This window comes from Miscanthus floridulus, chromosome 2, assembly GCF_019320115.1.
Source record: "Miscanthus floridulus cultivar M001 chromosome 2, ASM1932011v1, whole genome shotgun sequence".
NCBI classification, from domain to species: domain Eukaryota; kingdom Viridiplantae; phylum Streptophyta; class Magnoliopsida; order Poales; family Poaceae; genus Miscanthus; species Miscanthus floridulus.
In genome coordinates, this window is record NC_089581.1 from 27,597,748 (window position 1) to 27,669,836 (window position 72,089).

Sequence of the window (72,089 nt, forward strand, 5' to 3'; positions counted from 1 at the left end):
AACGATCGGGGAGAAATCTATTACAATAGACGACCCCATTTCTTTCAAACAGGCATAGTTTGATGTTCTCTAGCAAGCCGAGGGTGTGATGCCATATATTGACGAGCACAGGCAATCCTGCAAACTCTGTATCTGAGCAGGTCACAGGCTTGGCTAGATAAAAAATATAAGGAGGAATTTTTTAGCTGGTTGCGACGTCGCTTACTTGGAATATAGTTGGGTAATCAACTGGATATCTTAGCCAAGGGGCCTTCAAGTACATATCTTAAGTACCAAGGGTATGAGATCAATGGATTCACATTTTACACAAAAAAGCAAGATGAAAAGAGCACATACCAAAATTGTGGTGTTTGTTTTGATGCTCACGATGAGAACGACAACATGCAGGCGACATACTATGGTTTCATAGAGGAGATATGGGAGCTAGCCTACAGTTTGTTGAAGGCAGCTCTTTTTCACTGCTAGTGGGTCCGGCTCGAGGAAATCAACACTGACAGCGAAGGGTTCACTACCGTTGATCTCACTAAGACCGCATATAGAGACGACCCCTTCGTCCTTGCAAGAGATGTTATGCAAGTCTTCTATGCAAGGGACAACAAGACAAAAGGAAGGCTAAAAGTAGTCCTAGAAGGGAAAAGGAAGATTGTCGGTGTCAATGGAGTGATGGACGAAGAAGACTACAGGGGCTATCAGGAAATGCATCCATTCGGGGTGAACGTACCCCTACCTATCCTTCAAGAGGGTGACGAACCTGCTTACGTATGAATTGATCACAATGAGGCCCTCATTGTTGATGCACCTAAAGATAGTTAGATTATTGTTAACTATGTAATCATTATGCAGACGTTGTATTAGTAATTGACACTGAATATTTAATTTATATTTTGTGCGCATCTCTATAATTTAATTATTGACTATGTAATCAAATATTAAAATGATGTTCACAAACACTATTATTTGATAATTATAGACTATTAATTAATTATCGTAGAATTAAATAATCAAGACATAATTTTTGTGTTATTTTAGAATATAAACTAACTGCATTATGTCTATTAATAAATAAATAAAGAAAAACAAACTAATCGAACTCCCTATCCTAGCTCAGCGGTTAAGGCCGCACACTCTGTACTCTGAGACCCTCGCTCGAATCCCAGGCGGACCAAACTTTTTTTGATTTTACATTTATTATTTAGTAGTGTATTATGATGGGATAAAAGAAAAAAATAAAATCATTCTAACCGAACTCCCTATCCTAACTCAGTGGTTCAAACTTTTTATATTTTTTTTACAAAAAGGCTGCGATGGCAGGCCGTGCACTCTCGACCCCGTGACTCATGCTCGAATCTTAGGCGGGCTAAACTTCTTATATTTTTTTACAAAAGGCTGCAATGGCAGGCTCCAAACCGACAGCGTTTTTTTATATTTTTTTACTAAAAGATGGCGGCAGGGCCCTTCACTGTCGGTTTTGGTTTTAAAACCGGCAGTGATAGCTTCTATCACAGTCGATTTTAAAACCGGCAGTGATAGCTTCTATCACTGTCGGTTTTTAAACTAAAACCAATAGTGATGTGTAGATGCTCCTCATATGCCAATAGTGCTCCCATGACCACAACAATTGGAACACTGCTCCCACCTATCCTGACAACTTTAGTTTAGAAATAAAAATGTACCACGACTGCTAGCCCCTATAAAATGGCCCTCGGCCAGGAGCTAGCCTCTCTATGCATGTTGGTTTCAGCAAGGCCTTATCGGCCATGATACAATGTTTTCCTCTCATAACAAACCACTTATATCGTTATGCATCATAGTCCACCAAAATGGTGCACACATGAGGTACTAGAAGAATGCTACTGAAGATAGAGCAATGCCGAAGATTAGAGATGCCACGAGGTTCACAGAGCCATCCGTTGTGGTGTGCTCTGGACTATATGTCCAGAGAGACCTAGTGTGCTCTCAACAATTTCCTATCCTAGAGCAGCATTGGTTCATCGGTGCGGTGCCGAGCTGAATCCGATGTGCTCTGGACTATACCGAGAAAAAGGCCATGTACAGCAGAGGCATGGATTCATCGATGCCACCTTATCATCTCCAACCGGTAGTTGGTGCCAGAAGAATGCTACCGAGGTGGTTAAATTATAATGTGTTGATACACATTGATGGTAACATTGACCAGTACGCAAATAGGTCTTTGTTATTGTATATGGAATTTTAGTGTAAGGTCTTTGTTATTGTATATGTAACTTATTTCTATTTTTTATAATTTTTTGATGTATTTCATTACTATCTAAATAAATATATCGTTCTTGTTAAAACTTTCCCACTGTAGTATCTAAATAGATATGTCCTTTACACATATGCACCTTCACTGTCGGTTCTATTTAGAAATCGACAGTGATAACCACCTTCACTGTCGGTTCTATTTAGAAACCGGCAGTGATAGCCACCTTCACTGTCGGTTCTATTTAAAAACTGGTAGTGATGTCCATGCCCCCTATATAAAACAAACTACCGGCCAAATACATCGATCCCACCCACCCACCCACGAACTCTCTGAGTCTCATTTCTCACTCTCACTTCTCAAGACATCCACTCTCTCTACGTGATTTGGTCATGGCTCTTGCATTTTTCAATGGTATTGATATGTTGTCTTCTCTAATATTGTATCTATATTTATATTCATGTTTCTTTGCATTCTACATTTATATATATTCTTATTCCTTGCATTCGATCTATATTTAATTATGTTGCCACATTTTACTTGGAAGAATTTTTTTGTACATATATTTTATGTTCATATTTTTTTGCATTTTATCGATCAGGTGGTATGAACAACGAACCTCCCCCACCACAAGAACCAGGTTTCCACCCTGGCGATGAGCCATTCGCTCCTAATGTGGCCATTCCACGGTTCCTTGTTCCAGCTATTGTATGAAATATTTTTCAACATCTTTTGTTTTTTGATGCTAATAAATAAGTATAATTAGTTTAATATCATTATTGCATGCATATATGTCGTAGACTATATCCCCAATAGATTGGCTGCGGACAGCATTTAGCTGGTTCTTTATCTCGGACATCATCGAGAACACGACATCTAATGCAAGTGGTCGGCTATGGACGTGTGAACTCAGTTTTTTCATCCCTGTGAGGGGTTCAAATCATCGAAACCATATCCATGGGATGGGAATACAGAGTCCAGACGTGATAAGTGCCCAATTAAGTGCCGTGCGCATCTGTTTAGAGGCACTTTGATGTATTTGCCATGATGTGCCTGATTTCTCGCACTTCAAGGCACTTGCTTTGAATGCTGGTGATATCCCTGTCCCGCAAGCAAGCGAATGGTTTGCAAGCTACAACCATACGGATGTGGTAAAATGGTCACTAATACCTGAGTCATGGTTATTTGTTGTTTATTATTGTAATAACATTCCCTAAATTTTTTTTCTCCGCATGCAGATTACGCTACAGGACCTTACCTATGCTGCATGTGGCTTGTGGGCCTGTCACACCCAATTTTAAGGATAAAATTGAATGCACAAAACTCGTGTGTGCCCAGGAATCAATCACACACACAAGCTGACAAATTACAATAGTATCATCACGGTGTCTCATACATCAGAGTTATAATAAAACTTAGTCTTATACATCATAGCGGAATAATAAAAAGATAACAAACTCTCGTGGCCGTCATCACAGGAAAGGTCAACTGGTTGACCATAAGCCTAATAATCCTCCAGGAAATCCTCATACCCGTTGTCATCTGTTACCCATCCGAGAATTTTTATCCAAGTAAAGAAAATAAACAAGTGTAAGTACATTCCGTACTTAGCAAGCTAACATGGGGTTATGAAGCTCAAAAAGGATAGACTCTGGTTTACTGCAGTTAGCATTTTTAATAGGTCAAACTTTTATTCTCAAGTATTATCGAGTTATGCTTAAGCTCCCATTTAATTCCCATAAGAACATATATCAAGGTCAGGTTTACCATTTTTCATCATAGAGCAACTTAAATGATCATCATCAAGTAACCAGTTATTCTGTGAGTTTTCCGGGCCGCTCGTAACCATGAGCACGGCTGTTATAACAGTTTGTTACCCTCTGCAGAGGTGGTGCACATTCACCGCGAGTCGTGATCCCCTTATGCCCGGGTTAATTACTCCCATGTCACTTCCAAGGTGAGCGGGCATGGTACACTATGAAGCCATTTCATAGGTTTTCCTAACAAGTTAGGGCCGCTAGGTTTCCTTGGCAGGCAGATGTAGGGACCCCCCTTTCCTATGGCACAAATCCATCGTGGCTATACTCATAGGAACAGAGGCAGCCCTATACCCAAAGTGGCAAGCCCCCTTTGCACCAAAAAGGTAACCTCTAACCAGCTAGGAAAGGTCCTATTACTGAGCTAAAGTCAGAGCCATATGACTCTCCCAGTTGCACTGTCAGTCCCAGCTTTTGCCGACAGATAAGTCCTTATGGAGGGCCAGGAGCAACATGAACAGAGGTCATTTGCACTTTCGCCCTATGGAACAGTTGTTATAATTCATGTTACTCACTTTGTTCCATAGTATCATTCATCAATATGTATATCAAGTTCAGTTAGAGCACTAGCAATCTACCCATATGCATTTAACCCATAGGAGACAAGGAACAGGATAACAATCACTAGGATGTCCCTACGGGTATCAAAATTAGACATATGCACATGAGTAATTGATTACAGTGAAATAGGACATCAAGGAAGACCCATGTTATACTTGCCTTGGTTCACCAACTCGTGCTGGTCCTGCTGGTCGTCGAAGAGTTCTTGGTCTCCAACGTTTTCCTCACCGTCTGAACGCGACCAACACGGCAACATACAACATTCCAAAAGTATTCATGCAAAGCAAACATTCCTATCATTAGAACAGTACACCAACAGTATTGAATTCAAGATAAAATGTTTGTAAAACTAATCTATGTTTCGCTACGATCACGTCAACGCGAAGTTCACGAAAAACGGAGCTAAAATGCGATAGTTATGATTAAAACGGGTTTTCCTAAAGACATATATTTAATTAAATCTAATCATGAAATTAAAAAGTTCCAAACTTGACTAACAGTAGCTCCAACATGTAGCTTATGAAATTACGAAGCTAACGCGATTTGAATGGATCAATTCGGAGTTAAAACGACAATTTTATAAGTGAAATAGTTTGAATGGCATTTCTGTAAATACTGAAAGCGTACTTTTGACTTAAACAGTGAAGTTTACGCTTTCCAAACGGGATTGCGCATTCGGGGAATTATGCCTTGGACTACGGGTTCTATTTTTTGAAAACCGAGGGGCTCTTTAGCATAATCACCTGCGAAGGGGTATCTTTCACTGGTGGCCGTTGATCTCGTGATGGGCAGTTCAGATTAGACGTGGGGGGGGGGGGGGGGGGGGGTTGGCCGGCCGGAATAGGGTCACCAGCGGCCAGGCGCCATGGCCGACGGCAGTGACCTCGCCGGAGCGCGTGGTTAGGGCCTATGGTCCACCAAATTGACCACCGAGGGCACCCGTGAGATCGGGGGGGGGGGGGTAAGGGGGGTCGCGGCCATGCCGTTGCGGCGGCCGGAAACGGGGGCTAGCGCGGTGGCCACCATGGCCCGCGGAGCTCGTGGCCGAGGCCCAAGAAGCCAACAAAACGAGAAATAAACTACTCGGGGAGCTAGAGGGAGGCCGGGGGTGCTCACCGCGGGGAAGAAAGGGGATGGCGATGCCCGGCGGCGTCGGTCCGTGCAAGGGAGAAGACGACGGACGGCGTCGGCGAAGCTCCTCCGTGCGGCAGCAATGAACTCCGAGGCATGGGCGAAAATGGAGTGGAGAGGGGCAGCAGGGGGGCGGCTCGGTGCGGGCTTCGATTTAAAGAAGCCAGGCGCGAGGAGGGCGCTCCCATGACGCGAGAAGGCCGATGGTTGCGGCCTCGCGACATGGCCGGGCGGTTCCGAGGGCGCGGGGCAGAGGTAGGGGACACGCTGACGGGCGGGGTCGGGCTGTCAGCGGCTGGGCGCGGGAAGCAGGCGCGCGATGCCGGGCCGGCGGTTGCTTGGCCGAGCTGGGCTAGAGCGCGGGGCTGGGCCGAGCAGCTGGGGCGCGTGGCTGCTGGGCTGAGAGCGGTGGCAGGGCTAGGCTGAGCGGTCGGCGGGCCGAGCGGGGAAAAGGGGAGGCAAGCTGGGCTGGGGCTGGTGCTGGGCCGCGGAAAGAAAGGCCTGCGGGCCGAAACTGAGGAAGGGAGGAAATGGAAGGAAATTTCCTTTTTCTTTTTATAAATAAAATTTTCAAACTCATTTTCAAAAGGTTTTTAAAATCTTTTAGCATTTGAACAAAACCACCCATCACAGAAATAAATATGCAATAGCATGAATGCATCAACATGTTTCTATTCTTGTATTTTCTTTTAATTTCATAAAAGAAATATTTTTTCCTAATTTGAATTGCACATATAATTGCATATTTAAATCAAATTTACTATTTTAAAAAGAATTCAAATTTTAGGGTGTTACAATTCTACCCCCCTTAAGATGAATCTCGACCTCGAGATTCGGGTGATTGCTTACTCAAACAGTTGGGGATAAGTCTTTCTCAGATCCTCTTCTCTTTCCCAAGTAGCCTCATCCTCTGTGTAACGATTCCACTGCACCTTGCACATCTTTACTGTTCGGCTTCTCGTAACTCTTTCGGCAGTTTCCAAAATCTTTATCGGATACTCTTCATAAGTAAGATCTTCCTTGACAACAAGTTCTTCCAAAGGAATTTGTTCTTCTGGTACCCTCAGACACTTTTTCAACTGGGAAACATGGAACACGTTGTGCACACCGGACAAGCTCTCAGGCAATTCCATCTGATAAGCTACTTATCCCCGTCTCTCTAGGATCTTAAAAGGTCCTATATACCTTGGTGCTAACTTTCCCTTCATATTGAATCTTCTCACACTTCTCATTGGTGACACTTTCAAGTACACATAATCACCAATCTTGAAAGTCAGATCTCTTCTGTGGGTATCAGCGTAACTCTTCTGTCGGGACTGAGCTACTCTCAAATTGTCTCTAATCATTCTCACTTGTTCTTCCGCATTTCTAAGGACATCGGGACCAAACACTTGAGTTTCTCCAGTCTGATTCCAGAACAAAGGTGTTCTACACTTACGTCCATACAACGCCTCGAAAGATGCCATCTTAAGGCTCTTTTGATAACTGTTGTTGTACGAGAACTCTGCGTAAGGCAGACTCTTATCCCAACTATCACCATACTGGAGTGCACAGGCTCTCAACATATCTTCCAAAATCTGGTTGATCCTTTCAGCCTGTCCATCGGTTTGCGGGTGGTAAGCAGAACTGAAATTCAACTTTGTTCCCAAAGATCTATGTACTTTATGCCAGAATTGCGATGTAAATTGGGTGCCTCTATCCGACACAATTTTCTTGGGAACACCATGTAAGCACACTATTCGTTCCATGTATAACTCTGCTAATCTTGCACCATTATAAGTAGTCTTGACTGGTAAAAAGTGAGCGACCTTGGTGAGTCAATCCACTATTACCCATATTGAATCATAACCTCTTTGAGTGCGGGGTAATCCTACAATAAAATCCATGCCAACTTCTTCCCATTTCCATTCAGGGATCTTCATTGGTTGTAGTAACCCTGCAGGTCTTTGATGCTCAGCTTTCACTCTTTGACAAGTGTCACACAAAGCCACATATTCTGCCACATCTCTCTTCAAACCATACCACCAATACTTTTCTTTGAGATCCAAGTACATCTTGGTACTCCCGGGATGTATAGAATAAGCAGACTCATGGGCCTCTTGCAGAATTGCATCTCGGATAGCTTTCACTTCCGGTACACATATCCTTTTCCCGAACCAAAGAGTTCCATTCTCATCCATTCTAAATCCGGGTGCCTTTCCAAGCACTACATTCTCTGCTATCTCTTTAAGTTTTTCATCCTCCAATTGTCCTTTGCGTATCTCCTGCTCCAATGTAGGCTCTATCACCAATTCCATTGCATTAGTGACCAGGCTCAAGTTGAGATACTCTATTTCAGCACACAACTCTGCTGACATAGATGTTGTCTGAATTCCATTGGCATACCCCTTTCTGCTAAGTGCATCAGCTACGACGTTTGCCTTTCCCGGGTGATAATGCACTTCCAAATCATAGTCTTTGATCAATTCCAACCAATGACGTTGTCTTAAATTCAGATCTGATTGGGTAAAGATATACTTCAAACTCTTATGATCAGTATATATATCACTCTTATGTCCAATCAGATAATGTCTCCAGATCTTCAAAGCATGAACCACAGCTGCCAATTCCAAGTCATGAGTAGGATAATTCAACTCATGCTTCCTTAGTTGTCTGGATGCATATGCAACCACTCTTCCTTCTTGCATAAGCACACATCCAAGACCCAAACGGGATGCATCACAATATATAGAGAAGTTCTTGTTTAAATCGGGCAAAATTAATACTGGAGCTGTAGTCAATCTCTTCTTTAGCTCTTCAAAGTTTGCCTGGCATTTATCCGACCATACATACTTAGCATTCTTTTCCAACAAAGCTGTCATAGGCTTGGCTAGCTTGGAAAAGCCTTCAATGAACCTTCGGTAATAACCAGCCAATCCCAAAAAGCTATGAATCTCACTTACAGTAGTTGGTGGTTTCCATTCCAGTACATCTTGCACTTTGCCTGGATCCACTGCTATTCCACCATTAGAGACAACATGACCCAGAAAAGAGACTTCCTTTAACCAAAACTCACACTTGCTCCGCTTAGCGTACAACTTATGTTCTCTAAGTTTTTGCAAGACCATTCTTATGTGTTCCACATGTTCTTCTTCAGTCTTGGAGAATATTAGTATGTCATCTATGAATACTACCACAAATTTATCCAGAAACTCCATGAACACCTTATTCATCAAATACATGAAGTATGCAGGTGCATTGGTCAATCCAAAAGACATAACGGTGTACTCATATAATCCATACCGTGTAGTGAATGCTGTCTTGGGTATATCCGAGTTCCGAATCTTAAGCTGATGATAACCAGATCGGAGATCAATCTTGGAGAACACATGAGCTCCTCTCAACTGATCAAACAAATCATCTATCCTAGGCAAAGGATATTTATTCTTGATGGTAACCTCATTAAGTGAGCGGTAATCCACACACATCCGTTGACTACCATCCTTCTTATCCACAAAGATCACAGGTGCCCCCACGGGGAAGAACTGGGATGTATGAAACCTTTTTCTTGCAACTCTTTTAGTTGTTTCTTAAGCTCTTCTAATTCATTAACTCCCATTCTATATGGACATTTAGCTATTGGTGTAGTTCTAGGTAATAATTCAATAATGAATTCAATGTCTCGGTCAGGTGGCATACCTGGCAAGTCATCGGGGAAGACATCCGGGAATTCCTCCACGACACGATCTTGTTCATTGACTTCACCATCTAGCTGATTCACTATGGCTGTAGGCTGAGCTTGCACTACTACTTCTACACAGATTCTATCCCCCTGGAGTGATGTCACAACCACAGATTTCTCCTGACACTGAATCACTGCCCGGTGTTGTTTCATCCAATCCATTCCCAGGATAAGGTCAATTCCCGCTGTTCTCAACACAATAGGCTTCACCTTGAAGTCTACCCCCCTTAAGGAAATGCTAGTTGAGGGGCTCCAATATGAAGCGGGCATACTACCTCCCGGGGAATTCACTAGTATCGGGTTTTTCATGGCACACAAAGGTATGCTATGCATTCTAACAAAAGCTTGAGAGATAAAAGAATGCGAAGCACCAGAATCAAAAAGTACGGTAGCAGAAACAGAATTGACACTGAACGTACCCAACATGACCTCAGGCGTCTCCTGAGCTGCATCAGATGACACATAGTTCACCTTCTCTATGAGAGGTGGTCGGGCGTTGAACTTCTGATTGTTGGCCTGGTTCTGAGGTGCTTGTTGGTTCTGCTTCTTAGGACACTGATGAGCATAGTGTCCTACTTCTCCACATCGGTAATAGGCATTGGGATTGTTGGGTGCACCACTCTTCACAGGAGCATTGTTAGGCACTCCCTGGCGTGTTGCAGGATTGCTAGTCTGTTGTGGGGGACACTGATTTCTAAACTGTTGCTGATACTGAGGGCGTTGCTGGAACTGGTTCCGCTGAGGATACTGACCATGGTTTCCCTAATGAGTTGGTCCTTGATTCCTCTGCTGGAAACCTTGCTGGGGATAAGCACGTGGGCGAGTGTTGCTTCCAGAAGCTTGCCCTTGGAGCCTTCTCTTCTTAGCTTCCATCTCCTTGCGCTTATCATCAATCACGATTGCGCGATTCACCAAAGACTAGAAGTTAGGATAAGTATTAGACATCAGCTGGAGCTGCAGTCCATCATAGAGTCCCTTGAGGAAATGGCGTTGCTTATCCTTGTCATCTGCCACATCATTAGGAGCGTAGCGAGATAGTTGTGCGAACTTGTCCTGATATTCCGCCACAGTCATTGATCCTTGCTTGAGAGATCTGAATTCTTCCTGCTTCAGTTCCACTAGTCCATCAGGAATATGGTATGATCGGAAACTGTCCTTAAATTCCTGCCAAGTGATATCAGGAGCATTGTTGGGACGTTCAAACTGGAATGATTCCCACCAATCCTGAGCAGCTCCTTGGAGTTGTCCGGAAGCGTACAACACCTTCTCTAGGTCGTTGCATTGTGCTATGTTCAGTTGTTTCTCCACAGCACGCAACCAATCATCGGCCTCCATAGGGTCTGTGGTATGTGTGAACACCGGTGGACGACCTTTCATAAGCTCTCCACGCTTATCTCTAACCTGGACAGGCGGTGGACCTCTTGCAGGTTCATTGTCCAAGCGCTGCATCATAGCTTGCATCAGCTGCGCTTGCATTCCCAATATCTGCTCCATGGTCACAGGTGGCGGTGGTGGATTCATAAGAGCATCACACCCACGACCATGGCCTCTGCCTCTTCCTCCTCTTGCGGCCATCTGTTTTTCAACAAATGTGCAAAATTTAGAGATTTTTCCAATTATAGAGAGCTTACAAGAGATAAGAAACAATGCTGAAAATTTTCTGGGCAAGATTCAAATTCAGCAGTTCAATAAAACTGTTATAACTCGAGTTTCAGAGATCCAACAGAGGTGCACCAAGATTCGTTAGAAAGCTTATGACATCAGCTACAACTTTCATTTAGACCACTTTTACAGATTCGAACTCGCACATAGCCAAAAATAGAGCTAAACCAAAACTGTTCTGAGTTCCAGACAGCGCAGGAACATCAACTTGTGCCAGTTAGATCTCCCAAACCTGAATAGCTATTGACATGATTCCAAAGACACTTGAAAGATACAGAGGTCTAGTTATCTCCACAAAAATTTCAGAATTTTTACCATCCCAGATTTCGATTTACCAGATAAAGAACACAGGCTGCTCCAGAAATCAGCACAGCAGAGATAAGATAAAATGATACTTCTGCATTAAGATTTCATTCTAAATTTAAAGTTCCAATCTAAGGAAGTTGTGGACATGCCCACAAACTTCCAACAATCAAGCAAAATACCAAATCAACCAAGTTCACAAATCAAACATCTAATCAACCAAGTTCACAAGACCAACAAGACTAAATAAGGACACGAACTAACGACGTGATAATCTAGATCAAGGCACCTAACACCTACGGAGCGGTGTCAATCATGGTGAAGGAACGGTGCTTCTTCTTGTAGATGGAAGGCTGTCCTAGTTGTGCTCGAAGTTCATCCACTTGTTTCTGCAGACGTCTCTGCGCCCTCTGAGATGCACGCAGTTCTCCTTTGACCTCATCATCCACTCCCTGCATAGCGTGGACATGCTGCACCGTTGCCTCCAGAGTTGGGTCAATCTCTGGTGGAGCCAAAACCTGCCAAACACCCTCATGATCATTTCGAGGAAGGAACCTGAAGTGATCCTCCCTCATGGCCTCGAAGCGACGACCATGGTAGTGGATGTAGGCATTCTGTGCTGCATCCTCCATGCCATCCAAAGCATGGGCTCTCCTGGCAGGGGCACTGTGGACAGTCTCCACCTCATGTCCATTGATGATATCATTCCATGCGGTGACCACTAGCTCTACCTTCCAGAAGGTAGCCTCCAGTGGGTGCTTGTACTTGGCGCAGTGGTAGCTGATGGAGGCGTGCAAGTCGGGGAAGTAGTCGTCCAGCACGTGGGTGAGAAGAGTGTGGTAGTAGGCTGTCTCTGGAGCTGGCTTGAAGTAGTACTTGCACTTCCAGTCAATCTCCTCGTCCTCCACGGGGGCAGTTGGGGAGGGTGTAGGTGTAGGGGAAGTAGCCGTCGACTCCTCAGGTGTAGCTACCATAGGGTAGACGGGCACGGCGACTGGTGTAGGAGTAGGTGTAGGCGTCGGTGTAGCCATCTCCTCGTCGTCAGAGATGATCATAATCTCCCTCTCCGCCGGTGGGGCACGCGGGGTGAACATGGCACGATAGCCGGCAGTGCTGAGTCGAGCAGTCTTCGGATTATGAGACGTCTATAGATTTAAAGTGAGATAGAAATTAGAATCAACAATTTTAAATAATAGATTAAGGTATGAAAAGCATAAACGTTTTAATAAAATAACAAGGATAAGTCAGTAAGCAAGAAACCAGAGGAGCAAAGCTGCTAAAACGACCTTTTTCTAACTAGGCTTGCGTCCTACAGTCAATACGGCTTTGATACCAATTTGTCACACCCAATTTTAAGGATAAAATTGAATGCACAAAACTCGTGTGTGCCCAGGAATCAATCACACACACAAGCTGACAAATTACAATAGTATCATCACGGTGTCTCATACATCAGAGTTATAATAAAACTTAGTCTTATACATCACAGCGGAATAATAAAAAGATAATAAACTCTCATGGCCGTCATCACAGGGAAGGTCAACTGGTTGACCACAGGGCCGTTCTAGACCAAGCTATAGAGCAACTCGGGTACGATTGGGACTTCTGTAATGGAAACCTTGGCCAGCTCACTATAGAAGGACACCAGTACTGCATAAGGATCACTAACAGGGTCAGTGGTTGTTCAGTAGGTTACATCTTTGGCTGACCATTCTTTCGGTATTGTGAGGCATAAGAGAGTGTACTCATATGGGCATTGGACTTCATCGATACAAGCGGATACATAATCCATGACATCAATTACCATATATGGTTACAGAGGCATGTTAGTGTGCATGGCCTGATCGATCCCGACAGTGATTCCGATAGTAATTAATGTTTATTTAGCTAGGTTTTCAAGGTTGTAGTTTAATTGGGTTCTAATTTTAATATGCATGGCTTTGTGTGTTTAATTATTGTCATGCATGTAATTCGTGTAATATTTGTTGGGCAATTAGAAATGTACATTCTGGTGTCATATTGGTCTCAAAATTATTCCCAGGCTTGCACGTGCCACGTGTGAAGGAAACACTAAGTTTAGGATTTTCTGGAGATGGTTTGCTACTTTTTGAGGTTTAATTGAATTTCCACGCGACGAGACCGTTTAATTATAGGTTGAACTGAGTTTACCCATGAAAAGATCCGAAATGGTGCCAAACTTTTACACAGGATCTAATGTTCCCTAGGGATAAGAATTTTGTGGAGGTGGTTGAAAAAATCTATTGGATCCAAGATGAAATTCACCCTCTTTTGTCTCATTCAGCACACAGAAAAATATAATTAATAAAAAAATGATTAGAAAAACCTAAGATCCTGTGCGGGATCTTAATTTAGGTGTACAAGGTTATCAATAAAATTTTAAGCCATTTTGACATAGGCGGAGTATACATGCTTCACAGAGGTACATGTGCCCTTTTATCGAACCATGACTATACACATGCCAGGTGTACAAGCCATATCAAGGTTTCTGTGGTTCATATGCATTCTAGTGTTGTATTGATCTCAAAATTATTCTTAGGTTTGCACATACCACGTGTGAAGGAAACACCAAGTTTGGGATTTTTCGGAGATGGTTTGCTATTTTATGAGGTTTAATTGAATTTCCGCGTGACGAGACCGTTTAATTATAGGTTGAACTGAGTCTACCCATGAAAAAATCCGAAATGGTGCCAAACTTTTACACAGGATCTAATGTTCCCTAGGGATAAGAATTTTATGGAGGTGGATGAAAAAATCTATTGGGTCCAAGATGAAATTCACCCTCTTTTGTCTCATTCAGCACACAGAAAAATATAATTAATAAAAAATGATTAGAAAAACCTAAGATCCTGTGTGGGATCTTAATTTGGGTGTACAAGCTTGCCAAAAAAATTTCAAGCCATTTTAACATAGGCGGAGTATACATGCTTCACAGAGGTATATGTGCTCTTTCATCGAACAATGACTATACACATAGGTTATCAAGGTTTTTGTGGTTTATATACATTTCGGTGTTGTATTGGTCTCAAAATTATTCTTAGGCTTGCACGTACCACGTGTGAAGGAAACACAAAGTTTGGGATTTTTGTAGATGGTTTGCTACTTTCTGAGGTTTAATTGAATTTCCGCACGACAAGATCGTTTAATTATAGGTTGAACTGAGTCTACCCACGAAAAGATCCGAAATGGTGCCAAACTTTTACACAGGATCTAATGTGCCCTAGGGATAAGAATTTTGTGGAGGTGGATGAAAAAATCTATTGGGTCTAAGATGAAATTCACCCTCTATTGTCTCATTCAGCACAAAAAAAAATATAATTAATAAAAAAATGATTAGAAAAACCTAAGATCCTGTGTGGGATCTTAATTTGGGTGTACAAGCTTGCCAAAAAAATTTCAAGCCATTTCAACATAGGAATACATATGCTTCTATTTATTCAGTATATAAAAGATTTTTTTTAATATATATAAACATCACGGTCAGTTTCAAAAAAAACCGGCAGTGATGAGAAAAAACCGACAGTGATGCTTGCTATCACTGTCGGTTTATTTTGAAAACCAGCAGTGATATATAAAAAAATAAAAATAATTGTGCCAGCCCTCGGGTTTGAGCTCAGATCTCGGGCTATAGAGTTCAGATACTTAACCGCTACGCTAGTATAGGATGTGTCCAAGGTTTATTTATTTTATCATTTTGAGCTTTAGACCGCTTAATAAATTATAAAATTAAACCAAAAAAATTGGGCCGCCCAAGATTCGAACAGGGTATCGGGGGTTAAGTTGCGGGGTCCTAACCGTTGAGCCAGTAGGAGGTATTCAAAAGAAGTGGAAAAGATAAGTTACTTATTCTATAACCCCTACACGGAAATCACAGCCGGTTTAAAGAATGGCCCGGTAGTGATGTCTAGAAGAGCAACAGTCCTGTTGGCTCCCTCGATCTCCGGTATGTAGCATATCATATACTACGGTCTTTGTGACAACGACCAAGATGCATCGCCACATACAATCCAAGGGACGATGTAAGCAAAACGAGGTCATACAATGCAACATCCAATATGTAAGCAAATAAAACAAGGTCATGCAATGCAAGTATCAACCCAAGGTGATGATGATCAAACAAAGGATTCGACGACATGGTTTTTTTCAGCACCAGTAAATTATTACATCGACCTAAGACAACGATTAATCACTAGTGCTACTAATTACTGCTGGTGCTGCCGCATGCGTTGTCCCCCTGCTGCCGGTGCTCCTCTTCGCGCTTCTTTCATCGCTCAGCCCTGCGCCGACGCCGTTCCACGTCCATTGTGAGACGCCACTGAATCTCCTCCTCCTAGCGGCGGTGCTCCTCCTCCTCCTCGCAGCGGCACTCCTCGTGGTAGCGCTCCTCCTCCTCCTTGTGATGGCGCTCCTCCTCCTTGGAGATCTCGACGACGCGCTTCAGGATGCAGTCGTCGGTCTCTTTCTGTGTGATGGCGCGGAGGTGCCGGTCCTCCTCCTTTGTCCGAGCCATCTCCAACGAGTTGAAGACGACCTCCTCCACCGGAAGAGGTTCCGGTTCCTCCTCCAATGTGGTCTCATAGTACGGATCGTCCTTGAGGTTCACCTCGAGGTTCGATTCAGACGACAGCGTTGGTGGAGCTAGCATTGGGGGGCGATGTGAGGACGACGGGTTCAGCATCGCCCATGTTGTTTTCAAGCGGTGAGGCATTGTGGCGGCGGGTCGAGGGCCGGGGCGAGGTGTGCGTGGGAAGGGTGCTTCGCTTTCTTGACATGCAGTGGTGCAATGGGGGCCTAGCTTATATATAGGCGTGGAACTGATCACGGTGCAATAACTCACACCCCTTAGAAGACGGAGCGCGCCTGCGTTGGGAACCAATGCGAGTAGCCGATGGACTCCTGGGTAAACATGGCGTCTCTTCGTGGGGAACTGAAGGGCTGTGACCAGTCCAAGGACTGGGTAAAACAGCAGCTCTTCATGGGAACCATGCGACTAGTGTGGCCGGGGAGTTGAAGGGCCTACACGCAAAGCAGGGACAGATAATCACTCAAAGGAATAAATTCCTTCAAACTTTCCGAAATCAGGTGATAGCTCAATGGTTTGTGCGCTACTCTAGAACTTGTAGGCTTTGGTTCGATTCAGGAATGCAACACATTTATTTTATCTTTTTGACCTTTAGACCGCTTAATAAATTATAAAATTAAACCAAAAAAATTGGGCCACCCGGGATTTGAACACGGGTATTGGGGGCTAAGTTGCGGGGTCTTAACCATTGAGATAGTAGGAGGTATTTGAAAGAAGTGGAAAAGATAAGTTACTTATGCTGTAACCGCTACACGGAAATCATTGCCGGTTTAAAGAGTGGCCCGGCAGTGATGTACCACCATCACTATTGATTCCTTCTTACAACCGGCAGTGATGTACCACCATCACTGTCGGTTTCTAATTAGAACCGGCAGTGATGAGGTCTGGTATAAAAGGCCACCACGGGTTGAAATTATCCAAATTTCAACCCCACGCCAACCGTTCCCCGTGCTCCTCTTCTTCGACACCGACACCCGTGCACCTCCCCACGCTAGAGCACCCGTCCATCGCCCCCCGCGCCACCGTTCCTAGCCCCATGCTCCTCTACTATGACACCGAGGCCCATGCACCGCCCCACGCCAGAGCAACCATCCACCGCCCCTCACGTCACCGTTCCCAGCCCCACGCTCCTCTTCTTCGACGCTGACGCTCATGCACCGCCCCACACCGGAGCACTCCCCACGCTGTCCACCGCTCGACGCCGGTGCACCGCCGAGGCCTTCAGGAGCATGCGCGGATAGCTTCTTTCCCACCCCCACGGTGAGTGCGTGGATCACTACCCGTTAAGTGTTAGATGAAATGGCCCACAGTTGTTGTCTTCCCAATAGCAGCCGATTCCTATTCGATTGAGTTACATGCTGTTACTCCTTGGTTTAGCTATCCTTATATGTACATGCTGTTACATAAACCAGTTAGTTTTTCCCTGAAGAGATGATGCTACCTACTGATTTAGAGAGGACCTAGTAATCATGGCCCTAAACTGTTTAAGAACCATTGGTGTTATTTGCATGTTGTCGCAACAAGTTATTCCCTCAAGTCATAGCTAAGTGACATTTTGCGCTATGTGCAGTCTAAGTATTTAAACATTGATCATCAACACCTCTTGACATAGTTAGATTGAATATATGACAATGATATGAGCATATCTGTCTCGAATAGTAGTTGCATAATGTTATGATATCTCTGTACTTTGTAATTATTGCAAGCAATGGAAACTAGCAGTCAAAGGTACACGTTAATGACTGTGGACGTCTTATTTGTGACGGTAGGGAGTGTTCTGTTTGTGTAAGAGTTAGATAAGAATTTCTGCTCTTGCTTAAATAGATTTAGTTTGGAATATCAAGGATAAAGAACATTAAATAGATTTAGTTTGGCCATATAACTTGAATAATAACTCTTGTTCAGTGAGTTACCATTACCACTTACCACATGTCTAATTTACTTAAATGTATAGGCAACCATGGCATGGTATGTAGTGCATGTTGGTCACATGCCTGGGATTTATCAAACCTAGGAAGATTGCTATGCTCAAGTCAATCGCTACCCTGGTAATTTGCACAAAAAATACAACACAGAAGCTGAAGCTTTGAGGGCCTACTATAGTCATCCAGCCTACCTTGCAAACCATGGGCAACCGGCCTACTATGGTCCGATGAATGCAAACCATGGCCATCCACTAGCACTGGAGATTGAAGAGAAGCCACCCGCCAAAGATGTGAAGATTAGGAGAATTGCTCCTTAGTCTTGGAAAGATGTCATGTTTTTATTTATGGCTATGGTCATCGCTTTTCTTATTTGGAAGTTGATGTAGGCTTAGTTTCGTAGAACAGTAGGTGGACTTTGTTGTATGTGGTCAATCAAACAATGCATTTGTTCTAGGTGAACATATGCTATTATTTGACTTTGTTGTATGTGGACTTATTATTAGACTTTGCATTAAACATATTATAGATATATGAACATACGATCGTGTCATAGCCATGACTCATCGTTGCCTGTTACCATGTCGCTGAAGAACTGATTGGCAACAAGAAGCGGCTGATATCGCTGGGATGGGAGAGCCGCATGATCTGACAAACGGTGACGGTGTCAATCAGGTCGGTGAGAACGAGCAGCCATGGACCCTGTCTGGCCTGCTCGATCTATGTCAAAATGACCAAGATGGCCAGGTAACTTTGGTATCATGTCACTATGTAGCCACACACGCTAATCAATTGAGAGGGTCATAGCTTACTTGGTGTCTCTAGCAGGAGCCTCCGATGACCGAGGAGCCAGAGGGTTCGGGTAGCAGGAAGGCCAGATCCAAGCGAGGCGTGTCAAAGATTCCTGTTGGTAGGAATGCACACTGGCACATTACTGAGTTCGATGAATTCAGGGATCCACTCTCACCGCCTATAGCTTTGACCAAATACAAGACTATCCTTGGGTTACTTGTTAGGGACTTCATCCCGATTAAGTACAGGAGGTGGATTGGGAAAGATGATGACCGGTGGAGGGTTCCCAAAAGCGAGAAGGATTACATATGGGATGTCAAGATCCCAGAGTATTTCACTTTCCCAACCGAGTATGACAGGGAGTTAGTCAAGAAAAAGCAAAACAAATCATGGGGACATGCTTCATGAATTTCAAGGGGACATTGTACAAGAATTTTGTCCTAAAAAATAAAGAGCTAGATTTTGATGGTGGACAATTTAGCAAGCAAAAGGACTTCTGGCAGGCTTTCAAGGAAAACAGGTTATCTGAGGAGTACTTAGAACTGAGCAGGAAGAATAAGGAGAATTCGCAGAAAGCGACGAATCCTCATCATCTCGGCTCTCGTGGCTACGCCAAAAAGATGCCAGAATTTGAAGCAGAACTTCAAAAGATGAATCGCCTTGCTGAGGAAGGCGTTCAGGTTGAGACCGCTGATTGGGAGCCCAGATCAGTATTATACTGTATGGGGAGAAATGTAAGGCACGCCGAGGATGGGAGCTTTAGCTCCTCAAATCAACCCATGAGTGAACTCATCCAGAGGATCTCCTAGGTAACTAAGGAGGTGAGGGAAGGGACTCGCACTTCTAATAGGGAGAAAGACGTGCTCACCCAAGCACTCAAAACCAAGGAGCACCCTGGTCGCACTAGAGGAACCGGTGTTGTTCCTTGGAAACTAGTATTCCCCCAAGAATCTAACACTTACTGGAGCCGCTCGAGGCGTAGAGCGGAACATGAGGCAGAGTATTTGAGGAGACTAAAAGAGATGGAAGACAGAATGGAAGCACAGATTGAGGCGACCGTTGAAGCACGAGTCGAGCAAATTTTGCTGTCCAAAGGGTCAGTAGTACCACAAAACCCTACTCCTAGTGCCTTTAGCCCATAGTTTAGGGGTCGCAGCAGCTGTGGATCGACCCCGCTCAACGAAGAAGAGGTGAATGTGCCTCATCCGGTGGACGACATCACTAAACCCATCAATGTCAGGTTGTACATTCGTCAGGAATGGACAAAGGACAAGGTGGCGCTCGGCCAAGCCTGGCCTACGGGAGACGGGACAATTAATGGCCGCCCAATTCCACTGGGGTACACTTGAGTCACCATTGATAGAATACTTGATAAGAAGTATAACAAGATACCCATTGAGTACCCCGTAGCGGAAGATAGGCCGAAACTTGGTCAAAACAAGGGCTCTCAAGTCGCCTGGCGCAAGCGCTTCATTAAGCTTGACCATCAATTGTCCTCTAATGATGAGGATGACTGCGAGTCTTCACCCACCCGTGATGATCACTCACCATTTCCCAACAGAGATCACTCCCCTCCTCATCCGGAGCCATCACCCCCAAGAAGACAGAGGTCTTCTTCTATTGCTCCTCATCCGACTCCATCTTCATCAGCCCCGAGAAAAGAGACTCCTCCTCCTCCATCTTCATCAGCGTCGGGAAAACATAATTCTTGTCGTCATCCTCCTCCTCCACCTCAGCCCAAAATAAGATCAAGGACATCCTCGCAGTCATAGAAAAGGTCCTTGGATTCGGTCGCTAATGCTCCCAAAGTGGACCAACATAAAAGAAAAAAAGCCGTTCAGTGGCAGCGTTACCACCTTGATGAAAGATAAATTTACAGCACACATCTCGAAGGAAGATTGTGTTAGTTTCTTCAATCTATGTGCCTCACTTCCTCCATTTTTGTTGAAGTTCGAATTCAAAAGGCAAACACAGAATAAATATGCTACAACAAGAGACGAAGAAATACACAATAAAGATTTAAGGAACATTACGAAGTTAGTCGAAGACAACCCTGATTTAACCATAGAAGAGGCCGTGAACATCTATTATGATGTACAAGGGACGGGAACATCAGCAATAAAGTATGAAAGGGGCAATCTTTTGGTTCCCGATCATGAGTATAAAAATTTGATAGCATATATGCACCAGTTACATGAATATTACATGGCTCAAGCAACAGAGACGGACAACTTTGGTTTTGAGGTTATTATCCATTTGCCACATGTTTTCCAATATCCTAAAGAAGAGAAGTTCGATGTCGAGTGGGAGTGATTGTTCCAGCTATACCAGAAACATCTCTTGATGTTCAAATGTTGACGCTGTGGACTATGTAAGTACCCTACCCGCACGATATTACAATTAACTACTCTCTCGAGACATAAATTGTTAACTTTTGAGCACTTCCTATGATTTTATGTAGGTGTATAGCAAAATTTTGCATTCTAAAAAGCAAATGGGATTACATAGGCTTCTTGACCCCATGTGAGTCAATGAGAGGACATGTCTTGGCCTCTATGGATGTGACGTGGAAGACCTGAAACAGAGATTGATTGCTGTTTTTGACGAATTCACGATGAAGAAGAAAACCCACATACTTCTAGCCTACAACTGCGAGTATGTGTTCTCGGCTTTTAATTTTATGCTTCTTTTGTTGTTAAGATTATTTGATAATTAAGATTCTGTGATTGCAGCAACCATTTTGTCTTCATTTGTGTTAATCTTGCCAAAAATCTGCTCGAGGCGTGGGACTCGAAGAAAAAACGATTTCATCATCTGGATGCACTGGTGGCGGTGCTGAATTAGTAAGCGATCCTAATAACTATTATTTTCTAATCACACGTACCGCTTTCTAATGTTTCTCCTTTTAATGTTGCTCAGTGTCCGAAGAAGACATATTGGTGGGACGCTGGTCCCATTCATGGTTGTCGAAATGGAGGGGGAAGTACCTATCACAGCCGGTGGAAAATAATGAATACGGGTTTTATGTAATGTGGGCAATGCTTCGCTACATCGGCGGGAAATCGGAAGAAGCCGATAAGTTAGTGTGTATAATCTCCATTTCGTTTATGTCTGTTAATAATTCAACAAAATGATTTACTGTTCCTCTTTGGATATCATCTTTTTTGAACGACAATGCAAGAAATTTAAGCACGAAAGGCTGCTAGACATGGAGATCGTCGCACTACAATCAGAGCTGGCAAAATTCATCTTAGCCGAGGTATTGGAAAAAGATGGAGTATTTTCCATTGCACAATCCGTGAAGTACAAGGACCAGTATGGCCTAGAGCGGCTCGCCAGATTATTGTAGGAAGTCCGAGAAGCATATGTGAAGTCCAAGAATATTTTTTTTATTTTGAGGGATCGAGATGTGGATAAGAACATTTGAATTGTAATCATAACATTTGTAATATTTAATATTGATGGACCTATCGTCTACGTAGCGTATATAAAACGAAACACGATTCCATGAAAAAATATAAATTAAAATAAATTATAAAATAATAAAATACGAACGGGCCACCACCACCGGTTAGCAACAAACCGGCAGTGTTGTCGTAACCATCACTGCCGGTTAGAAGGAAACCGACAGTGTTGGCTTGCTCAACACTGCCGGCTTGAACCATGAACCGACACTGATAGTTACGAGAATACTGCCGGTTTGATCCATGAACCGACACTGATATTTACTACAACACTGCTGGTTTCATCCATGAACCGATAGTGTTGGCTTGCTCAACACTGCCGGCTTGAACCATGAATCGACACTGATAGTTACGAGAACACTGCTGGTTTGATCCATGAACCAACACTGATATTTACTACAACACTGCCGGTTTGATCCATGAACCGACAGTGTAGGCTTGCTCAACACTGCTGGCTTGAGCCAAGAACCGACACTCTTGAAGCAACCGTCACTGTCGGTTGGCACTATAAACCGGCAGTGTTGTTCAACTGGATACTGCCGGGTGGAGCCAGGAACCGACACTGTTCTCTGTAGATCAGTGTTGGTTTTTAAGGACCAACAGTGATGTCAACCCCCCATCACTGCCGGTATGCCACTGTCGGTTCAAAATCCGGTAGTGAAGTGGGTTTTTGAACCGACAGTGATGTCCAGATCTAGGTAGTGTTTCCAGCATACACCTGAAAACAAATAGGGTTCCTTAGTTTCCACAAACTCCATATATAGTATAGCAGATGTACGTTCTTGGTAAGAGCTCTTTTACCACATAACCAGTTTTGAGCAACAGAGATTTAAATCTGAGCCTACATTGCAATGTAGGATTTCACTCACAATGTTCAAAATATTCAAGTATTCATGGCGTAAGATTTTTTTTTTTTAAAAAGGGGGATTAGACATTAGATCTGTGCATGGAAGATATGATGTGCATATATGCATGTATAGTCAGTCAACTAGCAGGCCTGCAACTACTGATGGTGAAAATATATGTGTATATACGAATGCATTTGAGCTATAGGGACCAATATAATGCATCGTTGTCTCATCTATTTGTCCATGCAGTAGTCCATCAACCGAGGCATGCACGATATGCAATGTTTTTACTACTGTGTTTTTACTGTACGAAGCATGCATATGATGGTCCCTGGATGCATGTTAGTTTGGGCTAGGAAAGGTGCAAAGGTGCATTTTGTTCCTTGATCCCTGTAACGAGAATAATCTTTCCGTCTTCAATTCCTTTGGTTGCTAGCATGTTGCATGCATGCCACAGCAGGCCCTACGACCAGCAGGTCTGCACAGGCAGGGAGTAGTAGTAGAACACTGCGGTTTGGCATACAGAAAGCTAGCGAGGAACTGGACAACTAACCTGTCTGGAAGACCGATTTGTGCTGCTGGTCCTGCTGCTGCGTTGCTATGGACCATGCGTGCCAGAGAAAAGCGTTCAAACAAGGCATCATGATGCATACCACTACGGCATAATGTTGGTTTTATTGTTGCTTCCAGTGCTTTGTCGGTCTTTCATAACTTGGCTGTACCATTATTTCAGATTATAATAATGTCATGTTAGAAAATATACTCGCAAACTTGTTTGACTAAAACTCGGTTCAAATCAAATTTTACACATCTAATATTTTGTTATGAAATAGAAGGGGTTGCCTCCTACAGGAGATTAATTAAATTAAAAGACGTACAACGAGTACAACAGGCCAGGAAACAAAGAAGATTAAAAAGATTACACATAAGCTTCTAGCCATCGACTAATTGATGGTTTCTTCTTTGCTCTCAGCGTAACGTGAGCAAATTCTGTCTTGAAGATGTTCCTGTATCGAGACATTGTTGGTCGAATCTCTCTGAAAATCTTGTCATTCCTGACAGACCAAATTGACTAACACATGGTATCCAAAAAAGCTATTAACTAGTTTCATGATTTTTGAAGCACTAGAGAATTAATTATGCAATTAACAAGCAAAAAGTCATTTATATTTTTTGTTGAAAATTTAAATACAAATTTGGATGTCAACTCATTTTTATGTGATAGAGGATTTCATAAGGAATCCAAAAAAAATTATTTCACACTTTTTGAGCTAGGATGATTTTCAATGAACTTTACAAGATCGGGCATTCATGTGAAGGCGCTGATGTGTTCCGGTGGACCACCCGTGGTGTGTTGATAGACAGCCCTTAAGAATGTCTAGATAGGGTGTAACTGGGCTCGTCTTGATAGACCGCCTGTTGGGACTCCTTCATAACTCTGGTGGGGATGCCGAGAGCGATTCCGGCCGAATTGGGTGCGGTTTATTATTGTGGATTCCTAGCGACATGGGGACTCATTCTAAGTGTTGGGTTTGTCATGCAATGTGTGTGGAGGACTCAAGCTAATCCATGGTTGGGTTGGCCATGGATGGGCTAGAGCTCAAGGGGAGAGTGATTGAGAGGGGGATGGAGGGGAAGATGGCTTGGGGTGGCTCATCAGTGCATAGGGATGCTCCTCCTATGGTAACTCTGCCTGGGGTGGCATGAGGTGGGAGATCAGCCATGAGGACCTTCATGAGAGCTTAAGGAAGAAGAATACTTGGGACCGAGGGGAGCTTGGCACCCTCCTCCTACTCTCCTCCTTCTTCTTCCTTCTCCCTTCCTCTCCTCTCTTTCTCTGTTGTCTCTTGTTCTGTTGTGTGGGAGGGAACAAGGGAGACTGAGGCAGAGGGAGGGAACTAGTGTTGTGTAGGTATGGGTGGACTGGCAGGTGGCCAGTGGGGCTATGTGCCTAACACCTCAAAATTATATGGAACAACCGCCCATGGGCTCTAACGGACTGTTCGTTGGTGCCAGGTATTGTGTAGACGGCGGTATTGGCCCAATTGTTTAATGTTATGTGGTTCCAACGGACTGTTCGATGGAACCCAGCTGTGCCTATCCCCTATAATTGTTTGACGAACTGTCCGTTGGATAATAACAGAGCTGGACTAGTCTGGGTGGGGTCTGCCATGCAGAGCATATGTGTGTAGGCTGATATGTCACTTACAGATAGTCCATGATATGCCCATGGACAATCCCTCAGGACACCAAGGGTTCCCTAACTAAGGTCCTTTGGCTAGTTTAACTAAATATAGTCTTGTGCAGCCTCTCATGCTTCTCTTGGACTCCAATGTGTTGGGGTGGTTCCATCATTGTGCATTCCCCTGGGTTTTTCGTCTTCTAGGGTTGATGATCCATGTTTCTGGTTCCAAAGGTGATTCACTTGAATCATGTTCGGCATCTGACTCCATAACTTCATGGCTGAAGGAGGTCTTGCATTGGAGATAAAGCACACACTTGCTTTACTTGTTCTCATAAAGGCTCATAGACAAGGAAGGGTTGACCATACTTGGAAGTCAAGGGCGGATGAAACATTTGCAATGAAAGGTAACTCCTGGTTAAATCAAGGGTATATAAGAGAAGGCAATAAGTTTGTACAATCCATGTCAAGGAAGAAACACAGATTGTATGATCAAGGTCTTGGAAAAAGTTGCAACCAAGACATCCAAAGATGGTACGATGTGTTGGTCAAGTTCGAGTCAGAGGATCGGACTTGTCATATAATCTTGGTAAAGAAGGAAGATTTGGGCTTTAGAAGTACTTAACAAAAGTTTTAAAAAGGGCAGATTTTTGGGCCAATACATATGGGTTCATTAAAATTAGTAGCGCTCATGACAATTCTATTCTATGCTACACTAAAATGGGGAAACTAAATAAACTAGCTAAACCATCATATTTGCTTGAGAATCAAAAGCAATCTAATTAATAAAGCAAGCTAGCTACAAATTAAATGGGTCCACATGTACTATCCTTAAATTATCGATACCTTATGGATTCACCAAAAAAATTGGTAGTCTTCATGAAGAATTCTATGAAAGAAATGCTCTCTAAAATGAGAAAAACAAGCATGAGAATAAAAACAATCTAAGAACAAAATAACCTATAAATTCAAAGGATTGCTAGTTACCCACCTTAAAACAAGGAGATAATGTCCAACCTTAAAAAAACCAAGCCCCTCTAGAGCAATTTGGTGAAAAATTATCACAACAATAGAGAGAGAAGTGGGGGAAAGATGCCTCCTTGGATGGGTGAGCTCGGGCTGGGAGGAAGGAGGAAGTAGGGGGCTAGGGTTTGACACTGCTGATCAAACAAAAAACCAGCAGGTGATATTGTTATGTACATGTTGCCGAGTCAAGCCATGACCCGGCATTAGAATATCACAGCCTGTTCATGTTATTATCAACTGACAATGATAATTAGAATATCATTGCCGGTGCATGGTTCGAGCTGGTAGTGAAAAGGATCTTTTTCACTGTTGGGTGCATATGATCCGATCATTGTCCGGATTCTAGTCTTATGACCCAATAGTAAATCATATTCACTGTCGGCTCTAGAACAATCGGCAATGATAGTCCAACAGTGATTGCCTATTCTGACGTAGGTCATGAATGGCTAGTTATATGCCACGATACCACTGGCCAGAGTTAGCCTAGCAAGACCAATTTCGCTAAAAGAATATTACTTAGCTTTTGTACTTGTCAGGTATGTCATATGTGTGTGCAAGACAATTATTGTGAATCCAAGGGGGGGGGGAAACGGGCTAATGTCTAGAGTTCCTCTTATCCTTTATGCAATACTTCATAAACTGAAGCCGGATATCAGAAATTAGGCCCAGGCGATGCCTAATTTCATATCTTTCTCTTATAATTTTTGCTAAACATACGTACTATTGATCATTTGGGATGCAGTTACTATCTGGTCCTCGAGGGCACATAACCTACACTAAATTATCGACAAACAAATTGTGCATGCACGTACATCCTAAAGACGAGCTAGATATATATGGGTCTGTTTAATGACACTGCCGTGAGTTGTTTTTTTGCCAAACACTTATTTCCAAAATAGCTTTGTAAGAAAAATGGACCCTAGGCCCATTTACTTTGGATTTTGATGTTTGATGACCAACATAACCAAATTGGACTAATGAATTTGCAAGTGATTGTTTTGTAGTTCAATAGGGTGCTAGACGTGACTTGGACGAAGGCGACGTGATGATCCGATGATCAACACCATAAGCAAGACCTTAGAAGCATAAGAGAAGACCCAAGATATCTAGCAAAGTCCAAGCACGAAGATAGGAACCAAGACGGACGCAAGATCACGAAGAAACGAGCTCACAAAGGTGACCGGACGCTGGATCGGACGCTGGCGTATAGCGATCGGACGCTCTGATCAAGAGGCTCGACAACAGAAGGCGTTAGCAGCATCGACCAGACGCTGGACTACAGTGTCCGATCGAGTACAAAAAGGTTCTAGAGCAGCAAAATTGTGACTGGACACGTCCGGTGGCATGTGACCGGACGTTGGCAGCGTCCGATCAGTTGATCATGACTCTAACGGTCGGGACGACCGGACGCGTCTAGTCAGGACGTGATCAGTGTTTGGTTAGTAGCAGAAAAGCAGGATTTCATCCCCAACGGTTACTTTCTCAGTGGGGCTTATAAATACACCCCCTAACCGGCCAAATGAGGTGTGTGGAGCTGAGGAAACATATCAAGGGTGTTGATACACCATTTTAGTGATCTCCACTTGCATAGTGCTTAGCAATTCATTAGGTGATTAGCGTAGGTGCTTTGCGAAGTGCTTAGGTTGATTAGACCACCGCTTATGCGCTTGCTCTAGGTTTAGGCCTAGTGTTTAGTAAGGTTTGCATACCTCTTACCACTCGGTGCTTGCACACACCATTGTTGTACATAGGAGGGGCTTGCAGTCTTATGAGACAGCGGGGAGCATCCGGGAGAGGCTTGCCAGAAGACACGTCGGAGACCCACTTGCGCGTGGGAAAGGCCCGAGGCTATCCACGGAGTTATCCGATTGGGAGCTTGGCCCTTGCGAGGGATTCCTTGCGAGGGGCTCCAACAAGGACTAGGGGGAAGCTTGCATGATTCTCGATACCTCGGTAAAAATATCGGAGTCGTCAACGGGAGTTTGCATATCTTTACCTTGCTCTTTAGCTTCCACATTTACATTGATTGTATTACTCCTTTTGCGGTAGAGATAGCAACACACTAGCAAAATCGTAGTTGCACATTTAGATAATTTATCTTTTGCATAGGTTATGCTAAGGTTAGAAAAAGAGGCCATTGTTTAGAGTTAGAATTTTAAGTTGTCTAATTCACCCCCGCTTCTTAGGCATCTCGGTCCGCTACAAGTGGTATCAGAGTCAGGTTGGCTCAATTTGGACATTTGGCTTAACCGCCATTGAGCCGACGCTATTTAGAGTGGTTGGGATAGATACCTCTAGGCCACCACACTTTGACCGCACTAACTTCTCTTACTATAAAGCTAGAATGGATTGTCACCTTGAGGCGGTTGATTTGGGTGTTTGGAGAGTCACTCGTGATAGGATGAAACCCATTAAGAATCCCGATAAATCCACAAAGAGTGAAGAAAAAAATGCATTTTAATGCAAGAGCTAAGAATTGCTTGTTTGAATCATTTAGCATGGATGTGTTTAACCAAGTGTTCACTTTAAATACGGCACATGAAATTTGGTTTAAACTTCAAGAGCTCCATGATAGCACATCTAATGTTCGTGAGCAGAAACATTGTCTAGCTAAACAAAATTATGATTCCTTTACAATGAATGATGATGAGCTTGTTTGTGATTTGTATTCTTGTTTGAATCTAATTGTCAATGAGCTCCATTCAATAGGATTAACAAAGCTAGATGATGCGGACATCGTGAGGAAGATCATCTCCAAGCTTCCACAAAAGAAATATGCAAGCATCATCACTATCCTTCACAACATGGAGGACTCAAGCACTATGACCCTGGCCATAGTCATCGGCAAGATAGTGGTATTTGAAATGTCACGCAAGATGGGTCAAGAAGGAGTCTCTTTATCAAGCAAAGGCAAAGCTCTTGCATGTAGTGAGAAAAAGAAGATGAAGGGCAAGCAAGTTGAGACAAGCTCAAGCTCAAGCTCAAGCTCCTCAAGTGAAGGTGAAGAAGAAGATGAGGATGATAATGATGATGAAGATTCAAGTGATGATGATCAATCTTCCTCCTCCACCTCTGACCTTGATGAAGAATCAATCAAACTAATCAACAAGGTGGAGAAGATGATCCAAAGGCTCAATGTCAAGGGTGTGCCCATCCAAATTCAAGATCTCATTTTCACCAATCAAAGAAATGAGGAAAGAAAGAGAGGATTCTATAGATGCTGCAAGTTGGGGCACTTTGTGGAAGTTTGTCCAAACAAGCCCACACCTAAGACAAAGAAGAAGGCATACAAGAACCAAGTCCTCACATCAATAAGGTCGTGGGATGATTCTTTAGGTGAAGAAGAACACCACACAAGAGGCGAGGCCGCAAGCACTCATCATCAAGCTCTTCTCGTATGTGCCTTATGGCACGAGGTAACGAAAGTTCATCCTCTAGTGAGAGTGATAGTGATGATGAAATGCCTTCTTATGATGAAATTGTGCAACAAAATCTTAATTATGCTAAAGTTTGCACTAGTCAACAAAAGAAGCTCGAAAAATTAAAAGAAAAGCTAGATAGTTCACAAGAAGCATACAAAACTTTGCTTGAACAATATGAGAACTTTGCTAATCTCAATGTTGAACTATCTACTAAAATTGAGCAACTTGAGGCTAGTGCAACAACGAATGCATGCACAATCAGTGATGAGCAACTTGTAAAGAAAAATGAAAAATTAAAAGAAAAGTTAGTTAGATCACAAGATGCTTATAAAAGTTTGCTTGCTAAAATGGAAACCATATGCAAACATTGTGATGATCTAACTATTAAAGTTGCTAATCTTGAAGACGTCGGTACAACCCCCACCAAGGCATCTAAAAAGAAAAGTTATATCTTTAACATGCCTAAAAAGGATGCTTCTACTTCTTGTAATGATTTATGTTTAGACTCACCCTTGTGCAACCAAGTTTGTGTTGAGAAAGTTGTTGTAGATATACGCACACAAGAGGTTGCAGAGGAGAATGAGCAACTCAAGCAAGAAGTGGCTTGCCTCACTAAGGACTTGACTCAAGAGAAAGGCAAGGCAAAGCAAGCCCAACTTTATCAAGATAGCACCATCAAGGGAGTGAAGAAGCTTGATGAAGGACAAACCGTGGTTTGCTACATGTGTCACAAGGAAGGTCACAAGTCCTATGAGTGCAAGGTGAAGAATGGGGGAGGAGCGAAGAAGAAAGAGAAAAAGGAAACAAGCAAGCTCTCCAACACCTACACCAACAAGGTGGACAAGAAGGCCTCTACACCTTATCTCTTGAAGAAGAAGAAAAATGACAAGGTGGTGGCCATCAAGGTGAACAAGCAAGCCAACAATGGGGTCAAACGCTTTTGGGTGCCAAAGGAAATCATTTCCAACATGAAGAGCAGCAAGAAGGTTTGGATCCCGAAAGGGAAGTGAGAGGTCCAATGGACTTCGGGGAATTTGGAGACTTAGCAAAGTATGGGTGCATTTCATGGGGTGCATCATGATGGACAAAATCATTGCCAAGTGGGTTAGTGAATACTTTGGACCCAAATTCCCCTTCCCATGTTAGGTAACTAGATTCAATTTGCTTCAAATGGTACTAGATTTAATTTCCTACAAGTGGCATCTTTAAGCATCTAGTTACTCTTCATGCCTAGGTTTGCATTTGCATGCTTATATCTTTTGTCATGCATACACGAGGTATACCTTATGGTAGGCTTGCTCAGTTTTATTCTTAACCCTTGGAGCAAACCTACATGGTTTAAAATTGTTTAGGAGCATGGCACATAGCATGTCTTTCGATTGTTCGTCTAATATGTGCCAAAGTCCAAATTGTAGATAATTTCTCCCGAATGTCGCCTTCGAAAATGACGTTCACATTCATGTGATGTCATCCTTCAAGTGGTATTTTTATTCTAAAATCAATGTGCATGTTTCCTACAAGTATTTTATACTTGTGTGAACAAATTTAGGGGGATGTTACTCTACAAGTTGGATGCTTTGAGACTAACACATTTTCAAGCTTATCATGTGTGTAGTAGTCTCAATGCAAGGAAAATGGAGTCCCCGGAGTTAAGCATCATACTTCAAATATCCACCACCAATTGCAAGTGGTAGAAATCAAATTGATTTCCACATGTGGTATTTCTAAACTGATATTATCATGTTGATTTCATTTTGATATTTATATGCTTTCTCCATGCATTATATAGATTAAATTCCTTTGAGCGATAATTTACCAATTATGTATGTGCTTTGCCTTCTACCATATGTATACATATATTTAGGGGGAGTTTAATCTATATAATGTGAGAGTCAAATTTTGTGACCTACTCCACTCCACATACAAAGGATCACAAAGTTTGACCCTCCCTTGTGCTACTAATGTCTTCCTTTTCGGTGTTTGATTCCAAAGGGAGAGAATTTAGAGGACCAAAAGCAAGCATTATTTTGCAGGGAATAAAAGCTAGATCATAGAGGACCAAAAGCAGGCATTATTTTATAGGGAACAAAAGCTAGATCATAATAATTTACAAGTAGTAATGATCTACAAGTTGTAATGGTCCAAGAAAGGGAGGATAGTGGATTATGGATTAGCTTATGTAATGGGGAGAATTTGTGGCTTAAATCCATAATACCACATGGGGATTTTTGCAAGGGCAAGATAAGTGTTCAAGTGGGATCTTCTAGTCTTACAAGTAGTATCTTTTAGCATCCTATAACCTTGCCTCTTGCATTGCATCCTAGCAAGTAGATAGTTTTTAAATTCCAAATTTCTATTATTTGCTTGTTTTGGTCGTGCTGTCATCAATCACCAAAAAAGGGGAGATTGTAAGGAAAATGGACCCTTGGCCCATTTACTTTGGATTTTGGTGTTTGATGACCAACATAACTAAATTGGCTAATGAATTTGCAAGTGATTGTTTTGTAGGTCAATAGGGTGCAAGACGTGACTTGGACGAAGGCGACGTGATAATCTGATGATCAACACCATAAGCAAGACCTTAGAAGCACAAGAGAAGACCCATGATACCAAGCAAAGTCGAAGCACGAAGATAGGAACCAAGCCAGATGCAAGATCGTGAAGAAATGAGCTCACAAAGGTGACCGGACGCTGGCGTATAGCGATCGGACGCTCTGATCAAGAGGCTCAACAACAGAAGGCATCAGCAGCAGCGACCGGACGCTGGCAGCAAATCGACCGGACGTAGGACTACAGCGTCCGATTGAGTACAGAAAGGTTCTAGAGCGGCGAAATTGTGACCGGACGTGTCCGGTGGCATGTGATCGGACGATGGCAGCGTCCGATCAGTTGATCGCGACTCTAACAGTCGGGACGACCGGACGCATCCAGTTAGGACGTGATCAGCGTTCGGTCAGTAGCAGAAAAGTAGGATTTCGTCCCCAACGGCTACTTTCTTAGTGAGGCTTATAAATACACCCCCTAACCGGCCAAATGAGGTGTGTGGAGCTGAGGAAACATATCAAGGGTGTTGATACACCATTTTAGTGATCTCCACTTGCATAGTGCTTAGTGATTCATTAGGTGATTAGCTTAGGTGTTTTGTGAAGTCCTTAGGTTGATTAGACCACCACTTATGCGCTTGTTCTATGTATAGGCCTATTGTTTAGTGAGGTTTGCATACCTCTTACCACTCGGTGCTTGCGGACACCATTGTTGTACATCGGAGGGGCTTGTAGTCTTGTGAGATCACACCAACCGTAGTTGTGGTGTGGCCGCCACCATATACTGGAGGGAACAAGGCCCACGGCGTTTCGACCGGAAGCTTGATAGTTAAGACAGCGGAGAGCATTCGGGAGAGGCTTACCGGAAGGCATGTTGGAGACCCACTTGCGTGTGGGGAAGGCCCGAGACTATCCATAGAGTTACTCGACCGGGAGCTTGGCCTTGCGAGGGGCTCCAACAAGGACTAGGGGGAAGCTTGCGTGCTTCTTGATACCTCGATAAAAATACTAGAGTCATCGACGGGAGTTTGTATATCTCTACCTTGCTCTTTAGCTTCCACATTTACATTGATTGTATTACTCCTTTTGCGGTAGATATAGCAACACACTGGCAAAACCGTAGTTGCACATTTAGATAGTTTATCTTTTGCATAGGTTTTGCTAAGGTTAGAAAAAGAGGCCATTGTTTAGAGTTAGAATTTTAAGTTGCCTAATTCACCCCCCCTCTTAGGCATCTCGGTCCCCTACAAGTGGTATCAGAGCCAGGTTGGCTCAATTTAGACCTTTGGCTTAACCGCTGTTGAGCCGACGCTATTTAGAGTGGTTGTGATGGATACCTCTAGGCCTCCACACTTTGATGGCAATAACTTCTCTTACTATAAAGTTAGAATAGCTTGTCACCTTGAGGCAGTTGATTTGGGTGTTTGGAGAGTCACTCGTGACGGGATGAAACCCATTAAGAATCCTGATAAACCCACAAAGAGTGAAGAAAAGGAAATACATTTCAATGCAAGAGCTAAGAATTGCTTGTTTGAATCATTTAGCATGGATGTGTTTAACCAAGTGTTCACTTTAAATACGGCACATGAAATTTGGTATAAAGTTCAAGAGCTCCATGATGGCACATCTAATGTTCGTGAGCAAAAACATTGTCTAGCTAAACAAAATTAAGATTTCTTTACAATGAATGATGATGAGCTTGTTCGTGATATGTATTCTCGTTTGAATCTAATTGTCAATGAGCTCCATTCAATAGGATTAACAAAGCTAGATGATGCGGACATCGTGAGGAAGATCATCTCCGTGTTTCCACAAAAGAAATATGCAAGCATCATCACCATCCTTCACAACATGGAGGATTTGAGCACTATGACCCCGGCCATAGTTATCGGCAAGATAGTGGTATTTGAAATGTCACACAAGATGGGTCAAGAAGAAGCCTCTTCATCAAGCAAAGGCAAAACTCTCGCATGTAGCGAGAAAAAGAAGATGAAGGGCAAGCAAGTTGAGACAAGCTCAAGCTCAAGCTCCTCAAGTGAAGGTGAAGAAGAAGATGAGGATGATAATGATGATGATGAAGATTCAAGTGATGATGATCAATCTTCCTCCTTCACCTTCGACCTTGATGAAGAATCAATCAAACTAATCAACAAGGTGGAGAAGATGATCCAAAGGTTCAATGTCAAGGGTGTGCCCATCCAAATTCAAGATCTCATTTTCACCAATCAAAGAAATGAGGAAAGAAAGAGAGTATTCTATGGATGCGGCAAGTTGGGGCACTTTGTGGAAGTTTGTCCAAACAAGCCCACACCTAAGACAAAGAAGAAGGCATGCAAGAACCAAGTCCTCACATCAATAAAGTCATGGGATGATTCTTCAGGTGAAGAAGAACACCATCACAAGAGGCAAGGCCGCAAGCACTCATCATCAAGCTCTTCTCGTATGTGCCTTATGACATGAGGTAACAAAAGTTCATCCTCTAGTGAGAGTGATAGTAATGATGAAATGCCTTCTTATGATGAAATTGTGCAACAAAATCTTAATTATGCTAAAGTTTGCACTAGTCAACAAAAGAAGCTCGAAAAATTAAAAGAAAAGCTAGATAGTTCACAAGAAGCATATAAAACTTTGCTTGAACAATATGAGAACTTTGCTAATCTCAATGTTGAACTATCTACTAAAATTGAGCAACTTGAGGCTAGTGCAACAACGAATGCATGCGCAATCAGTGATGAGCAACTTGTAAAGAAAAATGAAAAATTAAAAGAAAAGTTAGTTAGATCACAAGATGCTTATAAAAGTTTGCTTGCTAAAATGGAAACCATATGCAAACATTGTGATGATCTAACTATTAAAGTTGCTAATCTTGAAGCCGTCGGTACAACCCCCACCAAGACATCTAAAAAGAAAAGTTATATCTTTAATATGCCTAAAAAGGATGCTTCTACTTCTTGTAATGATTTATGTTTAGACTCACCCTTGTGCAACCAAGTTTGTGTTGAGAAAGTTGTTGTAGATATACGCACACAAGAGGTTGCAGAGGAGAATGAGCAACTCAAGCAAGAAGTAGCTCGCCTCACTAAGAACTTGACTCAAGAGAAAGGCAAGGCAAAGCAAGCCCAACTTTATCAAGATAGCACCATCAAGGGAGTGAAGAAGCTTGATGAAGGACAAACCGTGGTTTGCTACATGTGTCACAAGGAAGGTTACAAGTCCTATGAGTGCAAGGTGAAGAATGGGGGAGGAGCGAAAAAGAAAGAGAAAAAGGAAACAAGCAAGCTCTCCAACACCTACACCAACAAGGTGGACAAGAAGGCATCCACACCTTATCTCTTAAAGAAGAAGAAAAATGACAAGGTGGTGGCCATCAAGGTGAACAAGCAAGCCAACAATGGGGTCAAACGCTTTTGGGTGCCAAAAGAAATCATTTCCAACATGAAGAGCATTAAGAAGGTTTGGATCCCGAAAGGGAAGTGAGAGGTTCAATGGACTTCGGGGAATTTGGAGACTTAGCAAAGTATGGGTGCATTTCATGGGGTGCATCATGATGGACAAAATCATTGCCAAGTGGGTAGCAACACACTAGCAAAACCGTAATTGCACATTTAGATAATTTATCTTTTGCATAGGTTAGAAAAAGAGGCCATTGTTTAGAGTTAGAATTTTAAGTTGCCTAATTCACCCCCCTCTTAGGCGTCTCGGTCCGTTACAAGCTTCATAGAGAAGCTATTTTTCTCCTTCTCTCACAAAGACATGAGTTAGGATGAAGCTGAAAATAGTAGCTTATCACAACTCTTTCCAAACATAGCTCAGCTTCACTAAAATGGCTACTAAAATAGCTTCACTAGTGAAGCTGAGCTATACCAAACAGGCCCATAGAGTCATTTAGACGCATGAGTACAAATGGTCTATTTGGCACAGCTCAACTTTAACAACTTCACAAGCAGCTTTTTTTTTAGTGAAGCTGAGTTGTTTTGGAAAAAGTGTTTGGCAAAATAGCTTCACCAATAGCTCATGAGGGAGAGAGCTGGGATAAGCTACTATATTCAACTTTGTCCCAACTTATGTCTTTGTGAGGTGGAGAAAAACATCTTTACCCATAAAGCTGTTTTGAAAATAAATGTTTGGCAAAAAAAAAAAACAGCTCACACTAACTTATGAAACTATTGTGAGATGTGCCAAACAAAAGCCGTAACATCGACCTCTACTACGTGATGGCCGATGGGCCGGGCTGCATGCATGCATATGTACGGACAAACTAACTTGAGTGGTTGCTTGCTCTCTCTGGCCACCTTTATTTGCCCACGGTCGCCTTCCTGTACAGGTCTCGGCCGGGCTACGCGCGGGTACGGGATGGATGGATCTATCGATCGATCACATGTAACAGGGAGGGACAGAACGGCTGCATGCATGCATCCATCCATATCGCGCATTAACAATTATTCCCTTGAGGACTAACTAGCTACCTCGTGGTGCATAATGGCAAGCACAGTATCTGAATTAATTTATTTGTCATAGTATAGTATTGGCTTCGTGTTTCTCCTACGTACTCAACCAAATTAAGTGATATGTCTATAAAGAAGTCAGGTGTTTTAAAGGGGTTGGACACTTGATTTTTTTTTGAACTGTTGGATCAAGATCTAAGGCACCATCATTTTTCCTCTACCTTTGGCCTCTTTCTTTTCCACAAGCTCCACAGCTTGTTAATGGCATCTCTGCACAAAACGCCTCTGCCCCGCCCAGGGGCGAAGCTGCGTTGCTCTCAGGGGGTGCAAATGCAACCCCCCCCAAAAAAAAAAATTCAAAAACAGTAGATTTGATTAAAATTTCACCATATATGCACCCCCAAAGCTTCCTTATAAGCTTGCTAGATTTGTTGGAGAAGAAAGGCCACTAAACCCCAAACCCTAACCAAGCTAATCGGATGGCAAGAGCTTGAATTAGAACGCTAATTGGATACCTAGAAAATCAAGTGTTGGATTTCTCCAAAACAACCTATGTGTCATTTAGAATTTCTCAATTAAATATAGTATTTGTTAAAGAGATGGGGTGTCTTGTGGATAAAATGTATGATATAGTCTCGAGTGCACCACGACCATGGTTATGGTTGCGCTCGAACCTAGGTCACTCACTAGGCTGGTGCATCCTTGTTATTATTAACATCAATCATTGTTACTACTGCTACAGAAAACTTTCTGGAGGCGAGCATTTTTGGTTAACGGAGGCAGACATGGCAACCACCTCCAACTAAAGGCTTCCGTTAATAGGCATTAATGGAGGCGGTTGCATTGCCTGCCTCTGTTAGTTCATTAACGGAGGCCGGCGTCTTAAAATCTTACCAAGCGCTACAACTTTGGTATATGATGTATCTCCATCCGAGATTGCTTGCAAAATTCAAAAAATTGAATATCAAAATATGTGAATTTAAAAGACCCATTTGAGACTCTAAACGACTTCAAATAAAAAATTTGTCAACAGCAAACATGTGGCTAAAGTCAGCCACTACAACTTTGATATTAACTGTGTGAATATTTGAAATCATTTAGGAATTCTAAATGTTAAATTTCAAAATTTATAAACTTAGAACAAATATTTGAGACTCTAAATGACTTTAAATTAAAAACTTTTCAACTACAAAGATGTAGATTGTATCGAGAACTATAACTTTCATATAGACCATGTCAACATCCGAGATTGTTTGATAATTTTAAGTTTCAAATTTAAAAATCTGTAACCTTAAAACAAAATTTTGGGACAATAAATAGTTTCAAATCAAATGAAAAGTTTGTTTCCTTCCAATTTCAAATGAAAAGGTTATGAATTATTTTTTGATGCAACTATTTACGGAGGCGGACATTTTAAGACGTCTGTCTCCATAAATCGATTTACGGAGGCGGACATTTTTGACTGCCTCCATAAATGGATTTACCGAGTTGAACAACTTTGACCACCTCCGTAAATCAAATATCCACCTCGGTAAATGCATTTTACGAGACGGTCAATTGTGACTGCCTCCATAAATAAAAACTTCCACCTCTAAAAATCCCCAGGTATTTACCGAGACGGTTGGATTCTATGACCACCTCGGTTAATATTTGGGCAGTGCCTCATAAAATCATTTATGTAGTTGTGTACTAGCATTATATTATAGCATCAATATCCTTGTCACTAGCATTCTATTATTGAAATCTAGGGCTCAAAGTGGAAGTTTCTAAACACTATTATTGCTACTATTAGGAGTACGAGTCTAGAAGACATGATCATTAAAAGTCCATGTTTAATGTCTGCAACTAAAAAAATTAGTTATCAATGTGCTCTTTTTTGTCCATTTTCTAACACAATCTATGTGTGTTTAAATACTATGTAATCTCTATCCAGTTATGATAAGTTTACCAAATATCATGCATATGCCATTTCCCATCTATATCTATCCCTCTTCACGGCACCCCATGTGTCTCCAGTATGGCTATAGCTCAAACCTTAAAAGATATGGTTTGGCTCTTATTGCATCCCTTGCCTCGTGACATAAAAAATCACAAACAGAACCATGATGTGGTGGTAAGGCATGCTCATCTTTAGCGGCAGGTTGTGGGTTCGAATCCTCCTCACCCCCACTTTTTTGGTATATTATTCAAAAATGTGTGGAGCATTTTATCTATTGCAACCATTTTTAGTATATTGCAACACTTTTAGGCCGTTGCATCAGGGGTAGTCTAATGCATGGAACATTTTGTATATTGCAACCAATTTTGTATATTGCAACACTTTTACGCCGTTGCATCAGCGGTAGCCTATAGCAACACAAAAAAACCGTGGCAATATTAACATGATATTGCGACCATTTAGGATTGTAGTTGCAATAAGTACTTAACAATTGCAACGCCACAAAATATTATTACAACCCTAGAAAACCGTTGCAATAGGAACATGCTATTGCATCCATTCGGAAATCTTGTTGCAATAACCACCCTAGCAATTGCAACACCATGGAACATTATTGCAACCCATAATAACCGTGGCAATAGTTACAAGCAAAAGCAACCAAGTCCAATATAGTTGCAATAACACCAAGTAATTGCAACGAAAACCAATACTATTGCAACTCAAAAGTGCCATGACAATAATGCCAACTAATTGCAACACAATTCTTAAATGGTTGCAGTAGCACAAGCCTGTTACAACGACAAACTACATATTGCAACAAATTTAGTCCGTTGCATTATAGGCACATATTGCAACCATTTTATGGAAAGGTTGCAATACGACCTACCTATGGCAACCAAATTAGTGGTGTCGCAATCATGTGGCGTAGCATTAGAGGTAGAACCTTGTAGTGATTGTTTGATAATTTTAAGTTTCAAATTTAAATCGATTTACGGAGGTGGACATTTTTTACTGCCTCCATAAATGGATTTACCGAGGCGAACAACTTTGACCACCTCCGTAAATCAAATATCCACCTCGGTAAATGCATTTTACGAGACGGTCAATTGTGACTGCCTCCATAAATAAAAACTTCCACCTATGAAAATCCCTAGGTATTGACCGAGGTGGTTGGATTCTATGACCACCTCGGTTAATATTTGGGCAGTGTCTCGCAAAATCATTTATGTAGTTGTGTACTAGCATTATATTATAGCATCAATATCCTTGTCACTAGCATTCTATTATTGAAATCTAGGGCTCAAAGTGGAAGTTTCTAAACACTATTATTGCTACTATTAGGAGTACGAGTCTAGAAGACATGATCATTAAAAGTCCATGTTTAATGTCTGCAACTAAAAAAATTAGTTATCATTGTGCTCTTTTTTGTCCATTTTCTAACACAATCTATGTGTGTTTAAATACTATGTAATCTCTATCCAGTTATGATAAGTTTACCAAATATCATGTATATGCCATTTCCCATCTATATCTATCCCTCTTCACGGCACCCCATGTGTCTCGAGTATGGCTATAGTTCAAACCTTAAAAGATATGGTTTGGCTCTTATTGCATCCCTTGCCTCGTGACATAAAAAATCAAGATTATGACTTTCAAATTATGATTTTATTAGTTGCTATGAACTATTTATCCTCAAGTTTGTTTAAAATTTTTGTGTTTACTTACATCGTATTCAAAATTATCCTTTTGTATTTTAGTTACATAAATGAGGAATTTATACTATAAACTACACTTTTAACTACACGATGGCATAAACACCCATTTAAGTCTACACCATGGTACTCAAGATCATTATATAGAGCTTGAGTGGAGATCTATTAGGAGGGACTAACCGTGTAAAACATGAGATTGTATCAATATTTAAGCCTAATAATCATAATTTACTTAAATTAAAAGGATTCTACAAGAGAGGTCATAGCCACTTTTGGACTGCACTAGCCTTCCCACTTCTCAAGGTGTAGTATTTTTTTTAAAAAGTAGAGTTCATATAATTATAGGCAAATTTGTCTATGGGACATTGAAAGTGAAACCATGTTGCCGGCGGACACAGAAAAAAGTATAATTAGCTGCTGGACACTTGTGACAAATTTGCTATAAGACACCATGCCCATTAAACTATTCATTCTATGAAATGCCATTTTCTCTTGGGCCTTTCTTCTTCTCACTACTCCAGGTCCATCTATCATTGTTGGGTCCAAACCAGGCATCAATGCTAGATTTGAAACCGACAAAGGGTAACCGGCAAATGATGGGCTTGCTTACCACAGCCATCTCCCAGACCTAGCATTGATTATTAATATATCGCTGATGTGTCAATGCTAGACCTAATAGTGATAGGACGAGGGTCATTGCTGGGTCATGCGTATACCTGGCACTGAGAGTCTGATAACAGCCGGGTTAATGGCTTCAACCTAGCATCACTGGCGGATTTGGACCTTACAGATGGAGAATTCACAAATGATATAGAAGAAGTTGAATTGGATGAGATTGAACTTGAAATAGATTCAGAATCCAAGTTTAAGTGCACTAGAGCAAAGCTTGGTATATATTTCTTAAGCAGGTTGGGCTTCACTCTCTTGCTCCTCAACTCTCGGATCAATTCTTTGATGCTTGGTGGTAGAGAGTCAATGAAGCAACTAGTGGTATGGTCCAGCATGGGCTCAACTCTCTGATAATATTGGGCGCTTGGATCATATGGAACCACCGGAACCGTTGTGTTTTTGATGGTGTAACTCCTAGTGTTTCTCAATCCCTGATGGTGGCAGGAGAACAGCGTCAACTTTGGTCTATGGCAGGGGGCTAAAGGAATCTACTTCCTGACTTCCCCCATGGCCGAGTCTTTAGCAGGGTTTCTTAGACGGGCTCTTCTTTGTCCTATCTTTAATCAGTGTGTTTGTAACTTATTTGTGGTGTTTGTGGTGTGTGGTAACTGGGTTCTTGTCCCATTTTCTTCTTAATATAATGAAGCGCAACTCTCCTTTTTGAGAGAAAAAAGATAAGAACAAACTATCATCCGATGACACTACTCGTGACTGTGTGTTGTTTGGTGTTGTTAACCCTATGATCCGATGATGGGATTTTTGTGACCAGAGTATGATTTGGTGGATTTGTTGCAATTTGAACATGACCAAGGCTTCACTGCATGATTTGGTGCAGCTTGTGTGGTACACAACGGATAATTTGATGACATTGTATGAGGTTTGAGATCAAGTTGCCCAAGTCTTTGGTGTTCACCGTATGATCTGGTCATGTCTATTTAGCTCTCTGCAGATTATCCATGACCTTCCATTGATGGAGTTATTGTTGGAAGGCTCCTTGCTTTGTGTTCGGTTTAAGACCTGCTAATGTGGAGTGAAGAATAGGTACTCCTAGTTGATCTTGAGACTTGTGGTTCAAGGGAGCTTAAGCCTTAGTGGCTGCTCCTCTGTGGATTAGTGAGTTGTGGCAACAACTCGACACCATGAGAAAAGTCGGCCGGTCTTCTCTTGTCCAACGAATTCTCCACGCATCGAGCCCCCAAGCTTGCTACTCACCTCGATTGCAGAATCCCTCCATCTTTGTCCATCAGAGGAGAGCTAATTTGTGTAGGTGCTCATGTTTTGTGAAATGGGAAGGGTCATCAATTTATCTATTGCTTGTGTTTTATAAACTGGAGAAGAGGGAGCATTTCTATCTGCTTATATTTTGTGGAATGGAAACTAGTTGTGCAATTCTTATATAGAGCAATTGAACTCATGTTCTTGGGTATAATGGTTGGGTTGTGGCCGTTGTTTGCAGTGTGCTGAAATATTATTTTAATCTCTATGAATCAACTCATGTTTTTGAATCGATTCCTAACACCCTGCATGAACTGGTGGTTCTCTAGTGGTTATGAGTCGACTCATGGCCTGCCATCTCAGCCGATGAGTCGGTTTTCAAAAGCCACTGAAGATGCCCTAAACATATGACATACTTTGGTATAACCAATGCAAGCATGCAGTCTGATTATTATGAGTGTGGCTTCCAACCAAACAAAAACAAGGTAACGGTGTCCACATCACTCTCTACAGCATGCAAACAAATTAAATGATGACATGATATAGCTGCTAGCGAGGAAGAAGATACTGTACAAAGGTGAGACGACAGCCAAATAAATAATAATGGTTTGATGTGGATGGTAACAACGGACAGTGGCAGGGGATGTTTGCTAGTAGCGCTTGGACATACACATACATACATGCATGGCAACCACATGGCTATCTTTGGTCAGATTATTCAAATAGGCCGCACATCAATACCTCCAACAAATATTATCAACAAAGATACACAAGGTACATGTACATGATGTAGGTTGGGCCTATAGCTAATATATGTGTGCGTCATCTTCTTGATTCTTGCTGTATATAGTAAATTCCTCAGTGTGGTTCAGTGTGTCATGGAAGAATGGAGCATATATACTGCATAAGCGATGTGTGTAGCATCAGAAAGTAACTATGTATTATAGAGTAGTAGAAGAGAAATAAAGAAGGGTCCAAGCTATGATCACGTGCCTCGGCAGGTCTGATGCCAGCGAACACCCCAGCCAGGTGTCAGAAAGTGGGGTTCGGTTGGTAATCTATCACAGTCTTCATGTCCCTAATAAAGTTAGGTATCTTCCTTCCCATCCTGCTATCTTACTAACTAGCTCGCCCATCAATTGACTTAAGGTTTAAGGGCCTTATTGGATCCTAGAGCAGACAATGATCTGGTGTAACACCCTAAATTTTACAACATTTTAAAATAGGGGAAATTGATTCATTGAGCATTTTTGTGAGCATTTAAATTTAGGAAGAATAATAAAGTTTATCAAATTAAAATCAAATATAGGTCAACAACCATGAATGTGCCTTCATGCTGCTGCTTATTAATTTTTGGAATGATTTGATTTGAACTTGATTTGAATTTTGTCTTCAAAATTGCTTTGGAAAGAAATTAGAAAAAGAAAAGGATAAATTCTTTCTCCTTCCTTTGTTTCTGGCCTGCTCCATTTCTTTCCCGCGTGGCCCATTTTCTTTTCCAGGCCACTGCTCTCCCTTCCTCTCTGCTCGGGCCGAGGCCCAGCGCTCCCCTCAGCGCCAGCCAGGCCAACTCGGTCTCCCTTTGCAAGCCGTTGGCCCAGCCGCAGGCCGTTGGCCCAGCTAGACCACAACCACGCTCCCAGCCGCTCCCGCAAACCCACGTGCCTTTCCTTGCCACTGACCAGCCGAGCCCACTGGTCAGGCCCTTCTTCCTCTCGCCGTGGCCGGGTCGGACTCTTCCGTCCATGCCGTCGTTTTGAGTCCGGCGCTGCCACGACCCGTGGTGCCGTGACGCCCAAGGGATTCGGCCCCATAAATAGCGCCCGTGCCCTCCTCTATCTCCTATCCCATCTGGTGCCCGGTTTTTCGCTCAGGCAGCCACAGCCGCATCTCGCTCGAGCGCCGCCGTCGACCACCGCAGTCCACCGAGCGCCGAGCCGCCGTCGCTGCTTCCCTCTAGCGTGTTCCTGATCCGGTGAGATCCTCGTTCCCCTATCTCTCTCCCTATACTTGTCTTTCATCGAATCGTGCCCTTGAAGCCATGTACCATGAGCTCCAGAAGCCGGCCATGGCGCCGCCGTGCTCACTGCCGCCGGCATTGTACTGGTTTGGGTTTGCTCTCTCTCCCCGTCAAATCGATTCCCGGCCGTCGATTTCTAATCCAATGGATCAGATTAAAGGATACCCTTTCACTGCCGACTTTGTAGATACGCCCTTACAATTATTGCTGTCTTAACCCACAGTCCAAAGCGCATTTATAGATTTCGTTTTCTCTTTTTAAAAAGCGTATTTTGGATCGGTTATATTGAAATACGTTTTCAGTTATTTACAGTTTTGCCATTCAACTTGTTTTAGCCATAAAATCTTTGTTTTAACTCCGATTTGATCTGTTCAAGTTGCGTTAGGTTCATAATTATGTGATCTACATGTTCATGCTACTGCAAAGTGGGTTTACAACTATTAAAATTCGAGCTTAGATTTAATCTATTATTTTCCTATAGGAAATTTTGTTTAAATCATAACTTTTCTGTTTTAGATCCGATTTTTGTGATCTTCGCGCCTGTGTGTTCGTAGCGAGACGTAGATTTGTTTTCCAAACTTTTCATCTTGACTCTTTGCTGTTGGTGTACTATTCTAATCTATAGCCTTGTTTGCTTTGCATGATTGCTCCTGGATGATTGTATGTTGCTGTGGTTATTGAGTATAGATGGTGAGCAGTTCGTGGGAGATCAAGGGTACGACTTTGATGAGAAGGATCAGCAGGAGTACTTTGCTCAAGGCAAGTATAGCATGGGATCATCCTTGTTTCCTATTCACTTTAATTCAATAAATTCATGTTGCATGTGTCATCTTGATAGGGATTTCCTAGAATCGAACTATTACCTTGTCACCTAAGGGTTATGCATTGGGTAGCTTTGCTAGTGCTCAATTAAACCATGATCTTGTAACTTGACTAATGGTATATGCAACAAACATTAAAACATGACTTTTTAGCAACATGAAAACAGGGGGCTGGAGTGTTTAGCTACTTTCTAAATGCTTTAGATTCGTCTCCCTAAGGACTTATCTGTAAGTGATCATCCGGGACTTACAGTACAGCTGTGAGGGCTACATGGCTCTGGCTTTAGCTCAGTATGAGGACCTTTTCTAGCTCATTAGTGGTTACCTTCATTGGCGTTAGAATGGCTTGCCGAATCGGGTATAGGGTGGCCTCTATCCTTATGAGTATAGGTTGCGTGTCAATGTGCCATCGGGAAGGGGGGCTCTATATCTGTTTGCCGAGTGAATCTAATGGCCCTAACTTGTTAGACGAACCTTTGAAATGCTTCATAGTGACCCCTGCCTGCTCACCTTGGAAGTGTTTTGGGAGTAATTATCCCGGGCATATGGGTATCACGACTCACAGTGAAAGTGTACAACCTCTGTAGAGTGTAAAACTAGTATATTAGCCGTGCTCACGATCACGAGCAGCCTTGGAACATTTATGGAATAGATGAACACTAAGTAATATTTGTTTATGCTATTCATATTCATGTTTACATTTGATCATGTGTTTTGCATTGGGAATTGGAAACAACTTGTTGCTACTCATAAGCTAAAAGTGTGACAACTAAAAGATGAACGTTGTTAAACCTGTGTCAAGCCTTTTGAGCCTCATGAACCCCGTGTTACACTTGTTGAGTACGACATGTACTTACGCTTGTTTATTTTCATTATTTGGATAAAAATCCCGGATGGGTAACAGATGACTTTGGGTATGATGATTTTCCTAAGGACTACTAGACTTGTGGTCAACCAGTCGACGTCCCTATGAAATGGAGCTTCCACGAGAGATCTTTTTATTACCTACGCTATATTTATGTAATAACTCTGACTTATTCGTGATGTAATAAACATTGGCAATGATACTATTTATAATTTGTCGGCTTATGTGTGTGACTGATCTCTAGGCGCACATAAGGTTTTGCACCCCATTTTATCCTTAAAATTGGGTGTGATAGATTGGTATCAAAGCTGTGTTGACTGTAGGATGCAAGCCTAGTTAGCAATGGTCGTTTTTAGCTTCTTTTGCTTCACTCGTTTCATGCTTTCTATCTCACCCTTGATATTTGCCAAAGTTTTATGCTTCTTTTGCCTTATTCTATTATGAAAATTATTGCTTCTAACCTAATCTAACTAAGTCTAATTCTATACATGCCTCGTGCCCACAAGACTGCCCGCATCAGCACTGGAGGGTACTACCCGCCTCAAGGTTTGTCCATGGAGCCTAAGGAGGAAGAACCCCAGGAACAGGAATTCGATCCGCCAACACCAGTATCTATGCCTGAGCCCGTTCAGGAGGAACCTCAAGAAGTCGAGGTCATCGACTTGTCCGAAAATGAAGAGGAAGACATTGTTGAAGAAGATGAGCCGATCCCACCACTAGGGTAGACAACAAAGGTGTGGTATAAGCCGGGGTGTGAATCCTCCATTTCACATCACTAACTCATGAGCATGCTTCAAACCTACTACAGTGACTGGGATGCAGCTGTAGAATACGCCTACTGTCGGTGTTTTGGTCCGGTGGGTCCTCAACCGACTAGTGAAAGTGTATTGCATGCCCCTAATCCTGGATGGTGATGTAAAGAGACACAAGGTTTATACTGGTTCAGGCAATAGGTGCCCTACGTCTAGTCTGAGAGAGCGATCTTGTATTCCTTGCACCGAGGTGCTTATAGTAGGGGCTTACAAGCTGAGCGAGAGAGGGAGTTAGTCCTAGGTCTCTGCATAGAGTGGCATGGGTTGCTTGAGATGTTGGTCTCTTGCAGTGAGAGAGCGTGTGTGTTACAGAGCATTGCATGTTGCTTGCACGTGTGAGTCTGATCCCCCCAGAAGCAGCCCTGGTCACTCCCTTTTATAGTCAAAAGGAGGCACAAGGGCGGTACATGTATTTGCTATGTGGTGTTTTGTGAGCAGAGGCGGTATGTCTGAGCCTTGCAGCTCGTCACTGTGGTGGCATGGTTGGTGGAGCGATCTTGTTCTCAGTGCACTAGAGCGACGCGCTGGTCATGCCTGATCTTGTGCGATGTGGGAGCTCCTGTGGTGGCATGCGCGCCTTCTTCTGTTGGAGGCATGCTGATCACTTGTATGTTTGACTAGCGCAGAGAGCCAAGGCTAGGTAGATGCGATGGTGTGGGTGCGCTGATTGCGAGGCTACAAGAGCTTGGCCCTATGCACGACATGGGAGCTCCTGTAGCTTGACGCAGGGCATGGTACATACTGCGGACGATGTGCTAGTCCTAGAGTGCTGACAACGTAGAGAGCTAAGGCCCAGTTGGTGCAGAGGCTGAACCATTATGGGGGGTCAGCAGGCACGAGTCCCAAGGCTATAGGAGCCCGGAAGCAGATAGCCGAGGCTTGAAGGGAGCAGTTGGTCTTGTACATCGATTTTGAGGCTACAGGGACCCAAACTTGACTTTCCATGCCGTGCTGTCCTTGGAGCAAGGGTTAGGCAGCATAGTGTGGCACGAGTGTTAGCCGTGGGCACAGTGCTGAGCATAGCGGCCGGTAACCCCTGCCCTGTCCTGTCCCGGATGGCATGGCATCGATGTGACTCCCATCTTGTCGGCCACTCCGCTGTATCATGCCGTTGTTCGGCTGACATCGTGGGAGTGGTTGGACACATTAGTTGGATGTGACATCCCGTTAGAGAAGTCGGTAAAGGCGGCGGTGATGGGGTTGATGCCAAGCCGGCCTCGAGTGAGTCGGTAACTGGGTGCTCATCCAAGGCCTCGTGGCGTGGGGCCTCGTGCGAGCCGGAGAATCAGTACCTCGTCCGAGGCCTTGTGGCGCGGGGCCTTGGGCGAGTCAAAAAACTGGTACCTTGTCTGAGGCCTCATGGTTTCATTCTGGGCCGAGCCCGCTTTGGGTGAGCCCAGATATTGTTCGAGGTGGGCCAGGTGGTCCAGCCGGGCCTCGGATAAGGTGGGGGTTTGCCGGTGGTTGTCTCTTGGCTTCGATATTTACAAGGTCTAAGTGATTTTTTTGGTTCTTGCTTAGGGGACCCCTTTTTATGGTACCCGACAGTAGCCCCCGAGCCTTGGGGAGAGTGTGAGCGCTCTCCCTAAGGTTTTGATGAGACTTGGCTCGCGACAGCTCCTGGTGGGATGGTTTTTCGTACTCGAGGCTTCGGTGGGTGCGTGCGAGCACACCCACCGGGTGTAGCCCCTGAGGCCCTGGAGGAGTGGATTCATTCCTCCAAGGGCTTTTTCATGTTGAGTGAGGGGTTTTATCGCGTTTGCCAAGCCCTCGAGTGCGAGTTCGGGTCGCTGGGCCTCGGCTTAGTTGTAGGAAGAGCCCCCGAGCCTCTGCTCGGAGCCAAAGGGCAATTAGGAGTTTCCCTATCTTTTTTGTGTGGCCCTCGCGCATCCTTTTCATTTGGAAGGAGGGGTGGAGTATGCCAGGCTACCCTCGGTGGGTGAGCAGTGACACCTTCGGTGAGCTGTTACCGGGTAAGTCTGAGTGGAGGCCCATGCCCCATTCGATAGGGGTCGACTCATGGTCCAGAGATGCACTCCAAAAGTACCAGAGGGCTTCTCTAGTGGGTCCCATGGCCGTTCGATTGGCCCCAGGGGCTCGGTGCCTCCCTACGGTGGGATCCCATTCAGAGACCTCCCTGCCGGTCTCAGACATGACTTAGGGCATCCCAAGCAATTGCTTGCTTGGGCCTCGGCCATGTACGGGCTCGCCCATAGTCATCCCTGACTCTATTTGTCCTGGGGTGGCTGTCGAGACCCTCGGGGGCCTAGCCTTCAAACCCCTGGACCATAACGGGCTCGGTGCCAAGTTCCTTAGTCTGAAAGGAATCGGGTGGGGGATATTCCCTTCCCATTGGCTGACGACGGCGGGTGCGCCTTTTGAGGTGGTTCCTTGGGGAGACAGAATGGCGCTTGTCGTTGCCGTGGTCGAATGCGACATGACGTCTGTAGATGGGACATTACTGTGTGCGCATGGTTAATAAGAAAAAGGTGGACGCATGGGCAGTTTGGTCAGATCTAGATTAACTGCGCTAGATCTGAGAGAAACTTTCCTTGTTTTGTCACTCGCCCGTTTTGGCCTCTTTCCTCCCTCATAAATACGTGACGAGCCATGCCCCGCCCCTCCTTACCTTTTCCACCTGCATTCGCCCTTTCTGCCCTTGAGTGGTTGCTAAGAACAGAGGAAGAGAGCGTCGGGGAGAAGAAGGGAGAAGGTAGAGGAAAGGAGAGAGAGAGAGAGATAGCGAGAGCACACCTTACCACCGTAGCCACATTCTCCACTGCACCCATGGCCGGTGATGCTGTTGTCCTCCAGGCAGATCCTTGGGGTCCGTCCGACGTGTCCATGACGACAGTATCCTTCGCCCGGTCACTGACCCCAATAGACCGGAGTGGATTGCTTCGAGGGATGAGCCGGAGCTGAGGCCACACGATGGCTACATCGTGAGCTTCGTGGCCTTCCACGAGCATGGCCTCGGCTTGCCGGCGGATGGTTCATGCGGGCGCTCCCGCATTACTATGGCGTGGAGCTCCACAACTTCAAACCCAACTCCATCGCATAGGCGGCCATCTTCGTCGCCATCTGCGAGGGGTACCTAGGCATTGCCCCCCACTAGGAGTTGTGGCTCCACTTCTTTTGGGCGGGGCTCACCACCAAGCCGGCGAGCATGACGGGCACGCAGAAGGCATTGAGGGCTGGCGGCTGCACTCTCCAAGTGCGCTAAGACCGGCAGCCCTTCTACATCCTGGTCTAGCTCATGTCATCCAACCGTCGCTGGTACAATAGCTGGTTCTACCTCTGCAATGATGACAATGGGCTTCCCCCCTATACCGGGTAGGTCATGGAGAGCCAGCCGGAGAGGTGGAGGTACGGCGTCCCGTTGGCCGATTAGTCCAAGCTATAGCCGCTCCTGAGGGCGCTGGAGAGGCTATGCAGCCACGGCCTTACGGCGACCGTGGTCGTGGTAGCCTTCCACTCTCGGAGGGTGCTGCCACTGATGGCTCAGTGGCAACCCCTGTTTGAGATGACACTGGGTGAGCCGATCAACGGCATCTGGTTGTCTGCCGTCGCCCTTTCCGATGAGGAGATTCTGTGTCGGGTGAGAGAGATGGAGGGGCGGTAGAGGAGCAGTGATCTAACCCTGTTCCCAATGTGCCCATCATGGGGGTACATCTCTCTGGTGAGTCACGCGTCGCTGCGGCCCCCGAGGCCTCCTTGCTCCTTATGTTTTCAATCTGTTCCCTTATTTGTGTTTGCCATTCTTGTAGGGGGTGAGGGATGTGCGAGCCTCCCCGCCACTTCTTCCCGATGACATAGAGCGATGAGCATAGAACAGGGCGCATGCGGAGGCATACAAGGAGCGAAAGGACACCGAGGAGGCAAGGCGCAAGAGGAAGAGCCTCGAGCACGACGAGCTAGAGAAATATCGCCGGCAACAAGGGCGTGACGGTCTCTCGGAGGAGCCATCTCCGTCATCATCGTCGATGGATTTTTTGAGCGATGACGATGAGAGCGAGGTGGGGCGGGGTCCCCTGGACCACCTCCCTAACATTAGGGAGACGACGCATGGGGCGTCGGCGAGCAGTCTGGCATCTCCAGGAGGAGGAGGAGAGGGCACCTTGGGGCTGGCGATCGCCCGCCCTAGGGCCAAGGCCGACACGCCCGAGACACAGGCATTAGGGAAGCGCACCGTCAGCCCGATGGGCTCAATGATGGAGGTGGAGCGGGCGATGACTCAACCACCTCCGTAGAGGGCTGAGGGGGCATTGGAGTCTGGCGAGGGCCGGCCGGTATAGGCGGACACGGGGGCCATGCCACTGCCACCGCCACCACCATTGCCGAGGATGAGGGATGCGGTGCAGAAGCTATTGCTTCCCCGTTCAAGGTAAGTGTTTTGTAAGTGGAGTTTGCAGCATCTCTCACTTGTTCTTTGGTCGTATGCTGACCTCGTGAGTGTTTTGTCTTTAGCCGAATGTGTCAGGCGAAAGCGCCCGCCCTGGTGTCACTTAAGGCGCTCAAGGTGAGCACCAGCTCCATCACTCGATGGGTGGTGGACGCATAGGCTGCCATGCAGCGTGGCACGGCATTGGCCAGGGCAGACCCGAAGGAGCCGGTCACCCAAGGAGAGGCTACCGAGGCGGCCATGAAGCAGGTGGGGGAGGAGGCACCTATGCCCCATGAGGCCAGGGCCCTCGAGTCAGGTGAAGCCAAGGCACCTTTAATCGCTGAGACCACCAAGGGCAAGGCCAAGGCCCCTAGGACCTCCAAGGCTGAGGTGGTGGAGGCCGGGGCTTCCAGGGCTTCCAAAGCCAAGGTGGTGGATGCTGGGGCTGCTAGGACCACTAAGGCTAAGGTGGCGGAGGCTAGAGCTCTTGAGACCACTGAGGCCGAGGTGGCAGAGGCCGGCTTGGGCGCGGCGGAGCCGGTGGCCTAGGATGCGGAGATGGAGGCAGGGCAAGCTTCGGTACCGCTGTCGTAGGAGAGCGCCCAGGAGGTGGAGGTTCATTCAATCTCCTCCGACGATACTTCCCAGGGGAAGGAGGTGGTGGACGCTAAGGCGGCCAGCACCGTGGAGCAGCTAGCTCTGACTCCTACCGAGGAGAGTTCGGCCCTCGTCCAGGTATGACCCGAGCCTCATGGGTGGGATAGCCCGCGTGTCTTGTGGTGGAGCTAGGATGACCCTAAGGGGGAGCCTCTATTCGCCCTCAAGGATGCGGATGAGGGGGGCACTGGGGCTCCTTCGAGCAATTCCACCGGCTGGCGGAGCGGTTGCTGCGAACAGCACTGCCCGTCGTGGCTGACAACCTGCCCGGCATTGCCTAGGTACGCGCTTTCTTTTCTTGTGCTGTGTAGTCTTTTTCCTGAGTTTTCTCGTAGTGCTTGACGTTTGTTCTGCCTATCTAGGAGCTCGAGGCCCGGTCCCTCGAGAAGTCAATGTTCCTTCAGTGGGGGAGGGACATCTGGGACTAGCTCCGGTAGTAGAAGGACCTACTCGCCAATGCTAATGAGCTTCTGTCATCATGGAGTGCGGAGGTGGAGGACCTCCGCCTTCACTATGCTGACATGAAGGCCGAGGCGGCCATGGCTTGGGAGTAGGCCACCCCTTTGGCAACGTGGATCAAGGAGCTGACTTGGGTGGCCGACGAGCGGGACACCTTCAGGTCCCGGGCCGAACAAGAGGCGGCCTCTGCCAAGGCCATCGCTGAGCAGCTGGAGGTGGAGTAGTGCGCGCACCTACTGACAAAAGGTGCCCTAGCGGAGGCCGTCAAGGTGGTCGAGGCCTCCCGGGTAGAGGCCTTAGCCTAGAAGGAAAAGGCTGAGGGTGAGTCCTATTGAGCCGCGCCCCTTGTTTTATTTGTTCTTCTTGCGTTCGACCCCTAACTCCCCGATGTGACACAGAGCTGGAGAGGGAGGCTTTCAGGGCGGCCGAGGCCTCTCAGGTCGAGGTCCAAAACTAGAGGGAGAAAGCCGAGGGTGAGTCTCATAGGCTTGCGCCCCTGTTTGGCTTGTTTTCTTTCATGCTTAACCCCATCCCGCTTGTCTTGGCGTAGGGTTGAAGAGGGAGGCCTCCCAGGTAGCTGAGGTCTCCGTCGTAGTGCAGGCGGTGCTCAAGGCTAAGATCCGTGAGCACAACGTGCTGCAGAGCACCACCCGTACCACCTGTGAGGCCTTAGAGGTCAGGGGGGGTCGAGTCGGGCAGCTCCCTCGGGAGCCGCTTGATCGTGTTGAGCGGCCGAGTCCACGAGCGGCTCCAGGGGGCGCTGCATATGGGCGTCAAGCATGCCCTAGCCGTCGTCTCCTTGCACTATGCCGGCATCAACCTCGAGGTCGTCAGCGACAATTACGTCATGGCTGAGGATGATGAGAAGGCTGAGGAGGAGGTCATGAAGCTAGTGGAGGTGGCTAAGGCCCCTGACACGGCACTGGCTAGGTTGATCGAAGAGGAGGTGGTTCCTCCTACGCCGACCGCCGACACTGGTGACCCTGAGTTTTGACCTAGGCCAAAGGGGCCATGTAAATAGATTAGGACTTACATCATTGTACCATGATGCTTGTGGCCATTGAGGCCTTTTAAAGTACTTGTGTGTATATGCTTTTTAATCATTTTTAAAGTATTTGTTAGAGTACGCGAGAGAGTTTGGCGTAGAATTTTTTTCGAAAAACAACTAAAAACGGTGTCTAGGACTTAGGGGGGGTCCCCCCTTCTAGCCCCTGAGGGAGGCTTGGTTCTATAGAGGCAGAGCCAAGTCTCCCTTATAGCATTATCGTAACGCCAATCCCCCATCGATGGGCTCGGGGGGTTTCTTGAAAAATTAGAACAACTAAAGAGCGCTTCTTTATTGTATTTCGAGAAACAATGTATACAATGCTTGGGAATTTAAGGATAGAAGCGACGTAGCTGTTCTATGTTCCAAGCATTGGTGAGGATTTTGCCCTTCTTGTTGGCTAGCTTGTAGGTCCTGGGCTTTAGCACTTGGGCGACGATGTACGGCCCTTCCCATGGCAGGGTCAGCTTGTGGCGGCCCTTATTACTATGCCTCAGTCTCAGCACCAGGTCGCCCACTTTTAGGTCTTGGCTTTGAATGTGCCAGGCTTGATAGCGTCATAGGGCTTGCTAGTACTTGGCCGAGTGTAGCAGTGCAACATCTCGGGCTTCCTCTAGTTGGTCGAGGGTGTCCTCATGGGCAGTGTGGTTGCTTTGCTCGTTGTAGGCCTGTAGCCTCGGGGAACCATACTCCAAGTTAGTGGGGAGGATGGCCTCGGCTCCATAGACCAAGAAGAATGGTGTGAACCCCGTGGCTTGGCTCGGAGTGTTCCTTAGGCTCAAGATGACTGACGGGAGTTTGGCAAGCCATTTCTTGCCAAATTTCTTCAACCGGTTGTATATTCTTGGCTTGAGACACTATAGGATCATGCCATTGGCACGTTCTACTTGGCCATTTGTCCTAGGGTGTCCTACGGCCGACCAAGCCACACGGATGTGGTGGTCATCGTAGAATGTCAGGAACTTGTGGCCTTTGAATTATATCCCATTGTCAGTGATGATGGTGTTTGGAACCCCGAACCTGTGGATGATATCAGTGAAGAACAGCACCGCTTGCTCGGATTTGATTCGAGTGATCAGACGAGCCTCGATCCACTTGGAGAACTTGTCAATAGCTACCAGCAGATGGGTATAGCCCTCGGGGGCCTTCTATAGAGGCCCAACCATGTCTAGTCCCCACACAGCGAATGACTAGGTAATGGGGATGGTTTGGAGGGCTTGGGCCGGGAGGTGCGTCTGCCGTGCATAGTACCGACATCCCTCGCAGGAGCATACCAGCTTTGTGGTGTCAGCAACCGCCGTTGGCCAGTAGAACCCTTGGTAGAAGGCATTTCTGATGAGCGTCCAAGGCGCTGCATGGTGCCCGCAGGCTCCCGTGTGCAAGTCCCAAGGTAGAGCTTGGCCTGCCTCGGTGGTGATGCACTGTTGGAGGACGCTAGATGGGCTTTGCCTATACAACTCGTCGTTGCTGAGGACGTAAGTATTGCCTCATCATGCAAGCCATCGGGCTTCGGTCCTATCTGCAGGAAGCTCTCCTCGAACGAGGCAATCAAGGAATAGGACTCGCCAATCCATGCCCTGGTCGGCCTCGAGAGGCTTCGTGTCGATTTCTATGGCCTTAGGCTTAGCCATAGGGGTCTCGGTGATAGAGGGGGCCTCAGGCCCTGCGATGGGCTCGATCAGTGGGCCCTCTTCTGCCACCAAGGCATAGTCGATGGAAGGCTTGTGGAGGTCTCTAGTGAAGATGTTTGGGGGGACCGGGGCCTGTGCCGACGCCATCTTTGCTAGTTTGTCCACGGCCTCATTGAATTTTCATGCAATGTGGTTGAGTTCAAGGCCATCGAACTTGTCTTCTAGGTGACATACCAACTTGCAGTATGCCTCCATTTTGGGGTCATGGCAGTTCGACTCCTTCATCAGTTGATCGACGATGAGCTACGAATCACCCCATATGTCGAGACGTCGTACTCCAAGTTCGATGGCGATCTACAAGCCATTGATGAGGGTTTCGTACTTGGCTATGTTGTTGGAGGCAGCAAAGTGGAGTCGGATCATGTAGCGCATGTGCACTCCGAGGGGTGAGATGAAGAGCAGACCTGCGCCTGCCCCAGTTTTCATCAGGGACCCATCAAAGTATATGGTCTAGCATTTCGCCTGGATTTGAGCAGGTGGCAGTTGGGTGTTGGTCCACTCAGCCACAAAATCGGCCAAGACCTGGGATTTAATTGCTTTCCATGGCGCAAAAGATAGGGCTTCCCCCATGAGTTCGATGGCCCACTTGGCTATTCTACCCAAGGCCTCCCGGTTCTGGATTGTCTCTCCTAGAGGGAAAGACAACACCATGATCACCGGGTGGGACTCAAAGTAGTGACGCAGCTTGCGTCGAGCCAAGACTATGGCATAGATCAGCTTCTAGATGTGGGGGTAGCACATCTTAGTCTTGGAGAGCACCTTGCTGATGAAGTAAACAGGACATTGGACAGGTAGAGCATGCCCCTCTTCCTGCCTCTCGGCCACTACGGCAGTGCTGACCACTTGGGTCGTTGTAGCGACGTAGAGTAAGAGGGCCTCGCCCTTGGTCGGCGGCACCAGGATGGGAGGATTGGTGAGTAGTGCCTTGAGCTTAGTGAGGGCTTCTTCGGCCTTGGGGTCCAAGAAAAGCGTTCGGATTTTCTCAAGAGGCGGTACAGAGGCAAGCCTTTTTTGCCAAGGCGCGAGATGAAGCGGCTTAGGGCCGCAAGGCATCCCATAACCCTCTACACTCCCTTGAGGTCTTGGATTGGTCCCATGTTGGTCACGGCTGAGACCTTCTCTGGGTTGGCCTCGATGCCACGCTCCAAGACTATGAATCCCAAGAGCATGCGTCGGGGGACCCTGAAGACACACTTCTTGGGGTTGAGCTTGATGCCCTTCTCTCTGAGGCATTTGAAGGCTATCTCCAAGTCCTCGACAAGATCACTGGCCTTCTTGGACTTGACCATGATGTCGTCCACGTAGGCCTCGATGGTTCACCAGATGTGCTCGCCAAAGACCTAGGTCATGCACCGCTGGTATGTGGCCCCTGTGTTTCTAAGGCCGAATGGCATAGTCACATAGCAGTACATGCCGAATGGGGTGATGAAAGAAGTCGTGAGCTGGTCGGATTCTTTCATCTTGATTTGATGGTAACCGGAATACACATCAAGGAAAGATAGGGTTTCGCATCCTGCAGTGGAGTCAATGATTTGGTCGATGCGAGGTAATGGGAATGGGACTTTTGGACATGCTTTATTCAAACCGGTGTAGTCTACACACATCCTCCACTTCCCATTTTTCTTCTTAACTAATATAGGATTAGCTAACCACTCTGGATGGGACACTTCCTTGATGAATCTAGCCACCAAAAGCTTCTGCACCTCCTCGCCAACGGCCCTACGCTTTTCCTCGTTGAATCGGCGTAGGCGCTGCTTCACCAGTCTGGAGCTAGCCCAGATGTCCAAGGCATGCTCAGCGACCTCCCTCGGTATGCCTGGCATGTCCAAGGGACTCCACACGAATACATCGGCATTCGCATGAAGAAAGTCGATGGGCATGGCTTCCTATTTGTTGTCGAGGGTGGCGCCGATCCTCACCGCTCGGTTGTTGGAGTAGGTGGGGTCGATCGGGACAAGCTTGATGGCCTCTGTGGGCTCAAAAGTCCCAGCACGACGCTTGGAGTCGGGCGGCTCGCTACCAAGTCAGTCGAGGTTGACGATGAGGGTCTCGGCCTCCACGAGAGCCTCGGCATACTCGATGCATTCGACGTTGCAGTCGTATGCATGCTCGTATGTGGACTCGACAGTGATGACGCCATTGGGGCCCGGTATCTTGAGCTTGAGGTAGGTGTAGTTGGGTGTCGGTGTTTCGTACAAGCACCGGCAAGTAAATTTATAGTAATGCGCGTTAGGCTCGGATGGTGCGCTAAAGGACACAGGATTTATACTGGTTCGGGCAGAACGTCCCTATGTCCAGTTTGCTGCTGCTTGTGTTATTAGCACCGTGAACGGTCTGTAGTAAGGGGTACAAACTGTCAAGAGAGGGACTGGTCCCAAGTCTCTGATGAAAGGATTGAAAGGTGGTTAAGAGCTTCGTAGCTGCTTGAACGTGTGTATATGAGTGCGTTCTATTGTTTTTTTGGGTCCCCCCTTGATGGAGGGAGCGCATCCCCTTTTAAAGATGAAGGGGCTGGCTTTACAAGGGTGAGGGCTCCAGGATGCATACTCTACTTAGTCTTATGGCTCACGTCTACCTAGTTAGGTCCTCCATTCTGATGAGTACGAAGGAAGATAAGTGCTTACAATGTTGTCGATGTCTCTGTAGGATGTCAAGTTAGTCACAGAATGCTGCCCTACGCAGGGTATGGGCTGTAGTACAGTGGTTTTGACTTATGAGCCTCCCCCAGCCTTGCTCCGCATGCCTTCTGGTTCCCATGATTCCTTGTTGGGAGAATGCGGGGTCGGGGTCTGGTGTAGCGCCGTGGCCAAGGCCTTCTGACTGGGAGGACCTGGGGGGTCGGGAAGCGGGCGCCGCTCCCCTGGGTCCACAGCGTGGTGACGGAATACCCGTCATTCATGGAGATAGCAAATCCTTTCCTGGAGCGTAGCGGTTGTCGTATATCTTCGTCGGGTTCCGTGTCTCAGAGCTGAAGGCGGCGCCTACAACTCTACAGGGCAAGGTGCACACACCTGTAATGCCTTTTGGGTTCTGCAGTGCCCGGAAGGGTCTAAAGCATCAGTCCTATCATTCCCTGGTAGTCCTTTTCCTGCTAGGGCACAGGGTATGGTCCTTGGAGCCATGGTTGACCCGAACGTCTTGTCTCGTCCTATACCCACCATTACGAGGGATAGATATCGATCAGGGCGAGGCTCGTTCTTGGCCGTCGGGTGAGACGGAGACCAATCCCTATCTCTTGGGCAAGACTAACCCTACCCCTCCAGGATCGGGCGAGGCGGAATCCATCCCTCAGCCCTTGGGTGAGACCAAGCCCGCCCTAAAGGCGTCGGGCAATACAGAGATTAGCCTTGAGCCTTTGGGCGAGGCAGGGTTATCTCACAAAGGCATCGGGTGAGGCTGACCCCGTCCCTCTAGGATCGGGCGAGATGGAATTCATCCCTCAGCCCTCGGGCGAGACCGAGCCCGCCCTAAAGGTGTCGGGCGAGACGGAGTTTATCCCTCGGCCCTCGAGCGAGACCGAGCCCGTCCCAAAGGTGTCGGGTGAGGCGGAACAGAACTCCTGTCACTCGAACAAGGGATGACACGGCGCCTTTATGCATCCAAAAGTTTTTCACGTTCGGTGGTTATTGGTTCCACCTTCTGGGGTATCCTGGTATTAGGTCCCCGACAGTAGCCCCCGAGCCTCTAGGTGATTTGAGTAGAACTGCCTGGAGGGTGTTCTTGATTTCGTCGAAGTTACTTTGCCGGAGGGTGCGCGCGAGCGCACCTGATGGGTGTAGCCCCCGAGCCCCCGGGTGATTCGAGTAGAGTCGCCCGAGGGGTTGTATCGGCCCCTTCGCGGGTAAGGCTGAAGGACTTAGTTTTTTATCAACTGGATGCTTTTCCGAGTGGGTCGTGGCGTCCTGTTTGCTGGGAACTGATTTGGGGCTGTCCTAACTAGTGTTTCTACCCTTGATTGCGGATCGTTCGTGGATCCCTTCTTAGTCGGGCCGGCCGGCGAGCTTCTGGGCCCTAGGTGGGCTAAAGAGAAAAGAAAAGGCCTTTGTGGCTTGCATTTCCCCGGTGGGTAGAGAGTCCGGATTCACTTTGGGGAAGGCGAACCGTCCGCCGAGATTTTTTGGGGTGAGAGGATTGGGACTGCGCGCGCGTGTCCCGTGACGTGACGCGGTGGCGCGCGTGGCAGGCCCAGAGATCGAGGCGGACGGTTGCCCTTCTCGCGTCCGTCGCCCCTTATAAAACCGCGGGGTTCGCCCCTAGGGTTCCGTATTTTGCTCCCCTTCCTTTGCATTCTGAAACCTCCGCCGCCAATCTTTCTAGCCTCTCACGCCCGCATTGCCACCGTCGACCGGCCTGCATTTGTGTTCCAGCCGCCGTCAAGCTCGCGCCTGCCCTCCCCCCCCCCACTGCTTTAATGGAGTTGTGGGGCAGATCAAGCATCACCTCTCAGCATCTAGAGGGCCTCGTCTACCGTGGCCTTCTCTGCCCACTGTCCGCTGTCTAGGAGTGGTTGCTTCCTGGCGACGAGGGTGAGCCAGTGCTGCCTGAAGGGTATGTCGTCTCTTTTGCCATCTTCCATGAGCGGGGATTCGGGGTACCCGTGCATAGATTCCTTCGGGGGCTATTAGATTACTATGAGGTAGAGCTGCAGCATCTAACTCCCAATGGGATTCAGCATATGGCAGCGTTTGTTGCCTTGTGCGAGGGTTTCCTGGGGATCAATCCCCATTTTGATCTGTGGCGGTATTTCTTTAGCATTAGTCTGTCAAAGAGGAAGATTGGGGGGAAAGAAGTGAACGCGCCGATGGGGTGTGCCAGCATTCATCTACGCTATACCCGATCGAAGGGTTACCCATACATGCGTCTGGCGACATCCAACAAGGGATGGCATTCGCAGTGGTTTTATGTTAGGGATGATGTGAGTGCCACCCTACCGAAGTACACCAGACATCTTATTGTGGATGCTCCAGAGTCGTGGGGCTGGGGCGTCCAGTCCAAAGACAAGAAACACATCACCGACCTTCTTTCCGCCCTCCAAGCCCTGAAGGGCCGGGGTGTAAAGGGGATAGGGATCATCGGTGCCTACCATGCTAGGAGGGTGGCACCCCTGATGGCGCGTGTGCTTCCCCTGCATCGGATGATGCTCGGGATATCGTACGAGGGGACGGTGCTTGTTGATGAGGCGCTCCCTTACTCGGAAGTGGCGCAGCGCATCAAGGAGGCGACGGAGCCGACGAAGGATTCCACCGGCGGGGTCCTCGACATCGTGTATCCGGTGCCCGGGCATCCTCCAATGCGGCCGGAGCCTAGGTTCTTCGAATTCGTAAGCCCTCTTCTCCCGCACTCTTTTCTTTCTCCTGAATCTCCCTTTTTTAATACTTGCTTTTGTAATGTTGGGGCTAGCCGAGGGGGCTAGTCTTCAAGGATAGTCCGGCTCCACTATCGAAGGACAAGGTTGTGGCGGTGGCAAATCGACTCGCAGCCGAGCAGGACAAGAAAGCAAAGGAGGAGATGAAGAAGGCAAAATGACTGAAGCAGGAGGCACGAGATCGGGGAGAGGACGTGAGTAGTGAGGATGACGACGATGATGATGATGATGACGATGACGACGAGGTAGCCATCGACATGGATTGGGGCATCCTGGAGGATGAGGAAACGCTGACAAGTGGCCACCCACCCATGCAGGGGCCCTTCCCTTTTCACGTAGAGGGAAGTGAATCGATGAGGTCAGTGGAGGCCGACGAGTCCGCCGCTTCGCACGGCGTGCCGGCCGAGGATCGGTGGACGGGGGACGTCGGGCTTGCTGCCGCCGACCCCGAGGCGACCATGGAGGGGGGTGGCACTGGAGCCACGCCCGGCTCTGATGCCACGCCCTATGAGGTGATGGAGGGGAGCAGCTCCGGTGCTGCGCCCCGTGAGACGATGGAGGGGAGCAACTCCGGTGCTGCACCCCATGAGACGATGGAGGGGGACGGCTCCGATGCCGCGCCCAATGAGACAATGGAGGGGAGCGACTCCGGCGCCGTGCCCGACGAGATGAACCCCCCTGCCCCGGAGCAGGGGGCAGGCATGAAATGGTCCCGTCCAGATGAGTCAGGGCAGAGATCTGGGGATTCGTCCCCAAAACGCTTCCGCCGGCCGAGGACGTCAACGTAAGCTCTTGACTCCTCTGTTTTCATCCTTTTTCCATTTTTATTTTGACTTAACGGTTATTACCTTTGTGTAGGTTCTTGCAGACGGGTCACCCCCTAGGGCTGGCGCCCAAGAAGAGTCTCGCCCTTCAAGTGGGACAGACGGCGTCGCCTGGAGTCACCCCTGTTTCGGGCAGGAGTGGTGCCGATGTTGGGGCTGTGTTGGCTGAACTGACAGCGTCCATGGTGGCTCCCACGCCCGCGGAGGTTACTGAGCGAGCGGTCTCTTCCGTGGTGGGCGTGGAATAGCCGGCCGAGGACCGCATACCGCCGGTGAAGGTGATCGTGACTGCGCCAAGCTAGGATCAGCCGGGCGCGGGTGTGGTGGCACCCGAGGGCGTGGTGCAATCCACGCCGCCAGGCGCCCAGACGGAGGAGGGTCTAGCCGGAGGGTCCTCGAGTGCGGCAGTGGTGCCGCACAGGGTTAGGAGGGAGCCGCCACTGGCCCCTTTGTCGGGAGGAAGCCGCTCCCCTGCGCGGGGGGAGCCGCCGCTCCAGTGGATGGCCGCTCAGGACCCGTCGTCGGCTCTTTTCTCGCTCGATGATCATTCCGAGAGCATGGAGCGGGAGGGTCTTGACATTGGGATCTCGACCATGCTGAACGCCCTGGACCAGGCCAGAGGAGCCCTCCGTGAGATCGTTATCCCTACCACTCAGGTACTTTCTGGGCTTTCTTCTTTCTTCGTATGTTTTTGTGTTTTCATATTTCTGATATTAGTCTTCTTCCTCCTCAGGTTCTTGTTGCTCATAGCCAGAAAAAATCCCAATTCCTCCATGAGCAGAAGGCGGAGCGGGATCGCCTCTACGAGGAGGCCCGGCTGCGAGCAGACATGGCCGCCTAGCTTGCTACCATCCAGGAGCGGGAGGCCCAGGCACGTCAGGATGCGGAGGAGGCGCATGGGATGTTCGAGGACCTATCGGCGAGGTCTAAGCTGGATGGAGAGGAGATTACCAGACTCCAAAAAGAGCGAGATGAGCTGCTGTAGAGGAATGCCGCGGCCAATGAGAAGGCCGGCAAAGTCCTGAAGGAGCTGGAGATGGAGTGTGACCTCCGACGGAAGGCCGAGAGTAGGGCCACGGCCCTCCAGCAGAAGGTGGACGAGGATGTCGAGGTGGTCCGCTCTCTCTGGGCAGAGCTTGGTGACGCGGTGAAGGGAAGGTTGAGTGCTGAGAACATCTCCACCAAGCTGGAGAAAGAGGCTGCCTATACGCGAAGGGCCCTCCAGGTTGAGAGCGATGAGCATGATCTTCTACAAGCTGCGGTCGGGGTGGTCCTTAACACCCTGAATGTGACGGGGCCGGTGGAGACCAGCCCGCTCGCGGCTCGTGTCGGAGGTATCACGGCTCGGGTGGGCCAACTTGAGGAGAGTGCCTTTCACGCCGGGATTACCCAGGCCTTCACCGTCGCCCACGTCCATTACGAGAAGGAAATAAACCTAAAGGTGATGAGCGAAGGCTTTCCGTCCACCTACGAGGATGAAGACCTAGAGGAAATGGAGAAGATGGTTGCTCCCCTTGCGAAGAACCTAGCAGACAATCTGAAAGAGATGGTTCTCCCTCCGCGGGAGTAATTAATCGAACAATTTTGAGAACAACTTATATGTAATATGTGGACAAGTGTCGGTACTTTTCGAGTCTGGACGCCTTTCATGCTTTTGCATCTTAATTTTATTTTTTACGATCTTACCAATATGTTCCCCTGAATTATGCCGCTGATTATAATGCGAGGAGATCGTTCCGAAAGAAGTAGTGGAGGTAGCCGTACCTTAACAGCCCCGAAGTAAGGTCCGACCCCCACACTTGCTGGGGTCGGGTGTTACTGGAGATCGGAATCATGGTTCTGGTGACAATGGATGTCATCACAATATTCCCTGCCCTGTCTTCCAACAGAAATCCCAACTGGGGACTCTATGGGCTCGGCAAGGTGGGGCCTTTAAACCTGTGACCCTGTATTGTTTGGCCCGAGCCCCCGAGCCTTGTCAAGGTCTGATAGGGGTCGGCCATTATTTGCGTGTTACCCCATCCTCGGTTTTCACAATCGGAGGGGCTGAGTGAATGACACTTGCCTCGATGGCTTGAGTACCGCGCTCAATGAGCTCACTAACGGGTACGTTCGTGCAGAATTCGGGTCCATCATTTGCTGATGGGGTCGGCAGAGCCCTCTGGTGGCACTCCACAACTTCTTCACCCGCCTCCCGGCAGATGCCTGAGTCGTTTGATAAGCTCAGGGGGCCCGGTGGCCTCTCCTCGATGGAGATTCTGTGGGTTTGGCTTGAGGTTAGAATCGAACGAGAGAAGGTCGAGACGTCCCGGTTCGCTTCTGAGCGGGGTCGGGTAGGGCCGCTGGGGCTCGTCTCGGTTATCTCTCCCTGGCTCTGTTCGGCGTGAGGCGGCCTCAAGCCCTTCGCGGGCCGACTTTCGAACCTCAGCCTGTGGTTGCCTATATCGAATGAGGCGACAGCCGTTTTGTGGTGCAACACGAATCGTTGGGATGTAATGTTTTGCATATGTAATGTTTTGAATGCAAGATTTAATTGAAAATAAAGGCGGGGTCGGTAACGTTACCTTGGTGGTATGAGTGGCGGAAAAGCTCCTACCAGATGGGTCTGGGCCCTGACGTTTGTGACGAGGTTGGAATAACCTGCGTAAGAATTGCTATTCTTTGTTTTCGTGTCTCGGTGACAATCCGAGCCATTCGATTAACTTGGGCAACCTGACAGCTCTTCCTTTGGGGGAGACTCTATAGGCGGACCCCTCTAATCCCTTCTTTGAGAAGGCAGACGTCGAAACTAGAGACGCGAGGGGCGTTGAGTATGATTTTTCTGGTGAACAGAAACACCGTAGCTATCGGGGCGTAGGGTTTGCTAGTTCGTCTAGTTTTACTCAAAGCTTTGTGCCTGTATGTCGCGCCCATAGTTTCAAGCGTACGGAGGGGTCGGGTGAAGAGGATGTCTAGACTGGTAGTCATCCTCGGCAGCCCCTGAGTGATGTTCGCGTCCCCGCTGTTTGATGGGGTCGAAAACTTGCGAACGAATTTTAACGCATAAAGTGAGAAAGCCGAGAAGCTTATCTTTCTTTGGTCGTTCGTTCGTCGTGTCTTCTGGGCTGAACAACCGACCCAGGAGATCTGAAAGGTCCCGTCATCGAGTCGTCCGTGGTCCTGCATGGGGAGGCGAAAAGTTATCTGCCTATGTGGGTGCCTTAATCGCCGTGTCCAGAGCGGGTCAGTGGCGGGCCATACCCAGGCAGTGTTTAGTTTGACCAAAGAGGGACGCCTCGTAGACCGGGGTTCATCCCGTCAGTTCTGGCACATCCCCTCAGATATCAATCAGCATTGATTGCCTATTTAAAAAAGGGGAAGGGAGAGGGTTTTTTGTCCAACCTTTCGCCTTTCCTTAGTTACAGGGCCTCCTCTTTAAGTAGGGAGGGGGAGAGGAGTTCTCATCCCACCTCCCCTTCTGCCTCCAAGCCGCTATCTCTCCTTCTTCTTCCTTTCCGCCGAACGCGTCCGTGCGTCGCGGCAGTTCCAGAGTGAGGAAGAGTAATGCTAGAGAGAGATAGAGAACTTACAAACTTGCTCGTGAGTCTAGTGCGTGATGTCGAGCCGGAGGTTATCCAACGTAGGTGAGATGGTGCGCGCGGCCCTTGCTGAGGAGTCACTGCTGCTGAAGGAAAAAAGGCGTTGGTGGGCGTCATATGTCGTTGACTGCGCCGTCGTTCGCTGTGCTCCTCCCTTGGCAGGAGGTGTTTCCTACCTATATGCCGTTGTCAGGGTTATGGCTGGGGATGATGGCGTAGTCCCTAGACGCCATGGCGGTGGCGTCGCTGCCGGGGTTGCGGCTGACGACGATGGCGTAGTCCCCGGACGCTCCGGCGGAGGCGTCGTAGATGGTGGCGCCTTCGAGGATCCAGCGAAGATGTCACCGATGGAGAGCGTGGCACGGCGACCACAGTAGACGAGCTGGCCCATGTACATGCCCCGGACGTCACCGATGGAGAGCGTGGCGCGGCGACCGCAGTAGCACTTGGGGTAGAGCTGAGCCGAGACTGTAATGAAATAACATTGTGGGGAAGCCCCCGAGTAAACAGTCCTCTAAGTACATTGTTCCTTTTTGTAATGACATTGCTTTGTAAGTGGTGAATTTGTGCAAAAAATTACATCCTTTGCTTATGGCAAGCCATTTTTTATCTTTCTCCCTTCTGTAGGAACAATTTTAGCGCTTTCCAACTCTTCTCATGGTCTAAGTCATAGGAAGCTAGGAACGTGGGCGAACTAATTCTGATTGAACTGGTGAGCAAAGAGGTTGCAGCCGCTGGGGCGTGGGTGTCTCGCAGTCCTACCAGTTGTATTCAGAATTGGTTCCCAAGATCTTAGCCCTCGAGACTAGTTTATGAGGCGAATGGAAAACTTAGAGAATGTTTGTAAGTATAACACAGGGATTTTTTGCAAGCATAATACTTGTATTACACATGACCTAATACTTGTATTACACATGACATATGTTATGATCACATGCCAGCCCCCGAGTGAGGTCTGACCCCTCACGATTTGCAGGGGTCAGAAGTCACTAAGGATCAGGGTTCTGTTAAGGCAAAAACTGATAAGGAAAAGTGTAAGCTTATTTTAAGGATAGAAACGACGTAGCTGCTCAATGTTCCAGGCGTTGGTGAAGACCTCGCCTTTGATGGTTTTCAACTGGTAGGCGCCTAGGCGAAGTATTTCCACAACGATGTAGGGCCCTTCCCAGGGCAGGGAGAGTTTGTGGCGATCCTTGTTGCTCTGCACAAGACGGAGGACGAGGTCTCCGATGTTGAAGGCTCGACCCCACACCTATCGGCTGTGGTACCGCCGTAACGCTTGCTGGTACTTAGCTAAACGGAGGAGGGCGATGTTGTGGGCCTCATCCAGCTGGTCCATGGCATCTTGGTGAGATGCCTTGGCTCCCTGTTCGTCATATGCTCTGATTCTTGGTGCTCCATAGTCGAGGTCCATCGGGAGAACGGCCTCGGAACCGTAGATCATGAAGAAGGGTGTGTAGCCGGTGGCCCGGCTAAGAGTCGTCCTTAGGCTCCAGAGCATAGCCGGGAGCTCAGCGAGCCAACGCGCGCTGAACTTGTTCAACCGGTTGAAAATTCTGGGTTTGAGGCCTTGAAGAAGCATGCCGTTTGCGCGCTCGACCTGCCCATTCATCCGGGGGTGAGCGACGGCTGCCCAACCGATTCGGATGTGTTGTTCATCACAGAAGCGAACGAATTTCCTACCGGTAAACTGCGTGTCGTTGTCTGTGATGATGGAGTTTGGTACTCCAAAGCGATGGATGATGTCGAGAAAGAACAACACAGCTTGCTCGGATTTGATTGTGGATATTGGCCGAGCTTCAATCCATTTTGTAAACTTGTCTACGGTGACAAGCAGGTGGGTAAAGCCCCCGGGCGCCTTTTTAAGTGGCCCAACCAGGTCAAGCCCCTAGACCGCGAAGGGCCACGTGATGGGGATCATCTGGAGAGCCTGGGCTAGGAGGTGTGTTTGCCGAGCATAGTATTGACACCCTTCGCAGGTGCGTACAATTTGCTCGGCATCGGCTACTGCGGTGGGCCAATAGAAACCTTGTCGGAATGCATTCCCAACCAAGGTTCTTGGTGCGGCATGGTGACCACATGCTCCACCATGGATGTCACTCAGTAGAAGTTTTCCCTGTTCGCCAGGGATACAGAGTTGCAGAATTCTGATGTGACTTCATTTGTAGAGTTCGCCCTCTACAAGAACGAAGGATTTGGCACGTCGTGCGAGCCGTCGGCCTTTTGTCTTGTCGGTCGGCAGCACGTCGTGGAGGAGATAGTCGAGGTAAAGTGTTCTCCAGTCATTGGGAGGATCGGACTCCATTGCTGGGTCTTCTTCAAGCTCCATGACCTCGGGGTCGGGAGGAACAGTTGGTGGATCGGCCTTGGGGGTCGGACTAGAAGGGCCATCGTTGGCTTGTTCCGACCCCACGTAGCGTACCGAGGGTTTGTGTTGATCACTGGCAAAGACGCCTGTTGGAACTGGCTCTCGGCTGGATGCTGCTTTTGCGAGCGTGTCGGCCGCTTCGTTGAGGCACCTAGGGATATGATTGAGTTCGAGGCCGTCGAATTTGTCCTCCAGACGTCGGACCTCTTGACAGTACACCTCCATCTTGGTATCATGGCAGCCTGATTCTTTCATGACCTGGTTGATGACCAGCTAAGAGTCACCCCTGACGTCGAGGCATCGGATGCCTAGCTCGATGGCGATTCATAGGCCGTTGATGAGCGCTTCGTATTCTGCAGTATTGTTTGATGAGGGAAAATGAAGCTGAACCATGTACCTCATGTGGACCCCGAGGGGGGATACAAAGACTAGTCCTGCTTTGGCCCCTTTCTTCATCAGCGATCCGTTGAAGTACATTATCTAGTACTCTTGATCGACGGCTGCTGGTGGCATCTGGACCTCGGTCCACTCCACGATGAAGTCAGCTAGTGCCTGAGATTTGATCGCCGTTCAGGGGACATAAGAAATGCCCTGATCCATCAGTTTGAGTGCCCACTTTGCGGTTCTTCCCGTAGCATCATGGCTACGAATGACCTCGCCGAGGGGGAATAACGTCACCACTGTCACGGGGTGTGACTCGAAGTAGTGACGTAGCTTCCTTTTTGTGATGAGGACGGTGTAGAGGAGTTTCTGGATCTGGGAGTAGCGGGTTTTGGAGTCGGGTAGCACCTCGCTGATGAAATATACAGGGCGCTGCACCTTGAAGGCGTGCCCCTCTTCCTCTCGCTCTACTATTAAGGTGGAGCTAACCACTTGGGTGGTGGCCGATATATATAGTAGGAGGGATTCTCCGTCACATGGAGGAACTAGGACCGGCGGCTTAGTTAAAAATCTTTTAACCATGTCAAGCGCCTCCTGAGCCTCGGCTGTCCACTCGAAGCGGTCAGTTTTCTTTAGGAGTCGATAAAGGGGGAGTCCTCATTCGCCGAGGCGTGAAATGAATCGGCTGAGGGCGGCAAGGCACCTTGTGATCCGCTGAACCCCCTTTATGTTTTGGATCGGGCCCATCCTCGTGATGGCTGATATCTTCTCTGGGTTGGCTTCGATGCCACGCTCGGAGACGATGAAGCCGAGCAGCATGCCCCTCGGGACCCCGAAAACACATTTTTCGGGATTGAGCTTGATGCCGTTCGCCCGGAGTTTCGCAAAGGTGCGTTCAAGCTCGGCGACAAGGTGGTCAGCCCGCTTGGATTTGACTACGATGTCGTCGACATAGGCCTCAACGGTTCGCCCGATGAGGTCTCTGAAGCAACTAAGCATACAGCGCTGGTATGTTGCCCCAGCGTTCTTCAGACCGAACGGCATTGAAATGTAGCAAAATGATCCGAAGGGCGTGATAAAAGATGTCGCGAGCTGGTCGGATTCTTTCATCGCGATTTGATGGTAGCCTGAGTATGCATCAAGGAAGCAGAGGGTTTCGCACCCCGAGGTGGAATCGACTATTTGGTCTATTCGTGGCAAAGGAAACAGATCCTTTGGACACGCTTTGTTGAGGCCAGTATAATCAACACACATTCTCCATTTCCCGCTCTTTTTTTTGGACAAGAACAGGATTTGCTAACCACTCTGGGTGGTATACTTCCTTAATGAATCCTGCGGCCAGTAGTTTGGCTATCTCCTCGCCTATTGCCCTGCGTTTCTCCTCATCGAAGCGGCACAGGCGTTGTTTCACTGGCTTGGAGCCCAGGAGGATTTGGAGAGTATGCTCGGTGACCTCCCTCGGGATGCCCGGCATATCCGAGGGTTTCCACGCAAAGATGTCCTTGTTGGCGCGGAGGAAGTCGATGAGCGCGCTTTCCTATGTGGAGGAGAGCACGGTCCCAATTCGGACTTTTTTGCCCTCGAAGCTACTAGGATCCAAGAGGACGTCCCTGGAGCCCTCTGCCGATTCGAACGATCCGGATGACTTCTTTGCGTCGGGTGTCCCTTCAATGACCTCCTCCCTGAGGGTGGCAAGCTCTTCGGATGCGATGACCGTGGATGCATGTCCGCAGCATTCGACCTCGCACTCATAAGCGCGCTGGAAGGAGGTGCCGATGGTGATGACCCCACGAGGGCCCGGCATCTTCAGCTTTAGGTACGTGTAATTGGGTACGGCCATGAACTTCGCGTAACATGGTCGCCCCAAAATGGCGTGGAAAGTCCCCGGGAATCCTACTACATCGAAGGTGAGGGTCTCAGTCCGGTAGTTGGATCGATCCCCAAAAGTGACGGGTAGGTCAATCTGCCCTAGTGGCACGGCTTGCCTTCCAGGCACGACGCCATGGAAAGGTGCTCGGACGGGACGGAGGTGCGTTCGGTCGATGCCCATCTCATCGAGCGTCTGGGCGTACATGATGTTGAGGCCGCTGCCCCCATCCATCAATACCTTGGTGAGCCGCTTTGGACCGACGATTGGGTCGATGACAAGCGGATACCTTCCCGGGTGTGGGATGGCATCCGGATGGTCGGTCTGGTCGATGGTTATGGTGGATTCTGACCACCGGAGAAAAGCTGGCATGGCCGGTCCAGCGGTATAGACCTCTCTACGTGCGACCTTCTGGCGGCGCCTGGAGTCGTAGGCCACTGATCCTCCGAAGATCATGAGGGCACCAGTTGGCGTTGGAAAGGCGTCGTCCTTCTCCTCCGTGTCATTAGTGGTGGGAACAGGCTCCTTCCCCTGCTCCCCCTTATTCAGGCCCCCGGCCAAGTATTTGCACATAAGGCCGCATTCCTTGTATAGGTGCTTGGCCGGGAAGGCGTGGTTTGGGCATGGCCCCTCGAGCATTTTCTTGAAGTGGTTCGGAGTGCCCTCCATGGGCTTCCGGCCACCTTTGCGGTCGGCAGTGGCAACGAGTGAGTTGTCGCGCCGTTGCTTCTTATTTTTCCCTTTGGCGGGACGGTTGGAGGTGCCTTCGTTGGCGTCCTTGTCCCGCCTTGTCTTTCCGTCGGAGCGATCAAAGATGGCTCCGACTGCCTCCTCTCCAGAGGTGTGACTAGTGGCGATGTCCAGAAGTTCCTTGGTAGTTCACGGGCCCCTGCGTCCTAGCTTGTGGACCAGGGATTCGCAGGTCGTCCCGGATAGAAAGGCTCCTATCATGTCGGCGTCAGCGACGTTTGGGAGCTCGTTGCACTATCAGGAGAAGCACCGGATGTTCCCGCGGAGGGTTTCATTGACCTTTTGACGGCAGTTCTTGAGGTCCCATAGGTTTCCAGGGCGTTTGTATGTGCCCTGGAAATTACCCACGAAGATCTCAGTCAGATCCGCCCAACTCTGAATAGCATTAGACGGTAGGTGCTCTAGCCATGCTCGTGCCGAGTCAGCCAAGAACAGCAGGAGATTGCGAATAATGAAGTTATCATCACTCGCACCACCAGCCTGACATGCAAGCCGATAGTCTTCGAGCCAAAGCCCGAGATTTGTTTCGCCAGAATATTTAGGAATGTTCGTAGGCGGTCGATACCTTAGGGGGAACACAGCATTGAGGATGTGGTGGCTAAAGGCCTGAGGGCCTGGCAAGACGGGGCTCGGGCTTTGGTCCTCATTGCTATCGTAGCACCCGCCACGTCGGGGATGATAGCTACAGCGCGCTGCTTCTCCATCGTCGCTGTGGGCACGTCTCCGGGCGTTGATGATGCTACGTACGTCGCGGCCACGGTCGAGGCGTTGATGTACTGGGACGGCGGAGGGATGCCCTCTGGCTGGCGGTGTTTGGTGTATGGAGGCGTCCTTGGTGGGGCGCACTGAGGGCGCGCGCTGGCTAGTGTCGGGTTCGCGTCGTCGAGACAATGAACTTTTCGTCTGCTGCGCTGCTGCACGCTCGAGCAACGTGCGAATCTCCCAATAAGCGCGTCGATCCTCGGACGTCGCGGCCTCCGGAAGGCCATGTAGCAAGGCGGTTGCTGCGGTGATGTTCTGGCTGGCTCGGGCAAAGTGAGGAAAGGCCCTATCGTTGGTGAGGATCCTTTGATGTATGGTGCGGGCTATGGCGCGCGCGTGCCCCCCGTCTTTGCGGCGTTCAATCTCGCGATTGATGTCCGCATATTCCCGGACAAGCCCTTGCCCGGCCTCATCGATCTCTTGCTGTCGGGCCCTCAACTGCTCTATCCTTAGGTGAGATGGGGCTATCCTCTCTTCCCCAGATCTGCTGTCAGGATTGTTTGTAGGGGTGGCCTCTTCCCTAGAGGAGCTTTCGACGTGACCCTCAGGGGTCTGCGTCATGAAGCATTCCCGGGAAGGGTGGTGGCTCCCCCTACTAGAATCTGAGCTGGAGAGCGATACAGGCTCCTTGTTGAGGAGCTCGTAGAGGGTCTCCGTATCCCGCTCAATCGCCCCTACGAACTCGATGTCCGTGGGTGATTGAACCACACGTAGCGCCAAAAGGCGGCCAGCGGTCGCCGCAGCGTTGCGGAGACCGAATGGAAACGCTGTCGGGGTGCTCCATACGGACCCTTCCGGGCACATGGTGGCGTTGTGAGAGGCCTCCTTGGGTGACAGGACTCCCCAGGAGTTGCCCGGTGGGCCCTCAAGCCTGAGACGGCTGAGGTTGATGGAAGGGGGAGATGGGGCGGCTGAGTGAGTCAGCGCCAGCTTTCCTCCTACTATGATGATGAAATCCAGGTCGCCGAAACGCACGTGTGCGCCTGGGGCCCAGGTGATTGCATGGGTGGCCATCCGAGACCTGATTTGGAACGCGCAAACCCCTACCTGGCGCGCCAACTGTTGGTGTTTCATACAAGCACCGGCAAGTAAATTTATAGTAATGCGCGTTAGGCTCGGATGGTGCGCTAAAGGACATAGGATTTATACTGGTTCGGGCGGAATGTCCCTACGTCTAGTTTGCTGTTGCTTGTGTTATTAGCACCGTGAACGGTCTGTAGTAAGGGGTACAAATTGTCGAGAGAG